The 67,750-nt window shown below is 56.7% G+C and overlaps 4 protein-coding genes across 9 annotated transcripts in view; 3 read left to right on the forward strand and 1 right to left on the reverse strand.

Moving 5' to 3' along the window:
• Positions 1-2,557: 2,557 nt before the first annotated feature.
• Positions 2,558-12,306, forward strand: SPMIP8 (sperm microtubule inner protein 8). 2 transcript variants are annotated; one of them, XM_070500733.1, is made up of 7 exons: positions 2,558-2,780; positions 6,013-6,074; positions 6,361-6,535; positions 7,138-7,199; positions 7,349-7,494; positions 7,855-7,887; positions 8,983-12,306. In XM_070500733.1, the coding sequence occupies exons 1-7, from the start codon at positions 2,558-2,560 to the stop codon at positions 9,011-9,013; spliced, it is 732 nt and encodes a 243-aa protein (XP_070356834.1). In that variant the 3' UTR covers positions 9,014-12,306. The 2 variants fall into 2 exon arrangements, with proteins under 2 accessions (XP_070356834.1, XP_044617531.2); XM_044761596.2 differs by having other exon boundaries at positions 7,430-7,494.
• A 4,060-nt stretch (positions 12,307-16,366) lies between these two features.
• On the reverse strand, positions 16,367-22,536 carry ZNF319 (zinc finger protein 319). Of its 2 annotated transcripts, XM_044761615.2 has the most exons (4): positions 22,245-22,536; positions 21,375-21,463; positions 18,251-20,242; positions 16,367-18,013 (listed from the first exon to the last, which is right to left on the reverse strand). In XM_044761615.2, the coding sequence occupies exons 3-4, from the start codon at positions 19,985-19,987 to the stop codon at positions 17,999-18,001; spliced, it is 1,752 nt and encodes a 583-aa protein (XP_044617550.2). In that variant the 5' UTR covers positions 19,988-20,242; positions 21,375-21,463; positions 22,245-22,536; the 3' UTR covers positions 16,367-17,998. The 2 variants fall into 2 exon arrangements, with proteins under 2 accessions (XP_044617550.2, XP_070356835.1); XM_070500734.1 differs by lacking the exons at positions 16,367-18,013; positions 21,375-21,463; positions 22,245-22,536 and having other exon boundaries at positions 18,078-20,124.
• Positions 22,537-22,645: 109 nt separating this feature from the next.
• USB1 (U6 snRNA biogenesis phosphodiesterase 1) lies at positions 22,646-44,562 on the forward strand. 4 transcript variants are annotated; one of them, XM_070500735.1, is made up of 8 exons: positions 22,646-23,413; positions 24,276-24,442; positions 26,033-26,216; positions 32,989-33,042; positions 35,376-35,481; positions 36,724-36,807; positions 37,802-37,902; positions 42,013-44,544. In XM_070500735.1, the coding sequence occupies exons 1-8, from the start codon at positions 23,316-23,318 to the stop codon at positions 42,185-42,187; spliced, it is 969 nt and encodes a 322-aa protein (XP_070356836.1). In that variant the 5' UTR covers positions 22,646-23,315; the 3' UTR covers positions 42,188-44,544. The 4 variants fall into 4 exon arrangements, with proteins under 4 accessions (XP_070356836.1, XP_070356837.1, XP_070356839.1 ...); XM_070500736.1 differs by having other exon boundaries at positions 42,016-42,707; XM_070500738.1 differs by lacking the exon at positions 37,802-37,902 and having other exon boundaries at positions 42,013-44,562.
• Positions 44,563-51,257: 6,695 nt separating this feature from the next.
• Positions 51,258-67,750, forward strand: part of MMP15 (matrix metallopeptidase 15) — a 19,951-nt gene continuing 3,458 nt past the window's right edge. Inside the window, exons 1-7 of the mRNA XM_044761610.2 lie at positions 51,258-51,576; positions 62,009-62,157; positions 62,820-62,948; positions 64,157-64,464; positions 64,779-64,940; positions 66,157-66,410; positions 66,798-66,936. Coding sequence (XP_044617545.1) covers positions 51,415-51,576; positions 62,009-62,157; positions 62,820-62,948; positions 64,157-64,464; positions 64,779-64,940; positions 66,157-66,410; positions 66,798-66,936 — 1,303 coding nt within the window. The 5' untranslated portion in view covers positions 51,258-51,414. The remainder of the gene's footprint in view (positions 51,577-62,008; positions 62,158-62,819; positions 62,949-64,156; positions 64,465-64,778; positions 64,941-66,156; positions 66,411-66,797; positions 66,937-67,750) is intronic.

Below are 67,750 nucleotides of genomic sequence, written 5' to 3' on the forward strand. Positions count from 1 at the left end.
GGGGCTGGCAGGGCCCTATTTCCTGCTGTCTGTAGCTGGCATCAATTTTTTAAAACAGCTTTATAGGGGTATAATTTATATGCCCTAAAATTCACCTCTTTTAAGTGTACAACCCAATGATTTTTAGTAAATTGAGCTATGCAACTCGCACCATCTGGTTTGAGAACATTTCCGTCACCCCAACAAGATCCCTCCCTCCCCGTTAGAATCACCCCCACTCCCCCGACCCCAGCCCCAGGCAACCACTAGTCTGCTTTGTTTCTAAAGATTTGCTTTTTCTGGACATTTTGTAAAAACGGATCATACAATATGTGGAGTGTTGTTGTGTCTGATTTCTTTCAGTTAGCACAATGTTTTTCAGGATCATCCACATGGCAGCGTGGATCAGTACTTCATTTCTTTTTAATTCCCACGAGTATTCCATGGCACAGACACACCACAGTCTGTTTATCTATCACTAGTCCCCGAACGCCTGGGCTGTTTCCACTTTTTGGCTATTATAAGCAATGCTGCTATGAACGTTTGCGTGCCAGTCTTTGTGCGGACATCTATTTTCATTTCTCTCGGGAGGATGGCGAAGGGTGGAATTGCTGGGCCATACGCTAAATTTATGTTTCACGTTTTAAGAAACTGCTAAACTCTTTCCAAAGTAGAACCCCATGTTTTTCTCTGAGCGGTAGTTACATGGGGTCTCATTTGATAAATTATTAGTTACATGATGTATTTGTGCACTTTCTGTATTTTGTTCTACTTTATAACTTTAAAAGAATTTAAAAATGAATTGAGGGTGAGGCGGTGGATGGAGTCAACTCTGGGCAAGTTTTCTGTAAGGGGCAGGAGGTGGGGATGCTGCTCTGGGGATGGGAGGGAGCACTGAAGGAGAAGCACCCGGGGAGCCAAATCCTACACGAATCCCATAGAGGGGGCCCAGGACCCTCAGGCTCAGCACCTGGGCGGGGATATGCAAAGCACATGCTAATATATGCAAATCACCTAACCTCTCCCAGGGTTTTCTCGCCTAGGGGTCCATCTCCAACAGTTGTGACCAGGGTGGTGGGCAGGCACCAGACTTGGGGGTGCTGGGCCTTAGGTCCTCATGACCTCACCTTTCTGGGAAGGAGGGAGGGAGGCTGCAGGCCACGGAGGCCTGGGGGTGGTGTATCACCTGTTAATCCCTGTCCTGCTGAGGCCACCACTCTCTCTGATCCCCTTAGGCTGACCCTGGACACTGGCGCAGCTAATCTTCACCACTGGAGACCCAAGGGCTGGCAGGCAGGGCAGTGCCCCCTTCCCTGACATTTACAGGGAGGGGAGGGCCCTCCCAGCTTACAGACACCCCCCATGGCAGGGCCTAGACCCCTTGCCTAACACAGATAAGAGCTTTGAGGCCCAGAGAGACACAGTAACTAGTCCAGGGTCACACAGCCTGCCCTGGCAAGCCCTGGCCAGCCCTGGCATGGCTACCCCCAGGGAGCCCCAGCTCCCTGTCTGACATTTCCCAACATGCACGGCCTGTGCTGAGGCCCAGGAGACAGCAACCTCCAGGAACCAGGGTCCAGTGCACAGGACCCCTGAGGGCAGGCTCTTCTCCTCAGAGCCCACGGTTGCCAGGGTCACCGGGGAGTGGGTGCCCTCACAATCAGGCTGCAATGGGCGTTGTCTCTGCAGAATGTTCCTTTATTTTCCTACTGTCTCATAAGGCCCTGGGGCCCAGCCCATCGCCTGCGTCTTCTCCCACTGAGCGGTCGGAAGAGGAGAAGATCCTTACACGCCTGTGCACCTGGGGCCTGTGCCTGCGGATGAGGTTGTCACTGCAGGTGGGTCACAAGCAAGGAGTCCTCTCCTCCCTCCTCTCACTGCTCCACTTCCCCGCTCTCCCGTGCAGGCGTGTCCCCTGAGGCAGCTCCTCCTGCCTGTCACTATGTCCTCTCCCTGCTCCTCCATGGGCCCAGGTCCTCTCTCCTCCTGCCCACCTCCCTCCCTCCTCCATCTCTCACCTCTAGCTAGTGTCAGGAAGAAAGCAAGCTGAGTCAACAAATTCTCACTCAAGTGTAAATGACTGAAAGGGTCTGGGAATATCCACTTTTGAAAGGGAGGTCCTGGGTAGCCAGCAATGTTTTTCTAGTTCATATCTATTGCATCTCTCCCCTTATTTAGAATTTTTCTCTGTCTCCCTGTAGGATTTTGAGTAAATGCCAGATACCTTCACTAAGGCTGAAAGTCCGTAATTAGTTACCTAGAGGCATTCTGAGCTGGATTCTGGATGCACTTGCCACTGCTGCTTCCTGCTCGTTGTTTAAGAATAGACACAAATGGACTTTTGAATGCCCCAACCCCAGCCTCCGCAGACACCCACGCCCTGTCCCGACCTCTGTCAGAGCCCTTCACACATCATGCATGTATGTGTGTGTGTGTGTGTGTGTGTCTGAATGTCCCCGACACCGCCTGCTCATGGCACACAGTAGGTGTTGCACGAGCAGAAAATCAGCAGTGGCCAAGAGGGGTGTCCAACTGGCCTGAGCCCCGGTGAGCCCTTCACGCCCTCTGCTCCGCAGTCATGGCCCGCATCATTGACCTGGTGCCCTGGGAGGACGGCTCCACCCACGTGTACGCGTCCCCAGCCATCCTGCTCCCGATCGAGAGGCGGCGAAACCAGCTGGCCGGCGTGAAGCAGCAACTCTACCACCCGGCCCTGCCCAGCCTGCGCCGCATGGACATGGACTCCGTCACCGCCTGCCTCCCCGACGAGCACTGCCAGTCCACCACCTACTGTGGCAAAGGTTGGGCATGGGCTGAACCGGCAGGGGCCCCTCCGGGTCTTTGGGGAAGGAGTGGATGGTTTCGAGAGAGAGACCGTGGAGGGAAAGGCCACGAGTGGCCGAGGAAAGGGCTAAAGGGCGGGTCCCAGCTCTGCCCGGGAAACCTCGCCAGGTCTGAGCCTCTGTTTCCTTACCAGTAAAATGGGATGATAACCGACCTGCGCACAAGGCAACTATGAGATTAAAACAGACAGGGCGTGAGAAGCACCCATCGTAGTCCCTGGCACTTAATATATGCTCAACTATAGTGCTGTTGTTATTATTAATGGAGAGAGAACTGTGCAGAGGTCAGCAGTTGCAGTAGGAGGAGTGACAGTAATAGCAATAATAACAACTCCTGCCCAATCACGTCTCCAGTGGAAAAGGAAGAGAAAGACCCTCCTGAGCCCTCCCACGAATGACAGGGGGACATGTGAGCCTCTGGGGTGAAAGGGCCACGTGGGCCCGTGAATGACCCTTCATCCACTGAGAAGCTTGGGTGTGGAGGTAGGGGTGCCACACAGACCTACATGTTCCTTTCAGCCCACCTATTAAGCACCTGCTTGGTGCCTGACACCATGCTGGGTCCGCAGGGAAACAAAGGGCATTCTGGCTAGAGGGAACAGCATGTGCAGAGGCCTGGAAGGGAAAAACTACACGAGGTGTTGGGTGCCCTTGAGAGGTTTGGCTGGGCCAGAGGAAAAGGTTCTCGTGGGGGCAGCAGGAGCTGTGGCTGAGGACAAAGGCGCAGCTCAGGAAGGGCCCTGCGGCTAAGCTCAGGGGCCTGGACTTTCCTGGGAGGGAAAGAGGGACCTCTGAAGACTTTAAGCAGAAAAGAGATCTGGTGGGAGGCGGGGGGCATCCGGGGTTAGGATGCTCGGAGGGACCACAGTCTTCAGGAAGGGATGACAGTGTCTTGGCCACAGAGAAGGGTTTGGGAAGGTATTTAGAAGATAGAGCAACAAGATTTGGTACCAGCGTTGGGCGGGGGCAGTGTTCAGGAAGATACCAGGTTCCAGCGTGGGTGACAGGTGGGGTAAGCCTTGAGAGGCTGCATGGAGATCTACAGAGGTCCCACACAGATACCTGTAGGGCCGAGATGCGGAAACACAAATTTGGGAAGAGGGTGGGGAGGGAGGGAGGAAAGGAGCAGTGAAGCTCCCACACCCCCTCTAAAGGGGAGCAGGTACTGGGGCCCCACAGACTGTGCTGTGTGGGAAGGGTCAGCGCAGCTCTCTGGGCTTCCAAGAGAAGCTAGGAATCTGGATTTTTAGGGAAGGCTCTTGATTTAGATATGTATTTTATTGCAAGTATATGCTTTTAGTGAAAGTAATAGAGTCACAAGTTCAAAATTCCAAAATTCTGTAACAAGGTGCATTTTAACAAGTCTCCCCTCCCTCCTTACAGGGAGCCGCTCCGTTTCTGATGTATCTTACCACAGTTTACTAACGTGAAGACTAACATTTATTCTTTCGCATCTCAGCTTTTTATCATGAGCATATTCAAACACAGAGAAAAGTCGAAGAAATACTGTGAACACCCATTGCCTTCTGCCTGTTTAAATGAACGGTGGACCATATTTGTGTCCTCTCTCTCTCTTTCTCACACACACACACACACACCTTAGCAAGCAGCTCCCAGGATAAGAACAACCTCCTACGGGACACAATATCATTTTCACATCCTGGAAGGTTAACAATAATAACAAAACATCTAATAGTCCATATTAAAATGTCCCCATTTACCCCCAAGGAAGGCTTTTATAGCTTTAAAAAAAAAAATCTTGGAACCACGATTCAATGTAGGATTGTGCATTGCAATTGGTTGTTAGGTTTCTCTAGCCTTCACCCAAAACAGTCCACCCACTTCCTGTTTTTTCCTCGTAATCCTGACTTTTTAAAGAATCCAAAAGCGTTATGTTGTAGACAGTCCTACATTGTAAACTTGAGCAATTGTTTTCTTATGGTGTTGACTACCTTGATCGTCTACTTCCTGTAAACTAGAAGCTGGGCTCAGAGGCTCCATCAGCCGGGTAAAACATTTCTGGCCAGAATCTTTCACAGGTGACAGGTGCTGTGTTTGCCATAACACTTCAGCGGGAGGCACAGAATGTCACCCTACTATCCATGATGCTAAGTTTGATGACTTGGTTAAGGTGGTGACCTGAACGCATATTCTTCTCTGCCTCCAATCATCTCAATTTTAGGCTTTAAAGCAAAAAGTAGCATGCGGTATACGCTCTTCTGCATGTTGAAGGTCTCATACAGGGAACTTCGTCTATTTATTTTGAATAGCTGTATCGTGAGGGTGTGTCACAGTTTTAACCAGTCCTTTAATGACAGACACTTGAGTTGTTTCCAATCATTTTCTATTACAAACAACACTGAAGTGGGTAAATCGACCCACATCATTTCCCATCTATGCAGCTATAAAGTGGGATAAATTCCTAATTAGGACTGTGGGGTCAAAAGGTCTGTGTATCTATAATTCTGACAGATAATGCCAATTGCTTTCCAGAGGCTTGAATCAATTCATACCTCTTCTGGCAACGTATAGCAAGGGCCCTGTTTCCTACAAGTGCACTAACTTTTGGATTGTTCCCAATCTGATAGGCAAAAATTGGTATCAATGTGGTGTGATGACAGATCCATCTTACGAAGGAGTTTGAGCGGCTTTTCATGTGTTTAGGGGCTGTTTGTATTTCTTCTGTTTGTGTGTGAACTACGTATGCATGTGTATCGTTTACCCATTTTTCTTCTTTTTCGGGGGGGGTCTTGATTTCTAGAAGCTCTTTGATTATTAGGGAAATTACACCTCATCTGTAAAATAAGTGGAAATATTTTTTGCCATTTGTCTTTTGACTTCTCACATTGTTTTTGCCGTGCCGAAGTTTATTTTTATGTAGCCAAAGTTATCAATCTTTCAGGCTACTTGATTCTGAAATTGAGTTGGTAAGGCCTTCCCCACTCTAGGGTTATGAAGGAATTGACCCACGTTTTCTTCTAGTACTTCTGTGGTTTCACTTTTTTTACATTGAAATCTTTGATCTATTTTGAGTTTATCTGTTGTAAGGGGCGTGTTAAGTAAAACTGTAAATTTTTAAAAGTCATCAGATATTTTTGAAACCTTTTAAAGCACTGTGGGCCAAACCTCTCCTGCATGGATCCGTGACTGCTGGTGGACAGACAGGCTTCTCTCTCTCTTTCTTCTTCAGATGACTTTGACAATGCCTCCTTCACGCTCCTCGGAGTCCCCAACAAACCCCTGCAGAGCCTAGTAAGCATCCTTGGCCCCTGGCCTGGGTTTCCTCAGGGGAGAGGGGGAAGGGCACACCTGCATCCAGCCCCCAGCATCTCGGGTCCAGGGCTCTACTCCATGGGCTTCCTCAGCTGCCGCCTGGGGACCCCGCCCTGTTCCCATCTACTTCAGGGGTTTCAGGGGCCCTCTGGGTCCGATGGGCCCAAGTGTCAGGTCCAGCCTGGTGGTGGTGTGTGTTGGGGGGGGTCCACGCCCCAGGCTTCTACACCTCCCCCCGCGACCCTGACTCTCATCGCCCTGGCAGGACATCACGGCGACCGGTCGGCGGCTCGGCGACAGGTGCCGCAAGGGAAAGCTGGTGCCCATCGTGCCTGGCATCAACCGGGTCGACTGGCCCTGCTTCACGCGCGCCATCGAGGACTGGTCCCACTTCGTATCCTCGGCCGCCGAGTTCAAGCTGCCCTGCTCGAGCAAGAGGGGTCAGTCTACCGGGCGCGGGGGATGCCCTAGGGCGGAGAGCTGGCCGGGGCGCTCGGTCCCTGGAGCCGAGACCCGGAGCGCTGACTTCGGGCGGGGGGAGTCGGGGTGGGCTCCGGCAAAGACAGGGCAGAGAACCTGGAGAGCAGCTGGGGCACTTAGAATGGGCGGCACCGAGACAGCTGAGGGACGTAGAGGCGGGGTTCGTATTGGGGAGGGGGCGGGGGTCAGGTCCAGGCCAGGGGTTGAGGGCACGGCTGGTTCTGGGACCGCCGGAGCAGGGTCTGGAGCGGGGTTTGCTCTTGCCCGGAACAGCAGAGGCGGGGCTGGTTCTAAAAGCTGGTGTGGGGCGGGGCTTGTTCTGGGCTTGATCTAGGGGCGGGGCTCCGAGGACAGCGGGGGCGAGGATTGTTCGGGGCTGGCGCTAGGGGGCGGGGCTATGGGGGCGGGGCGGGGACGGGGCTCCGGGCGGGGGCGGGGCTTGTTCGGGGCTGGCTCTAGGGGGCGGGGCTATGGGGCGGGGCGGGGCGGGGCTCTGAGGCGGGGCGGGGGCGGGGTTTGTTCGGGGCGGGCTGGGGGCCCGAGGTGGGCGCTCTCTCCTCAGTCGAGAGTTTCAGTGGCTACGCGGTGCGGTACTTGAAGCCGGAGGTGACCCAGAACTGGCGGGTAGGGAGGGCTGCGCGCTGACCCTTCCCTGGGGGCTCGGGGGTAGGGAGTCTGGGGGGAGGAGAGGCTAACACGGGGCGGGGGGCGGGGAGGGGAAGAGGAGACGGAGAGCAGGGTCTCCGAGTTCCCTGGGCCAAGATATCCCATAGAGAGAGCAGTGTGGGGCATGGGCGAGGGGTCTATATCCCGCTGCGGGCTCACAGACCCCTAATCCCTTTGGCCTGCCCCAGTACTGCCTCAACCAGAACCCCAGCCTGGACCGCTACGGACAGAAGCCCCTGCCTTTCGACTCCCTGTAAGTGACGCCACGGGCCCCGGGACCCCATACCTGGAGGAGGAAGGGTGGAGTCTTGGCCGCTTTCAAGCGCACACCTAGTGGCCCTTGAAAATGTAAGACCTGGGAAGAATTGATTGGCTCCAATACACCACAAGAAAATTGCAATTTCAAAATGAATTAATGTTTAATTCCTACTAAACGGAGCACCCTCTCACCCAGTCCCTGGCAACTCCACGCTTTCGGAGTGGAGGCGTTAAAGGTGGGGCGAAGGTGCCGTGTAATCCTTCTGGGGGGGCGGCGTCTCCCGACGTGGGAGTGAGATTCCCGGAGTGGGTCGCCCTTCCCCACCTCGGGCTCACCGTCCTCGGTCTTTCGCAGGAACGCTTTCCGACGCTTCGGCTCACACTACAGGTAGGGCGATGACCCCGCCCCCACCCCTCACCTGGCCACGCCCCCGTTGGACCTCAGGGCTCAGGCAGTTCTCAGACCCCACGCCACTCGCGTGGAGTACGCTAGGGGATTGGTACCCTCCTGGGTGATGTCAGGGGGGTACGAACTGCTTCCCTCCCGAGAGATCCACGCCAGGCAAAAGCGCACCCCACTGGGAGGTGGGGGGAGTGCAGTCCGTGTCCCACCCCATTCGGCCCAGAGCAGGACAAAAGGAATGGGGGTTACCAGGGAGGTGAGCAGGAGTCGAAAGAGTAAACTGACTTGTAGGAAGTATGATGGAAGGAGCCAAGAATCTGCCTTCCAGGATGTGGATAGGTGGGAAGGGCTGGGCTAGTGCTCCCAGCTGGAGTGTGCAAAATATTCAAGCATCTTCATAATTGGGCCATCTCCCACCCCTCTAGCCCATTCCCTCCACTTCAGCAGTACCAGATTCCTAGGTGTGACCCAAACCACCAGGACAACCCAGCACTCCACACCTTTGCTTGTGCTGTTTCAGCACTTGGTGATCCTTCCTTGTCTGCCTGGAAAACTCCTCTTCACTCTTTAAAGCCCAGCTCAGATGTCCCATCCTCCCTGAAGCCTTCTCTGACCCTCTGCCTCTCCCCCGGAGCTCAAACCCCCTCCAGCTGGTCACCACGTGTGCATCCCTATCTCACAGCAGCCAGACTACTGCATTATAATCATTGATGGAAAGCTTGCCTTCTCACACACAGGGGAACGCTGTCTGCTTTTTTATCTCTTTATAATGCCTGTCAGAGGAGGCTCAGTAAATGAGTGAAAAAGGAGTAAAGCAGTGCATGGTTGGGGATGAGTTGGAGATAAAGATCAGGCAAACTGGAGGGGGGCTTGCAAGTCAAGCAGAGCAACCGAAAATATATAAAAGGAAATAGGGAGCCATTGAAGGCTCTTGAGCTGTAGTGAGACAGGATGCAAACTGTGTTTTCAGCACCTTGAGGGCAGGAAGTTGGGTTTTGGGGGAAGGCCTAGAGAAGGACAGCCTGACTTTTCCCCAGGACCCCCTGGAGGCCCCCACCTCACCCTTGTTTCTCTCCACAGTCGTGTCAACTACCTGACCCCCTGGCGTTAATCTCTGAAAAGCAGGCCGACCCCCCCGGCTGCCAGACTGTGCCGCCTCAGGTCCCCAGCAGGACAGAGAGTGTACAGTGGCACTACCCCTCTCCCTCAGAGTTCAGCCTCACTGGAAATAAACCTAATGCTCCCCCAGGGAGGCACCAGGCCTCTGTGTGTGTTGGGGGTGGGGGTGGGGGTGGGGGGAGGCAGGGGCTGGGACAGAGCCAGGCCCTCTGGATGACAGTGTCTTATTCTGGCCTGTCCCCCGCCAGCTCCTGGAGGTCTGGTGTGGGGCTGGAGAAAGATGTCTGGTGACCCCAGGTAGAGAGTCAGGGTCTGAGCCCCAGGGCCCAGCCGGGGTGAAGTGCAGAGGCGGGCCTGGGAATCGGGTTCTCCTTGTGCCCCCCGGGTCGCCGCATGCAGCCCCACATCCAAGCCCCCTCCACCTCAGACTCTGAACTTGAGCCCTCAAGAGAAAAGAGGGCAGGGAGCCAGCCCGGTGGCACAGCGGTTAAGTGTGCAGGTTCCGCCTGGGCGGCCCGGGCTTCACCAGTTAGGATCCCGGGTGCAGACATGGCACCGCTTGGCAAGCCATGCTGTGGTAGGCATCCCACATATAACGTGGAGGAAGATGGGCATGGATGTTAGCTCAGGGCCAGTCTTTCCCAGCAAAAAGAGGAGGATTGGCGGCAGATGTTAGCTCAGGGCTGATCTTTCTCAAATAAAAAAGAGAGAAAAGAGGGCGGTTGAAAGGGATTTTTTGACACCTCTCTCATAGCCCTCGCGGTACCAGTGTACTCTGGGGGCTTGCCTGGGCCCAGGGTCCCCCTGAAGAAGTGAGGCGGGCTCCGGCCAGGCCTATGGCCTCTGTTCCCCATGAAGCAGCAGTGGGTAGAAGGAAGATGAGGTGCCTGAGGCCACTCAGAGAAGAAAGTTTCCTGTTCCCCAAGGCACAGCCAATGAACATAGCATGTAAGCAAAGAGTTGTCTGCTCTATCCGCATGGCTTCAGGACTAGCCGTCCTCTGCCCACTGACCTACAGCAAGGAAGGGATGATGTCCTGGGGACAGCCACGGGCTCTCCTGGGCCAGGCCCAGAACAACCGCACTCGAAGGAGCAGAGTGTCTCCATGGTTAGGGGCTAGAGCAGCCAGCATCAGCGCTTAGCCCCCTGACCTTCCAGATGCCCCACTCCAACCCCCGCAAGGACAGACCCCGATCAGGGTAAATAGCCACCAAGCTCAAAAACTGTTTGAACAGGACTTTCGGTGCCAGGATCTGGGGCCTCAGGGATCCATGAACCTTCTGAAATTATGTACAAAATTGTGTGTCCACTCACGTGCATTTTCCATGGAAAGGCTCCTTGTTTTCATCTGATTCTCAGGAGAGTCAGTGCCCACAAAGGTTAGGAAACTTACACCCTCTCCATTCCCTTCCCCTGATAGTTACTGAGCACCCGGTGCGTGCAAGCCAGGCCTCAGGTGGACGGAATTTACAGAATAGTACCAGCCCCTCACTTGTGGACCCTGTGTTATACTGTTCAGAACACATGATCGTGTGACCCAATGTCTCCTCCAGGCCTCACCCCCCAAAAGCCCCCTGGAAAGTGAGCAGAACCGATGCTACCCTATTTCACAGATGGGAAAACTGAGGCCCAGGTCAGGGAAGTCATTAGCCTTCAGCCAAACCCAGAAACAGGACTCAAAGCAAGTCCCAGCACTTGACAGAGTGTTTGAATATAGTTTGTGCTCAATATTTGTAGAATAAATTATTTCCCAGAACGGGGGTCTTTCGTTCCACTGTGGGTAATAAACAAGGAGATGAACTGTGGTGCTGTCTGACATGCAATCAGAGCCTGCCTTACAGACTCGAGGCTGATTTTAATTTCTTTTGGGGGTGGAGGTAACAATCACTATCCTTAAACTGAGGTCAGGGACCGTGGTGTCCATCCCTCCGTCCCCAGGTATGGGCCTCTGCTGACAAGGGGGCAGGACGCAGGAGCACGGGGAGGAACAGACAGGAAGTGGTAAGCGGTCCCCAGAGCTCTGCCTCCTGGGGGCCTGTTGAGGAGGTACCCAGCCCCCTGCCAGTCCGTGCAGGAAGAAGCCCTTTCGTCCAAGCCCAAGGGGCAGTCCGCCTGGCTTGAATTGGGAAGCCACTGGCAGGGCCCCCTGGAGTGTCAGAGCCACATTCTACAGCCCTAAGTAGCCCCTCCAACATGACAGCTCAGAGAAGAGATGGATTCGCCCAAGGCTCACAGCAGGGATGCTGGAGTCCTGGCCTATGTGAGACGGGGGACAGCCAGGGAGCACGCTGAAGCACGCCAGAGGGAATCAAGTGCCTGGGAGGTTTTGCTGGCCCTGCTTCCCTGACACTGAATAGTTGGGCAAGCCGCTCCGGGAATGTGGCCCAGCCGACACTTGAGGCCTCACCAGGCCTCACGCTGAGTGCTGGATGCTGGAGGGACACAGACCAGATGCCATCCCTGCATTTGAGGCGTTTCCAGCCCAGTGGGAGAGAGGCAGGCCCAGCTGACTCAAACCTGAAAGCAGAAGGTGAGAATGTGGGCACACCAAGGCCATATTCCTCGAGCTCAAGATGCCATGAACGGTAACCCACACCAGCAATCTGGTTAGGTTCTTGTCCACCAGTTGTGCATTGAATCCGGACTTCACAGATATAAAAACTTCATGCCCATTGGGCCGGCCCAGTGGCATAGTGGTTAAGTTCACATGCTCTGCTTTGGGTGCCTGGGGTTCACAAGTTCAGATCCCAGGCGTGGACCTACACACTGCTCATCAAGCCATGCTGTGGCAGTGACCCACATATAAAATAGAGGAAGATTAGCACTGTTGTTAGCTCAGGGCCACTCTTCCTCACCAAAAAAAAAATCATGCCCAGGAATAAAGGCAATGCAGAGTAGATGAGCATTCACAAGCCTGATTTAGTATACACTTTCTAAGTGCATGGCAATGTGTTAAGCACTTTGCAGGCCCCGTGAGACCCATTTTACAGATGATGAGATGGACTCAGGGAGGCTAAGTGACTGGCCCAAGGTCACACCGCTGGGGATTGGCAGAGCTGGGAATTGAAGCCAGCCTGCCTGACCCCCAAGCCTGTGGCTACCACACTTTGCTGCCTTCCTGCTATGAGAAAGACACAAGCCAAGAGTGGGGAGGAAATCAGGGGGGCTTCCTGGGGTGAGGACATTCGACCAGAGCTTAGAGGGAGGGAAAGATGTTCCACCAGAAAGCTCTCCTGGAGTTGCTGGTGGTGGCAGAGTCTGCAGGTTGAAAAATCTCACCAACCAGCCAAGAGATGCAAAGGAGCCCCCCCCCCAGTCCCCCCCTCCCCCCCCCACTGTCTCCTGGCCTTGAAGTCCCCTCAGCCCTGGAGGGGGGCTCTTTGCTCATCATAAACAGATCGCATTAGAAACCCTCCCTGTGGCCCCTGCCTTGGGGACAGCCAGCCTTCCTGGCCTGACCCCAATTCACCACCCTGGCCCTGGGCCTCAAGGCACTACCCCAACACAAACCCCTCCACCAGCTTCCTTGCTGTTCCAACCCCCCAGGCTCTTGTCTGCCTCCTAACTTGTTCAAAGCTTTCCTTCCCCCTGAAATGCTGTCCTCCTCTTCCTGCCCAGATCCTCCCCTCTCTTCCAGACAGGCTTCTCTCAAGTCCCCCCTTCTCCCCCTACTCTTCCCCAGGGTTATGAGGACGGGGACCTAGCTGTTTCCGGGGACTAATGCATAGCCTCTGGCCTGCAGTGGGCTCTGGGGAAACACTGCCCTTGCTCTTATCTAAGTGGACCTGGGCTCAGGGATGGGCCTGGGGCTTCCCGGAACCAACACACAGATCTGGACTAAATGAGACACCTTCTACGATAACAGCTGTGTTTGTTACAAAGTAACACACAAAATGGGCATCCTCACCCAGGACCTGCGGCTGGCAGTAGGGGAGGATCAGGGAGGGCCAAGGGTCCTGGCTGACGGAGGGTGGCGAGAGGGTCTGGGAGGACCCTCGCATGTAATATGTTGGACTACGTATCAGCAGCTTTGACATTTTTGACCCTACTTTTTGATACATGGAAACCTCAAAACTCATCTGAAGTTCTTGCTTCACAGGCTCAGTGCCCGGCAGCCTGCAGGTGCCCAGTAATGCCTGTGGATGGACAAGGGCAGGCCTGTAGACCCGGGTGGGGACGGACATACACACACACAGTGAAGAGGGTCCCTCTTCACTGGCCCTCTCCCACCCCCGCCCCTCCCCTTGACCTCTTTCAGGGCCCTGAAGAGCACTAGGAATGCTGTTGGAATCTTTGTAGATTCGCGAAAATCAATAGCGGCCAAGGCTTTTCCCGGAGGCATGACCTTCAAGGAACAAAGAAACCATCACTTGAGGATGGGATGGGGAGCTTATCAGAGGCCAGCCTGGCCTGGGCTGCAGGCCCTGGGCAGACGTCCAAGGCCTGAGCAGCCCAGGGTCCTGTCTGAGGCCTGCTCTGGAGGAGGGAGTGAGGTGGGGGCACAGGAGGGTGGTCAGGATGAAGGAGGGAGAGAAGGCGCTCCACGATGGCGCCTGGGGAGGCCTAGCTCTTTATGGAGCTACCTCTGCACAGATGGGAAGACGGAGCATAAGGGCTTCAATCCCTCAGGGAGTTGAGAGCAGGCCAGAGGGCTGGCCGGCCCCTCTGCCTGCTGGTGAAGAGCTTTCCTGCTCCCCTGGCCAGACCCTGTGCCAGCACCAGTCCCGGCCATTGTTCACAGCTTCCTGGCCAGCAAAGAGTGGGTTGGAGCCAGAGGACCAGGCTTCGGTGGCTGGAGCTGGAGGCCTGTGAGGTTCAGAGCCCAGGGCTGTCCTGGCCCTACTGGCCATCCCCCACCGGGCCCACCTGGCCAGCCCCCAGGCCACTTTCATCACTAACCGTCTGGCATTGGGCAGCCCCTGGACTTCTCAAGGGCCAGCCCAAAGGGACTACTCAGGCCTGCCCTGCCCACCTCATAGAGATGGCATGAGGCTCAGACCAGCTGGTGGATGGAAAGGTCTTGTGAACGGGGTGTCAGGGGTGCGGGTGGAGAGAGCCCTGACATTCAGGTGGCAGAGCTAGGCTGGCTCCCTCCTGCCTCTGACCTCCCAGTGCTCTGCTTTCCTGAGTGGCCACAAAGGGCCAAACACTCCACACAGGTGTTCCACTGTGCCCTCACCCTAAGGCTGGAAGAAAGCATCACTGTCTCCACTCCACAGATGAGGAAAATGAGGCTTGGAGGGGTCCAGCCACCTGCCCTGAGCCTTGCTGCTGATGAGGGGCAGAGGCAGGACTCTAGCCGGTCTGACTGTGATGGTCTTATCCACAACACCACACCACTGCCACCGTGGTTCACGAGCACAGGCTCCACTCCCAGGAGCAGGGCCCTCTCCCACTGTCGCCCTGTGGGCCGAGCACAGAGCCAGCCACACAGTGGGAGTTAGACGAAGCTGTCAGGACGATGAGCTCCCTAGAAAATTTGTCCTTGGTCGGCCAGCCTACCCTGGCATGACTTCTAGGCCCCGGAAGAATGCCCCTCCCCCCCTTGCCGTACTGCTTTTCCCAGCCACTAAAGGGAGCTCTACTTTGTACCCCTAGTCACAGCGTCTGAAGCTCTCCATGAGAATGCTATGCTCTAAGAGAGAGAGAGATTTGCATCAGATATGGGACACAGGAAGCTGTGGGTTCCTGGGCAGGCGGAGGAAGAGGCACGTGTGTATGTGACCAGGTGGGCAGCCGCTTAAGCCAGTTGCTGCTGTTTCTGTCACTTACAACCAAGAGAGTCCAGACTGAGACACGAGGGGAGCAGGCTGGAGGCCAGGAGAGGCATGGAGGGAAAAGGAGACACAGAATGACCCTCTCCCTTCCAGAACCACAGCGTCAGATTGCTGAGGACCTTCAGTGATCAGGGGTCAAGACCTCTGCTTCAGATGGGGAATTGAGGCCCCGAGAGGGGCAGAGACCTGCCTGGGGTCACTTGTTATCAAAGGGCTGGGACTTGAACCTGAACATCCAGGTTTCCGGGCCAGGGTTCCATTCACTGCCCTGGTTTTGGCCCAGGCTGCAGGAACCCCACTGCTTCGTGAGGGGAGGTGCAGGGGAGCACAAAGGAAGAAAAAGTCATCGCAGGCTCCATGTGAGCTCAGCCATGCCCAGCCAGGGCTCCTCCCGCCCCTGGCACGCGCAGACCATGCTCCATTCAGGAAGGGCCACCTGAAGCTATAAATCACCGAACACATGCCAGTGCCTTCCAGGAGTCTCTGCGAGGTGGCTGAGTTTTGCCTAAGGTCACTCAGCTAGAAGGAAGCTGGGATTCAAGCCTGGCACAGACACAAAGGGCCCTGGGCATCCTCTTGCTGACACCTGCAGGAAGGAACCACGGGGCTTTTCAAGGACAGGGTCCTCCCATGGCCACACAGAGGGAGTAAGAGGAGTGTGGCGTCCAGGTCACATCTGGGTCCCCTTTGCCTTTCCACAAAGCTGTCTACACCCAGGTTTGAGCTCCCTGCAGCATGGTGGCTCCCTGTCCTCTTGACTTTTTACCTTCACCTCCCCCACCCCCAGGGCAGGATGTCCCTGCAGACCACCCTCCACTGGCTCTCAGATGCCCAGACCTGAGGAGGTTGTTTCTCCTCTCTCCCCACCTCCACCCTTGCCTTTGAGAAAGGGAAGAAGCCTGAGTTGCAGTCAGCCCACTAAGGGACAGGGATGGGGCTACAGAAGAAAAGGTGTAGGAAGGCTGAGGTGGAGGTGGCTGGGTTGGGCGTGTGGACGGATCGTGTGTACAAGGTGCATGGAAGTGGGCCGGGAGCAGGTGACCCTCTGGGGCGGGGCCTGTCTGGCTGAGTCTACTGCCACTCCAGGCAGGCCCTGGTTTTCTACTGGGGGTGAGCAAGCTCTTATGCTTACCAGGCCCAGTCCCTGGCTTCTGACCATCCATGAGCCACTGTCCCTCATGGCCCAGCTCCCTTTGCAGGGACTGTGGTTAAAGCCCAATGAGGTCAAACGGCTACGGGCCCATTCCCAAGGCCCCAGGTGTCCTGCCCACAGTTGGGAATGTCAGCATCTTCACAGCTTCCCCACCAGGGCCTCCGTACAGGATGGCACTTAATTCTCACAACAACTAAGCAAGACAAGGGCTTACCTCCCCATTTTATAGATGAGGCAACTGAGACCTAGAGAGGTTAGTGACTTGCCCAGAGTCACACAACCAGGACATTCAAAACTCAGGATTGGGACCTAGCCTTGTGTCCCAGTGCCAAGCCTGCCCCCTGGCCTGCACACCTCTCTCACTCTCACGTCCCATCATTGCCCCGTCAAAGAATGACCAGAACAAGCAGGGCTTGGGTCTGTGATGGTCAATGTCTTTACTTCTAAAGCATACATTGGACTCACTATATATTAACATCAAAAGGGGCTATCTAAAATGGAGTCATTCTTTTTAAAAATCCAGATTCTCACATTTTTATAGAAGATCCAAAATGACATGAAATTAAACTATACAATGTTATGAATAGTATAACAACTGCTTTTAGAAAGCAAAATGAAAGGAAAAAATTAGCCGTTGAGACTGTTGTCAGCCTGGGTTCCCCGTCTTTTGAGGCATTGTGACTGAGAGCCAGCACCCAGGGGAGCCCCAGCCCCTCTCTGCAGGCACAGGAAGGGGACCCAGGCAGACAGAGGCGGCCCACGTGGGCTGTTTAGACTTAGCTGAGAGTGGGACCAGGCGGGTCTCCTATTCCTCTGGGCCCTGGGTGCGTGCACTGATCAAAGTCATCTTTTAAGACCCACGACCAGGGGAGGGGGCTGGGAGATGGCAGGGGCACAGCTGGGTTCAAAATCATCTCTTTGATAATAAAGGTCCTCTGGGCTTCCTGAGGGCCCCTGCTGTCCAGTGAGATCAGTCGACTGCAGCTACCTACTGGTTTCCTTAACAACCCTCTTTCCCTGCCTGCTCCCTAAGCCCTGGACATCCTTGGCTGCACGAGCCCTGTGGGCAGCCAGAGACCTAGGGGGACCCTAGGAAGACCCAAGGGAGAATGCTCTGGCCTTGGACGTAGCTGGATGCTGTACAGAGCATCTTGGCAGCGCAAGCCCCCTGGGGTCCAGGCCAGCAGCCAGACTGATGGGGGAGGGTTCCCATGGGCTGGGAGGGCACTGTGCAGTCAGATGCCATTCCCAGAGTCCTGTCACCTCCCCCAGCCCCTCGCTACCCAGGCCTGGCCTTGGCCCTGAAGTAGGGCTGAGGCAAACTGACTGGGGCCATGCCCTTGACGCTTTGGTTCACACAATTCAAGTGGGAGGACACGTGTTCGCATCCACTGGGAAGATCACGGGCTCAGCCCTGCTTCCTCCCAGGCACCAGGTGGTCTAACAATCTCCTTCTTTCACATCAGCAGTTCTATCTGGCTGACAGCACATTCCCAACCAGAGCTAGGTGGGCACCTGCTGCGCAGGCAGAGGGGCCCTTCCCAAGCAGCGAGATTCGACTCAGTGCAAAGGCCGCCTCTCCTCCTCTCCCTGTGGACCACACTCTCTGGCTGAGTGGTCACAGGAGAACCTCTCTGTCTCCTTCCTCCGGCTGGGCCAACAGCTCTCCAGGCAGATCCAGCCCATGGATGTACAGCCCTCCTATATGCCTCACCTGTCAGAAACAGAGAAAGCATCGCCCCCGGCTGGAGCAGCGAGGCCTGTGGCCCACAGTCTGCCCTCCTGGTCCCCAGGACCACATCACAAAGCTGGCCTTCTTACTCAAACAGCAACTCGAAGGGGGATGCCCTACATCCAGCCCACCTCTGGGGTCCAGCCCTTCTCCCAGGCCCCACCATGACCATCCTCTTTCCTAACCTATCTGGTTTCTAATTAGGCAAGGCTGGGGAAGCTTAGGCTGGTACCACCCCCTCCTGGGGGCAGAGAGAGGCCACTTGACTTCCAGCCTGGCTCCAGGCCCCCCTGAGACAAGGGAGGCTGACGGCTCTCAAGAAAGCGAATCCTGTAATGGAAAAGAGGTTTGTGGAATCAGGACCAGTCACAGCAACCAGACTCCCCCCACCTCCAGGCCGGTACCAGGAGTGCCAGGCACCCACACCCTCCACCTGCCCGGTGCCCTTTCATCCTCCTGCCCTGGGCCTGAGAACACCCAGCTGGATAGAGGGCTGGGCGTGAGGAGGCTGGGCTGGCCTGGGCCTGGTGGGGGGCATGGCGGGACTCAGGGCAGGCAGGCGGCTACCTGGTAGGCGCCCTCGGCAGCTGCAGCCGCCGCGCTATGCTGCGCGCTGTGCTCCTGCAGCAGGGCCACGTCCAGGAAGCGCTCACCGCACCACACACACTTGAACTGCTGCTCCCGGGCGTGCACCCCCTGGTGCTTGTTGAGATGCTCCCGCTGCTTGAAGGCCTTGTCACAGTTGGGGCACTTGTAGGGCTTCTCGCCCGTGTGCACCCGCCGGTGCCGCTGCAGGTCTGACGCGTACTTAAAGCGCTTCTCGCAGTCTGGGCACTTGAGGGGCTTCTCGCGGGCTGGGTCGCAGCGGTGCTGCACAAACTCCGAGGATGAGAAGAAGCGGCGCTCGCACAGCGTGCAGCGCAGCGGCTTCTCGGCCGCGGAGCAGTGCGCCAGCTGGTGCTTCTGCAGCGCCGACGCCCGCTTGTAGGCCTTGTTGCACACCGGGCACTTGAAGGGCCGCTCGGCCGCGCCCGGCAGGCACTTGTGCCGCAGCAGCTCGGCCGACTGGTCGAAGCCCTTCTGGCACACGGGGCACTTGAAGAGGGTCTCGAGGGTGTGCACGTGCTGGTGGTAGAGCAGGTGGCTGGGCTGCCCGAAGCCCTTCTCGCACAGGCCGCACTTGAAGGGCTCCTCGGTCTTGTGCGTGCGCCGGTGCCGCATGAGCGCGTACTGCTGCTTGAAGCCCATGGGGCACAGGTCGCACTTGAAGGGCCGCTCGGCGCTGTGCGTGCGCTCGTGCTGCCGCAGGTCCGACGGCCGCTTGAAGGCCTTCTGGCACTCCCCACAGCGGAAGGGCCGCTCCCCGCTGGGCGTGCACGGGTGCTGCAGCAGCTCTGACGACTCCTTGAAGTGCAACTCACACACGTTGCAGCGGAACAGGTGGTGCTCGCCCGAGTGCGCGTACATGTGGCGCACCAGGTGGGAGCGGTGCTTGAAGGTCTTCTCGCAGACCGCGCACTTGTAGGGCCGCTCCGAGCTGTGCGTGCGCTTGTGGTGTACCAGGTGCGAGGACTGGCTGAAGCTCTTGTCACACAGCGTGCACTTGTATGGCTTCTCCCCGGTGTGGATCCGCTCGTGCCGCGAGAGCTCCGACAGGTGCTTGAAGGGCTTCTGGCAGATGGGGCAGCTGTAGGGTTTGTCGGCCTGTTCAGCAGGAGCGACCGCAGGTGGAGGGGCAGCTTGGGGCAGCGAGGGGGCAGCAGTGGCCACTGGCTCAGCCGCCTCGGCGGGCTTGTAGGTCTTCTCACAGATGGAACATTTCACGAGGCCACCGGTGCCACTGTGCGCGCTGTGGTGCTGCGCCAGCGAGGTGAGCAGCGAGAAGCCCATCTTGCAGACCCCACAGACAAAAGGCTTCTGTTCGGCCTGCACGCACTGGTGCTCCAGCAGGTCAGTGGCCTGGTGGAAGATCTTGAGACACTGCGTGCACTGGAATGAGCGGTCGTGGCCTGCCAGGCACTGGTGCTCATGTGGGCTGGACAGGTGTGCCAGGTCATGACCACACACACCACACTTCGGGCCTGGCTCGCCTGCTGCCTGCAGGGGCGCGTGCTGGGGGGGCTGCAGGCCCGGGTCGGGCTGCAGGAGGATGCCATAGACCGCACAGCCCAGCGGGTTCTCAGCTGTGCCCGGGGGCAGTGTGTGCTCGGCCAGGGCCGGTGGTGGCTCTGCGTGGTGCTGAGGCTGTGGCGGCTGAGGCTGCTGCGGCTGCGTCTGTGGCGGCTGCTGCCAGCTTTCCGACATGCTTGGGAAGATGAAACAGGGTTTGGAGAGTAATGGCTTCAGTTTCCCTGCTTAAGGTGACCCAACCCAGAGAGAGAAGTTGCCCAGGATCAGGTATGGAGAAGGACCTCGGACAAGGCACAGAAGAGGGACTGGTCAGACGGCGCAAGTCATTAACCAAGACGGACTACAAGGCTCTGCCTACAGGACGGGGGGGTTCTTCGAGGCAGGGTGCCAGCAATGCCAGGGAGCCTCTGCCTTCCCCGAGGACTGGTTCTGTAGAGAAGAGAGAAATCGTGAGCGTGAAGCAGGGACACACAGCTGTTCCCTGGGCCCTCTCCCTACGCTGCCTGCATGCACCACATTGCCATAAACCACATCAGGGAAGGGAGAGAGGCTCAGGGCTGGAGATCTGCTGTCTTCACACACTGACGAAGTCTGCTGGCAGCTCAGCCCCTCCAGGAAAGCGCATGGTGCTGTCTCTACCCTCAAGCCCCCTCAGTTCCCCATCCCTGGGCCAGGGCACCCCAGCGTCCCAGCTTACTGCCAACCCCCTTTAGTCAGCTGTCTCACAGGTGAGAGGCTGGGGTGATCTGCCCACAATACAAAGAAATCACCGATTCTGCTCATGCTCCAAGGCAAGAAGGAGGGGAAGACCGACCAGTTAGGGCCATGGTGTCCAAAACAATAATTTTAGCTGCATAACTTTTTTTGCAAATAAATTCTCACTTGGAAGCCCAATATAGAAGATAGATTAAAGCAGAGAGCCTCTGCTTGAGGCCTCCCTGGGGCCTGCCAGCTCCTCTCCCACTGCTGCCCTGAATCTTAACCCAGGACATCATCTCTCAGGAGTACAGCCTGCCAGGTCTAAGAGGCCAGCCCTCCCACATCTGAGGGCCCAACAGCAAACAGCCTCAGTCAGTCAACATCGAAAACAACTACATGGAACCGAGGACCATCTCAAACAACCTTTTCCTGTGAGGGGCTGGCCCACATCCCTCTCAACTACCCCCCAGGCACTCCTCCCTGACCGTGCACCTGCTCTCTCTCCACAACAGGCTGGATGGCCTTGCAGGGACCTGAGCCAACACAGGATGGAGTTTAGACCATAGGTCCCCAGACCCACCCAGCCTCAATGTTTACACAGCAGAACCTCCCCACTCTAGTCATCTCCCCGAGCATCAAAAAAAGTCCTCAGGCCTCTGAATCTGACAGTGCCGAGGCCTGCAGGAAAATGTGAGCAATTACGAGTTTGCCTCTGCAATGTGGGAAGTAGCATGCTAACCACAGAGCCTTTCTCCTCATCCCCTTTCCGGAGACAACCCTGCTCCCTTGCTCCAAGTCTCTAACATTCTGGGTAATCAATGGAAGGTAAGGACCACCCGGCCCAGGCAAATCTCTAACTCACCACTTTGTGGCAGCATAAGGTAATGACAGTGAGAGGGAGGAACTTTCAGAATCAGATGCAACCCGCTTTCAGGTTCCGGGCTCCTCTGCCTGTAACATTGAAAAGTTTCTAAGTTTTCTCCTGAGGGAAAGAGGAGAAGGAAGGGGATGCCTTCGCAGGCCAGCCTGGCCTCTAACTGTTCTGCCAAGGAAACGTTACGAGTCAGGCGAACAGCTGTCATCCTCAGCATCTTCTGGGAAGGGAAGAAGGAAAGGAGCCGCGGCTATGGGTGGAGGCAGCAGGTTGCATGAGCAAGCAGGTACTGAAGCCTCCCCAGGAACGAGGCAAGCGGAGCTACTCTGAGTGCGGTCTAGGTCCGGCTGCGGCAACCCAACTGTTTTTTTTCCGGCATGAACGGCTGCCAGACCCAAGGTCCCGGGCCCTGGGCCCCCAATTCCACGGCCCACCCCGGCCCCCCTCCAGGAAGGTGCAGCCAGGAGAGGAGGAGAGACTAGGGTACGGGAGGCAAGGGGAGGCCCCCACCTGCGCCCCACCCCAGCCATTCCTCCTCCCCGGGAAACCGAATGAAAGCTGGTCACCTCCCGCCGGCACTGCCCGCCGGCCCAGCTGGGCGGCCTCCTGTCAGCCCGCGCCGGGAATGGCCTGGCCTCTGCGGCCGAGCGCCGGCCCCGCGGGCGACTGGGCCCGGGAAAGGCCCCGGGGCCGCGGGCTGGGTCCGGGAGCGGCTGCGCGTCGAGGCTGGCCTGGGCCGCCCAGGAGCTCGGGAGGCCACCGGGTCGCCCGGAGGGGGGCGGCCGGGCCGGCTGGAGAAGGGGTGCGGCGGGCGCGGGAGTGGCCCCCAGCCGCGGCCCCGGGCGCCCCGCCGCTCACCTGCTCCAGGCCGCCCGCGGGGTCGGGCGCGGGGCGAGCGGCGACCGGCTGCTCTCTCTGCCGCCCCTTTATTCCGGCTCCATCGGCGGCGGCGCGGCCTACGCGCGCTGCCAATCCCCGGCCTCGCGTAGCGGCGGCGGCCGGCCCGGGGGCGGGGGACGGGCTAGCGGCGGCCGGAACCGAGGAAGCGACGTGCGCGACCGGGATAGCGGGGCCGGGGCGGAGGAGCGCCGGGAGGGCGGGCGGACAGACCGATGGCCTTGCAGAGACCGGCGGACAGGCGGGCGGCGCGGGGGCCAGGGAGGCGGGGCTGGGGGAGGAGCGGCAGCCGGGGCGGCGGCGGCTGCGGGAGGAGCGGGCGGCGCGGAGCGAGGCCGCCCCCTGCCGGGGACCCCGCGGCCGGGCCGGGTCGGACAGCCGGGCGCGCGGGGCGGCTCTCCGGTTGCCCGGCCCGCACGCCTGCGCCGACCCAGGGAGGGCGCTCCGCTTCCGACTACCCTGCGGGCCTCAGGGGAGGGGGCTCCCGGGGCCTGGCCCCCGCCTGACCCCTGCACCTGAAAAGAGGGGCCTCCTACACCCTCTGATCTGGAACTGACCCGCCTCTGACTCCTCAGCTTGCTCTTAGGGGAGGGGCCCCCGGAGTCAGACTTTGGACCCGCTTGAAGAGGGGTCTCCGGGACTTGCGATCCTGTCGGCGAGGGCAGGGATCTCGGCGGGGTCTAGCGCGCTGACCGCTGACCCCGGGACCGTCCGTGGCTGGGAGGCCTAGAACCGGGTGGCTGCAGAGCGAGCAGCGGACAGAGAGGGCGGGGCCCGAGCGATCTGTGAAATGGGCACACGAGGCTGGGGTTTTCCGGGAGGCTGCAGGCGGCGGGCAAAGCGCAGCGAGCGAGCAGGCAGCGTGCTCGGGTGGGTAGAGCCTACTCCGCTGTCCCGCCGGGCCCCGCCCCTCCAGGCCCCGCCCCGAGGCGGAGCTAATCCTGGCCCCGCCCCCGGGAGGGCACTTCCGGCTCCGCGGAATTCCGGGCGCGGGTGCTGGCGGACAGGTCCTGTGGTCGCGGAGGAGGCCCCATGAGTGCGGCGCCCCTGGTGGGCTACAGCAGCAGCGGCTCGGAGGATGAGGCCGAGACCGAGGCCTGCGCCCGGCCGGGGGTTGGAGGCCGCCATCGGTGAGGAGCGAGGAAGGCTTTCTGGGGAGGGGGCGGGTGCGTGCGAGACCCCGAGGGGAGCCGAGCGTCGGGGTGGGCGGGGGTGCAGGGCGGCTCGCGAAGGAAGGAAAAGGGGCACCGGGGGAAAGGAAGATCCGGAGTACAGCCAGCCCCGGACAGAGCCCCCGAGTGCCCCCACCTGGCTAGGCCAAGGTCAGGAAGCAGGAAACGTGGGTTCGGGTCCAGCCTCCGCCGCTGGCCCACTCCATCGCCTGGCGCGCACCGCTGTCCCACCCCAGGTCTGTTTACTCACTTGGAGAGTGTTTTCATTCATGCAGTAAATATTCCTTGAGCACTCCCTCTGCGCCAGGCTCGCGACTCAACAGTGTACACAATGATCCAGGGTTCTCACTTTATGGCGCTCGGGTTCCTCAGTTCCGGGCCTGGCGCTTGCTGAGTGCTTTTCCAGCAGAATCGCCGTTATCTCACAGTAGCTCCATCAGGTAGGGTACACTTTACAGGTGAGGAAACTGAGGCCCAGAAAGGGCACCTGACTTGCCTGAGACCACAGAGTTAGGAAGTGCCACTCCAGCTCAGGCTTGTCCGGTTGGGGAGTGTGACCTCTGAACCACACATGGCTGCCTGCCCAGTTGTTTCCCGTGGGGACCACCTCCCTGCAAAGTCTGGCTCCTCCAGCTGTTGGGAGACCGCGATGAGACAATACTGGGGAAAGAGCTTTGTACTTATCTAGAAGCTGCTTACAGCACCTGGTGGGAAATATACACACAGTCACCTGGATAAGAGGTTACAACTTTTGTGGTATGTACAGAGGTAGAGAATGCTGGGAGGATAAATGTTCTCATTTTCTTTTTTTCTCTTGCAGTGGACAGAGCCCCCTTCCCAGCCAGAGGTTGCCAGTACCCGACAGCATGCTGCACATGTTCCCAGGCACGGAGGAGGGGCCTGAGGATGACAGCGCAAAACATGGGGGCCGGGTGCGCACCTTCCCCCACGAGCGGGGCAACTGGGCCACTCATGTCTACGTACCATGTGAGTGACGTGTGAAAGGCAGGTGGCTGAGACTGATAGGTGCCTTGTGAGGGAAGGAAGCTGGCCCCAACCAGGAGGAAGAAGCCAGAGACCTCTCACGCTAGTGGTGGGAAAGAGGTGGACTCAGAAGACGGAGAAAGAGTGTCAAGAATTGGGGAATTTTTCTGTAAACTTGGTTGCAGTTTAAATTCACTGCCTGAAATATTTTTTGTTAACCCTGAGTATAATGTTCTTCCTGCTCGTGAGGAAGTGACCAAGGGAGGGTCTTGGGCAGAGTGTCAGGGCCATCCTGGAATGCAGCTACAGCTGACACTTCATTTCTAAGAGGTCCCAGCAGGGTTCAAGTCCCACTCAGCCCTAATGAGTGAGTGGCAAGCAGGCAATGTCCAGACTTCAGTGTCAGAGCTGGTTCCACCACCCCACTGCTCTGGGTGCCCTTTACTAACTTACTGGACATCTCAGAGCCTCAGTTTCCTCATCTCTAAAATGGGGATAGTAGTAATACTATCTCCTGTGACTTCTGTGAAGATTAAATCAGCTAATCTATGTCAAGTTCTTAGCACAATATACAGAGTAAGTGGTGGCTCTTATTAGTTCATACTAGATCAAGTATACTCTTGGCACCTGCATATCCCCATCCACAGATTGGGAATGATTCTCTATACTGCCTGTTTACCAGGACTTTGGGACAAATTGAGTAACTCACCAGCTGTGAGCAGACTGTTAACCATGCAGCTCTAGTCACATGTTTGATAAAAAAATAAATATGTGAACATACAATGGTTGGCATTGTAGTGTTCTTTGTTTTTGTGAAAAAGTAGGAGCATTCTAAGTGTCTATCAGGAGATTTTAAATGTCTAATAGGAGACTGACTAAAGAAATACACTGTTTCTGGCTGTGGGTTACTGTGGGGCTGTAATCATGGGCTTGACAACTCTGTCCTGAGAGCAAGGGTGTGCAACAGGTAGTGTTAGATGAAGACAGCCAGCGGAAGAAGTTTGAATATATACGTTAGTATATGCACTGAGACAAGGCTTTCTGACGGTCTTTGTCTGTAGGATGGTAGTCTTGAAAGTGGGGTACATGTGCCCTGGAGGATATGTCAGGATGATCCATTAGGAAGAAAGTACTAGAACTTTTTTGTGTATTTCTTTTTATCTCATCTTCTTAAATTTCTGTTCTTAAGAGCATGCGTTTTATAACACACGTAACTTTACAGAGTAGCATGCATTTGTATTTATAAATAAATCCACGTTTATTGCAGGTATGTGTGCCAGCTTGTTTTCCTAAGGGCCTGTGTGATCACAGTGGCGTGGAGCCCACTGCTCTAGGTGGTGGGGTTTCAGGGGCCCCTGCTTTCTCCTTTGCATTTCCTTTTTACTTGAATTCTTTACAATGAGCGTGGGTGTGTTACTTCTGTAATCAGAAATACCTATTAAAATATTATTACAATGTATAGACATAGGCTTCTGTCAAAGTAATTTTCTCATAAGACCCAGAGTGAATAAGGCCTTTGCCTCTGGGCTTCCCGACTCAGCCGTGCCACCCTGGCTGAGGGAGCAGCCCACCGTCCCCGCTCTCCCACTCCAGATGAAGCCGGGGAGGACTTCCTGGAACTCCTTGACGCGTTGCTGCCCCACGCCCAGACGTACGTGCCCCGGCTGGTGAGGATGGAGGCATTCCACGTCAGCCTGTCCCAGAGCGTGGTTCTGCGCCATCACTGGATCCTCCCCTTCGTGCAGGCTCTGAAAGACCGCGTGGCCTCCTTCCAGAGGTGAGTCTCAAGTGCGTCCCTCTGCCCCTCCTCTCCCTCCCCTGCAAGGCTCCTCCTCCCGTCCTGAGGTACTGTGGGGATGTAGGTGGGGGACGTGTTACCCAGCAAGCAGGCCAAACCTGGAGGATAGAACACGGAGCTCCCGGGGCTGCCGGCTGCACGTCCTGGGTGACCTTGGGCACGCCACATGAGCTCTGGAGGCCCCCGAGGCCTTCTCTTGTGTGTGGGTCATGGGAGTGGTGGTGGCTGCCTCAGAGGGGACTTGGGAGTGAGGTGACATCATGCATGCCCTCAGTGTGGCACATGGCGAGAGATCAGAACAGGACCTTGCTTCTGGTTTTGTCTGCCAGCTGAGGGCTTTTTTTCCTTAACTGTTCTCATTCCTCTTCTTCCTACCAGAAAGGCTTTTCCTCCTAGATTTAGCCAGATCAAAGCCCTGCTCCTTCACTGAGGCTTTCCCAGTGGGCATCTCCCCCAGAGTCCCTCAGTCCCAGGGAACATCCGGTCCTGTGGTTGTTTACGCCCCTGGAGCGCATTTCGCTCCGTCCTCCTATCCGGTCATTCCCACGTCCGTCTCCCCCTTTGGAGCCCAAGTTCCTGCAGGCCCAGGGGTGTGCTTCTTGAATTAGCCCACATCTTTTCTCCAGGTGTTTTCCCCACTGCAGGCATCAAAGGCATGTTTGTTGAGTGACTGAGCAGGCAAGAGGGAGCCCAGAAATCCTGTTCTGGGGCCTCTGAATGTTGGTTCTAGAAGGAGCCTAAGAAGCCATCAACGTGGTGGTCTTCTCACCCTGGTTTTGTCTGCAGAGCCCTGTCTTCAGATGAGGTGTACACAAAAGCCCAGATGTGTAGATGTGTAAGAGAGAGAAAAACAGAGTCTTCCAGCCAGAGCCCCTCCCCCAGAGTTCAGGAGGCCTCAGGAGGAATTCCGAGGAACTCCTCTGCCCGACTGGAGAACTGCCCGTTTAGTTTAACCCCTTCTGAGGGCCAGCGGAGGAAAGGATTTGCTCCAATTCAGCCAATTAGCCAGAGAATCAGGACTGAAACTCATCTCCCCGCCTAATCCAGCCCCCGCCCCTTTTTTCATTGTCATTACCCAGTTTATTGAGCCATATGTCCATTCGTCTGGCTTCTCTTGATCTCAGGTGCCAGAAATCCAGCCTCGAGTCCTTTAAACTGAGGGGCCTTCCAGGCTGGTGTAACTACAGAGTTCAGAGGGGGCGCTGGCTTCATGCATGTGTGGATTGGGGTGACCAGACGATGTCAGATGGCACCCGACTCTCACCGCCTCTCGGCTCTGCCCCTCTCTGTGTTGGCTTCATTCTCACAAAGGCAAAGGAGGCTGCCAGCCTCTCCAGGCTGCTGGTCTACCATCCTGGACAGGCAGCCCTTTTTTCTAAGAGCTTCAGCAAAAGTCTCGGGAATGACCTTGATTGGTCCGACTTGCCTAACATGCTGTCCCTTTGTGAGTGGAGTTAACAAGACCCTTTCCCTTCTCTACACGAGCATGCTTCACTTATCCTGCTTCTGGCTCTGTCCCCTGGATAAAGCTGTGTTTGTGGGCCACATCACTTATGGTAAAATGACTTACTGGCACCCCACGTCTGGGCTGGGAAGACTATGGGTGAACTAAGTCCCTGGCGGGAAGCTCAGCTCTGGGCTCTCTGCATGCAGTGGTCCTTGAACTGGGCGAGTCCCTTGCTGGGAACTCTGGAAATTTTTCCCAAGGGCCATGACAAGAGATATTGGCATGGATGTAGCTTGTTCTCTTGCTCACTTGGGGACCAGAGAACAGCACCTGGACCGCTGGGTTGGCTCCCCTGATGCTGTCCTGAGGGTGCACAGTGTTTCCTCCCCTGCGTCCTGAACGAAGCTGGGCCAGGTGGCCTCTTCAAGTTTGTCTGGTTGAGCCTGAGATGACCACCAGCGGGCAGTACACGTTTGGTTCTCTTGCTGCGATGGAGGGAATGCTGTGCTCTGATTGGCCAGGCCTGGGTCAGGTACGCCCCCTGGGGTAGCGGGGTGGGGATCACTCCACCAGCACAATGTGGGAGACAGCCCTCCAGTACAAGATACCAGGAGAAGGGTTGTTGGTTGATGTATTAGGGTTGTCCAGAGGAACAAACCAATGAGATCTGCATGGAGGTATCTAAGAGGAGGTTTATTATAGGAATTGGCTCATGTGGTTCTGGGAGGCCGGGAAGTCCGCTATCTCCCCTCTGCAAGCTGGAGAACCAGGAAAGCGGGCGGTGTAACTCAGTCCATCCGATTACAAAGTCCTGCAAATCGGGGGCTGATGGTGTAAGTCCTGACATGAGCCTGGAGGCCTGAGACCCAGGAGCAGCGATGTCGGAGGGCAGGAGAGGAGGGATGCCTCAGCCCAAGCAGAGAGGGAACGCCCCCTTCCTCCGCCTTTCTTCTATTCCGGCCCTTGGGGATTGGATGACACCCGCCCACACTGGGGAGGGCCCTCTGCCTCACTCAGGTCCTCAATTCAAACGCTAATCTTTCCCCAAACTCCCTCACACGCCTGGAGGTGATGCTCTACCAGCTGTGTGGGCGTCCCTTAGCCCCATCCAGTGGACACATAAGATCACCCGTCACGAGTCCGTCCCTTGTCAACTTGACACTTACATGCATCTCCTTAAACCAGGCTTGTTTCCAAGTTAAGACCATAACACTTCTACCTGACGGGACACAACCATGCTGTGTCCATCTGAAAACGCACTCATCCTTCCCCAGAAGTGGGGGGAGAGCTCCTGCATAATGTTTGCTCTCCTGATATCGCGTAACTTGCATACTATGACGTAAAATAAACAGGACTTCGATACTGAGGTAAAAGTCAGTACCTTTTATGTTACACGATAAGGGAATAAGAGAAGTAAGAAAATAGTTATTTGCTTAATATATGTATGTATACACACAAACGTGTTCATCACAAAATAAGGGGGAAATACCATGACAGTTACAGTCCTCGGTTCTGAAACCCGTCACGTGGTTGTAGCTGGTGTGTAACCACCTTCTCCTGCTCCCTAGTGTGTATTCCATTTGCCTTCAGCAGGCACCTCAGCTGGTTGTGGTTCTTTCCCTGGGAGAATGACCCAAACCTTCATTCCTAAAGGGTCTGGCCCATTACTAGTCCTGCCTGGATGGGGTGGTTGTAGTTTTCCATTGACCTTAATCACGGGCCATGGTAACACTAAGAGACGCCCTGCGGGATCTCCTGTATTCCAGACGTCTCTTCCTTACCTCCATTGTGGAGGAGTCCAGTTTCTCCTTGATAGTCAGGATCAGTGACCCCAGCCAACACCACAGTTCCCTCGTCTGTTGATTCGGGGCCTGAGGAGCCCAAAGTACCCAGCTGGAGTCTTAAGTTCCTGTTCAGTGGGACCATTATGTCTCCTGGTGGAAGCATTTCTCCCTCTGGAGCCAAGACCTCTGGGCCACCAGAGCATAAAGTTGTGGGAACAGGAAGCAAAAATTCTGCTAATGGGTCACTAGGGTGATAGTGGTGCCACTCCCATTTCCACTCCTTGATTCCTGGGCCTGTGAATCCTGGCTCTGGGGGAAACAGCACCATTTGTTGCTTGCTGATTCAGAGCATATACCGCCTTCTGGAGAATCTTGCCCCGGCCCTGCAAGGTATGGCTACCTGGCTGGCACTGTAAGTGAGTCTTCAGAAGGTTGTTTCACTGCTCTATGAAGCCAGCCGCTTCAGGATGGTGGGGAGCGTGGTGAGACCAGAGAACCGCATGGGCGTGGGCCACTGTGGCACTTCTTTTGCTGTGAAGTGAGTCCCTTGATCAGAAGCAATGCTGTGTGCAGTACCATGATGGTGGATGAGACATTCTGTAAGTCCGTGGGTGGTAGTTTGGGCAGAAGCACTGCATGCAGGGAAGGCAAATCTGTATCCAGAGTAAGTGTCCATTCCAGTAAGAAGGAAGCACTGCCCCTTCTGTGATGGAAGTGGCCCAGTGTAATCAACCTGCCACAGGGAGCTGGCCAGTCGCCCCGGGGCATGGTGCCGTATCAGGAGCTCAGTGTTGGTCTCTGCTGCCAGCAGATTGGGCACTCGGTGGTGGCCATAGCCAGGTTGGCCTTGGTGAGTGGAAATCCATGTTGCTGAGCCCAGATGGAACCTCCATGCCTGTCCCCATGTCCACTTAGTTCATGAGCCCGCTGGGCAATGACGGGTGGCTGAGCAAGGAGGCTGACTGGTAGCCACAGGCTGGGTCGCCCCATCCACTTGAGTATTAAAATCCTCCTCACTCAGGTCACCCTTTGGTGAGCAGTCACATGGGACACAAATATCTTCACGTTCTTTGCCTATTCAGAGAGGTCAGTCTATACACTTCTTCCCCAGACGTCTTTGCCACCAACTTTCCAGTCATATTCCTTCCACGTCGCTGACCGTCCAGCTCAGCCACCGGCCGCAGCCCATGAGTCAGTGTACAGTCATACATGTGGCCATTTCTCCTTCCCGGGAAAATGAACAGCCAGACACCCTGCCCAAAGTTCTGCCCCCGGGGAGGATGTCCCTTCACCGCTGTCCTCCAGGGATGTCCCGGAGAGGGGCAGAGTGCTGCAGCTCCACCCTCGGGGGTGCCTGCACGTCGTGCAGAACCATCTGCCAGCCAGGCCCAAGTCTTGTCTTCCTCTGTCAACCGATTGTAGGCAACTCCCCATGAGCCCACAGGTGCAGGCCGCGAGAGAGAAGACAGGGTAGGAGGGGTGGGGACCACGGGCATTTGGGCCACTTCTTCACATAACTTACTTGTGCCTCGGGGCCTTCTCAGGCCTAATTGTATGTACTGTATCCATTTGACGATGGAATGCTGTTCCGCAATGCCCACTTATGACTCGGTGGGTGAGATGACACCCAGCTCATGACGGGCAGCTGAGGTCACATGGTAACTTGGTGGCCCATGGTCAGGCATTCAGTCTCTACTAAGGCCCAGTAGCAGGCCCAGAGCTGTTTCTCAGAAGGAGAGTAGTGATCTGTGGATGATAGCGGGGCCTTCCTTCAAACTCCTGAAGGTCCGCACTGCAGTTCACCCATGGGGGCCTGACAAAGGCCCCAGACAGCATCCCTGTTGGCCACGTCAGGCACCGTCGGATCTAGCGGATCGTGTGTCCCAGTGTCAGAGCGGCTCGCACAGCAGCCAGGACCTGTTGTTGCAGAGCCTTCTCTGGTTCTGGGCCCTACTCAAACCCAGCGGCTCTTCAGGTCACTCGGTAAACGGGCCAGAGTAACACACCAAGTGAGGAGTACATTGCCTCCATGGTCCAAGGAGGCCCACTGGGTGTTGTGCTTTTCTCTTGGTCGTAGGAGAGGCCAGATGCAAGAACTTCTCCTTCATCTTGGCAGGGATAGTTCGACATGCCCTACTCCATTGGACCCCTAGAAATTTCACTGAGGTGGAAGGCCCTTGAATTTTTGCTGGATTTATTTCCCACTGTGTGGCACACAAATGTCTTACCAATGAGTCTAGAGTAGTTCCTACTTCCTGTTCACTAGGTCCAGTCGGCATAGTATCATCAATGTAATGGACCAGTGCGATCTCTTGTGGAAGCGAAAGGTGATAAATTATGGCATAGGGCTGGAGAGATGGTGCATCCTGAGCTCGGGCAGTGAAAGTGTATTGCTGGCCTTGCCGGCTGAAAGCAGACTGCTTCTGGGCCTTATGGACAGGGGTGGAGAAAAATATATTTGCCAGATCAACAGCCGCATACTAGGTACCAGGGGATGTGTTAATATGCTCAAGCAATGAAACCACATGTGGAACAGCAGCTGGAATTGGAGTCACCACCTGGTCCAGTTTATGAAAATCCACTGTCATTGTCCGAGACACGTCTGTCTTCTGCACAGCCCACACAGAGCTGAATGGAGATGTGGGCACCGCCACCCCTGCATGCTTCAAGTCCTTCATGGTGGCACGGGTCCCTGCTGTCCCTCCAGGGATGTGGGATTGCATGTGGTTTCCTATTCTCCTGGTTAGAGGCGGTTCTGATGACTTCCTCTTGGCCTTTCCCACCATAATAGCCCTCACGTAGCTGGCTGAACCTGATGGTCCCTGTGTAACTGATCAGAGTGGTGGATGGGTGGCTGTTTCTGCCCCACTTTCACATCAACAGAGACCACATCCCCTCACTAAACCATCACAGGTGAGAGCAAGGGCTTTGGAATCAGCAGACTGAGGTTCAAATCAGGGCTCACCAAATTCAGCCTCGCTGAGCTTCAGTTTGCTTGTCTGTGAAATGGGCACAATCATAGTGCCTGACCACAGAGTTGTGTGAGGACCCCCCGAGCTGATGTGCACACAGCCCTCAGCTCAGCCCTGGCACACAGGAAATGTCATTGTCATTGCTCAGGCTAGATCGGAATTGTCTTTTTTTAACCTGCTAGGAACAAATTGGCCCTTAAATGATCTATTATCACCAACTTGATGAATAAGACTTTCTCAGGTCCCATCAGTAAAGTTGAGATAGTCTCAATTGTTTATTGGAACAAGCTGCTATTAATAAACTAAAATTCTTGCTAGCATCCGCATGAAGCTATTTGTTACTTGGACTTGGTAATTATTTAAGGCCTTGTCCAGCTCTAACATTTTAGGCTTCAGTTTACCACCTGTATAATAGGGTGACAATCCTAAGTGTGAAGCAAGTTAGCTATATTTTCAAAGTACTTTTTTTTAATATAAATTATTTTTTCTGATTTTTTTTTCCTTTATTATTCTTCCTAAAATGTGGTCTGTCTTCTTCTGAGTTTCAGATTCTGCTTTACTGCCAACCAGGTAAAGATTTATACCAATCAAGAGAAAACCAGGTGGGTTTCCCAGCTCTGCCCCCAATTGCTTCCAGAAGATTCTTTAGAATAATGATTGTCTGTCTCAGTTTTTTGTTTGTTTGTGTTTTAACCAACTCTATGACAACAAAGGCAGCAGTTCCCAAATCTGAACCTTTCATTAAGAAAAATAACTAGGGGAGCGTGGGGGGAGGGGCAGAGTAGAGAAAAACATCTTGGTATAGAGAAAAAAACCTGAGACAGAAAGAAAACCTGGGTTCCTGCCCGGCTCTGTCCCCGATTTAAGGTTTAGCTCATCTCTTCACCTCTGTGACCTTCCGTTTCCACGCCGTCACACGCCTGCCCTTGGTACCTCCACCGTTGGGCAGCTGTGGGGCTCAAGTGAGCCAAACAGGTTTTGAAAAGTAGTAAAGTATTACATGAATATAAGCAGGAATTGTTATTATCAAGGCTCCAAAGTGAACCTCCCTGTCTGATCCACTCACTGGGCTGCCTTCTTCTCTTAGCACCTCTGAAAGGAGGGCTCACTCATTCGTTCATTCTACGAGGCACAGATTTATTAAGCGCCTGCTTGAGCCAGGCACTTGCTGTACACTGCAGATTCAGCAGGAAAAGCTCCACACAGTGCCTGCTCTTGGGGATCTTCCATTCTGCTGGGGAGATAGATAATATAAGTAAATGAGATCATTAGTAACTGGTGTGATATGAGGGAGAGTCAGGAGCATGTGGCCAAGGAGGGCACCAGGGAGGTGGCATTTGCTGGTGCCCTTCCCTGAGGATGGGAAGGAACCAGGCTTGGGAACAGGTGCCACAAGAGCCTTCAAGCAGAGGACACAGCCAACCAAGTGCCTCTGAGGCAGGAGGAGCTAGGCGTGTTCAAGGAGGCCAGCAAAGTGGGACCTGGGGAGCACGTGGGAGAGCAGCAGGAGATGAGCTGGGCAGGGTTAGCTCATGCAGGGCCTTCAAGGTCAAGGGAAAGAGTTTGGATTTTCAGTGTCATGGAGGCCATTGGAGGGATGTGAACAGAGGAGGGACATGATCTGACTGATGTTTGTAAATGTCAGTCTGGCTAGATTGCGTCTGTGTCTCTGGCTACTGATTGGAGGCAAGTTGTAAGGGAGCAAGGGTGGACACCGGGAGAGCAGAGAGGAGGCAGGTGTCACCATCCAGCTGGGGAACCAGTGGTGGATTTGGGTGATGGCAGTGGAAGAGCCAAAAAGTGGATACATTCGTAACATACTGGAGGTAGAATCACCTGGAATAACCAATGGGTTGGATCTGTGTGAAAAGTAATAGGAAGAATCAGAGAAATCCCTGGGCTTGGGGTTTGAACAACTGGGTAAATCATGGCCCCATTTTCCATATGGGAAACACCAGTGGGGTGAAAATCAAAAGTTCTGCTTTGTATGTTAGGCTGTGCTGCCTGTTAGACCCCTGGGTGGAAATGTCACATATGCAATTGGTTATACAGGAGAGATGCCAACTGGAGACAGAAATTTGGGATCCATCGGCCCGTGTGATATCTAAAGCAAGGCTGCGTGAGATCAGCCTGCCGGAGAGGGCTGAGGATTGAGGCCTGCAGCCCGTGGGTGTTTAGAGGTTGGAAAGAAGAGAGTGCAGAGGACACTGACAGGGAGGCCAGAGGTGGGATCACACCAGGACCGTGTAGTGTCTTGGAAGCCAAGAGAGAAGAAGGTTTCCAGGGGGAGGAGTCAGCAATATCAGATGCTGCTGAGCAGCCAAGATGAGGACAGAGACGTGTTCTTCAGATTCTATAACATGGAGCTCGTTGGCAACTTTATGAGAGGAGTTCCCGGCGAAGTGGGTTGAAGATGGGAGGTGAGGAATTAGAGTGAAGGTAGACAAATCCCCTGAAAAGCAGGTTTACTGAGCGTGGGATGGGGGCTGGCTGAAGCTGTGGGCTCAAGGGAGGGTTTTTAAGGATGAGAGGGCATGTCTGAGTGCTGACGGGACGGTAGCTGGTGCCAGAGAGCAAAGTCCTCGAGAAAGGGTCGCGACTCAGGAGGGAGGATGGAGAGCGTGGTGCAGAGGCTTCGGGGCCTGTAGACCTGGCGCTGGCAGCTGAAGGCGTGCCCGCGAGGGTTATTAGACCCTGGGAGGGAGGAGAGCCGTGTGGTTGGACTCAGGGAAGGAAGGTTCACAGACGGAGGAGAGGAGGATTGAAAGAGCAGCTCAGAGAGCAGGAAAATGATCTGACCCCAAGACAGGCATAGAGCCGACGGCCCAGGCCTGTGCGCTGTCTGTCTGTCGCAGCCTCTGCCCCAGCACGGGTGGTTTATGTTCTCAGAGGCTGCACCTCATGCCCTCTTGTCTCCAATTCTGTCTCCCCACAGGACCTTTGTTGGGCTCGAGGTCACCTCAGGGCACGCCCAGTTCCTGGACCTGGTCTCCGAGGTGGACAGAGTCATGGAGGAATTCGAGCTCCCCACCTTCTACCAGGTAATGAACAGGGCTTGTCTTCCCCATGGGCCCATCTGTAAGGGGAATAAAACCAGCCTTCAAGAAGCCCCTGTGAGAGGAAACTGAAGAGCCCTCCAGAACTTTCCCATGTCCCCAGTGCCAGCCTGCAGGGGACACACACCCCTGCAGAGAGGAGGGGTCTGGGGTGTGGTCAGATGCGGCCCACCCAAAGTCCCCCATGTCTTAGAAATCTTTTGTTATATCTTAAATATGCATGAGATTTATGCCTTCTACTCCATAATGTATCTGTGTTTATTTGTATACTTTTTAAGAAGACGCTTTCCCAAGTGTTTTTTAGTAAAAACTAAAAACACTCTGGGAAGAGTTGCAGCTCCACACACCTTCCCACGCCTTGGCCCGTGCCCACCAGGGGTACTTGAACTCCAAGCTCAGTGTCAAGGCTTTAAAGGGCCCTTGGTTTCAATATATTCTTTTAAAATCATGCTGAGGTATATAAGCATGAATTTGGATAGAGATAATTTACTGTTTCTTCATAACTTTAGACATTGGGGGTTTTGTTCATTTCATCTTAGAAAGTATGTCATCTATTGAAACGCTTTAGATCAGAAAATAGAGTCGGAGCCTGGGTTCGCTTCCACGTCCCAGATTTAATGACTCTGCGACATGTAAAGAAGAGCCTCTGAGAAGGGCTGTCTTAGCCAGCTCATGCTGCACACCACGCGCCACAGCCTGGGGGCCCACACAACAGAAATTTACCTTCTCACCGTTCTGGAGCCTAGAAATCCGAGGTCAAGGTGCCGTCATGGCCAGTGGCAGGGAGGACTCTGCCTGGCGTGTAGACAGCCGTGTTCTTGCTGGTCCTCACACGGGAGAAACGGGAGGCAAGCCCTCTGCTGTCTCTTACGTGGGCACGAATCCCGAGGGCCCCGCCTTCACAACCTCGTCTGAAACTAACTCACCTCCCCAGGCCCGTCTCCAAATGCCATCACAGTGGGGGTTAAGGTTAAGCATACAAATTTGGGGGGGAACACAATTCAGTCCATAGCAAGGACCAACCCACGGCCATTTTATCTATCTGTGGAGGATGCTTGGGATCAGTACTGAAGCTGAGCAGTTGACTAGTAGGTCGACACTCTGGTCTCCCCCGGGGCAGGCCAGGATCCAGCAGGCTACCACGACAACTCTGTCCGAGACCTGCTGTGACGTCTGACCTGCCTTGGCATCCAGGTGAGCCCCTGCCTCCCTGCTGTTCCTCCACAGGACCCTTCATTCCACATCAGCCTGGCCTGGTGTGTGGGCGATGCGCGGCTCCAGCTGGAGGGGCAGTGCCTGCGGGAGCTACAGGTGAATTCCCAGTGCGGGAGCCCAGAGGGTGCTGACCTCCAGGAGTGATGGGCTAGATGGTGGGGAGTGGGAGGGGGGCTGATGGCCCTGAGGATTAGGCATGCAAACCTGAATCCCTGGGAAATCACGGAGGTGGCGGGAGACCCCAGCACCTAACCTGGCTCCTGGAAGCGTAGTCCCAGACCAGCAGCCTCAGCATCACCTGGGAGCTTGTCAGCAATACAGACTCTTTGGCCCCAACCCACACCTAAGAAATCAGACTTGCATTTTGGCAAGGTCTCGAGGGATCTGTGTGCACGTTAAAATCTGAGAAGCGCTGCCCTAGAGCACTGGTCTGGGAGGATGCTGCAGGCCTCCCCAGAAGTCCTAGCCTCTTGCCCAGAAGTCAAAGGCTTGCGTGCCCACAGGGGCCTGGCTGGTGTTGGGAATGAGCGAGGCATGCCAGGTGTGAGAACATCCACCCTCGCTGACTCCCCGCCTCTAGGGGAGGAGACCATGGGGAGGGTTGCCCTGCAGGAATGTGGACCTGGTGTTGCTAGCACTTCTCTTTCAAGAGAAGCCAGAAATGCAGATTTTAGCATGTAACCTCCCTATTTTCAAAGGTTGGCAGCTAATATGTATTTTTAAAAAAAACATTTTGTAAGCCAAACAAAACATGTGCAGGCGGGATCAGGCCCAGGGGCCCTCACCAAACAGCCACCTCGGCTGTGGCCTGATCACGCTGGCGGTGGCAAGGAGTTCTGGTTTGGGGCTCCAGCAGACCCAGGGTCCAGTCCTGGTTTTGTTGAGTTCTGTCATCCAGGTCTCTGAGCATCCATTTCCTCATCTGCAAAGTGGGGATGAAAGGCCCCACCTCCCAAGACTGCAGAGCTGATAAGACGAGAGAACCAGGCTCAGAGTCTGGAGCCTGCGTGGGCCTCGGTCTCCCCCGGCAGTGCCCTCTGGGTCCCTGATTCCCATTAATGTGACTGTCCTCTCCCGCTGCTGGTTTCAGGCGATTGTGGATGAGTTTGAAGACTCCGAGATCCTGCTGCGCGTGCGCGCCGGGCAGGTCCGCTGCAAGTCTGGGAACAAGTTCTTCTCGATGCCTCTGAAGTGAGCACCAGAGGCCCTCCTTGTCCCAGGCCCCTCTGCAGGCCAGGCAGAGATAGAGGAGCCTGCTCAGATCGATGGGGATGCTCCCCGCCTCCCACTGGGAGCTGGGCCGCAGGTCCAGCCACTCCTGGTTGTCCCTGGGGGCTGGTTCTCTCCTCCGCCTTTTAGGTGGCAGGTCCCGTCCCACTGTGTTGTGGTCATTTCCAGAAATCACCAGTAGAGGGCAGCCTGGGCCTCCTAGTTCTAGGTCTGTGGTGGATATGCAAAAAAAAACTAGGGGTCACCCGGTGAGCCCACCCAGACTCGGCCAGAATCCCCACTGTAGTCCCTCCAACAAACGGCCCCTCCCCGCACCCCCCTTCAGCTGCTCGCATTTTGACGCCATTGGCCTCAGACCAGGGTTTCTAAAACCATCATGCCCTGGCTCATCCCTGCTCAAGCCAGGCCCTAGGGTGCTTCGGTGGGCCTGTCACCATCCTTCCTTGAAGCCTGTCGCTTCTATTTATTTATTTTTAGTTTCACCCCCTCCTATGCAAGCAGAGGCCATTTCAGGGCCAAGGTACAGGGTGCTAATTTGTGGTTCAGCCTCAGTTTTCTCCGTTCCTTCCTCCCACTCGCCCCCAGCCAGGTGCCTGGGGAGACGAGCAGATGTTTCGTTTTGGCCTGGCTCAGGGCTTTACGCCAGGCCTCCAACGCTCTGTGACCTCTGGCTTCCCATCGGCTTTCCCAGAGCGGCCGGGAGGCGCCTTCTCCAGTCAGAGTTCTCTGTCCGCTGCCTCCAGCTGCCTGCTGTGGCTGGTGGGCATCCTAATGGGAGGCGGAGGAAGGACTGGGGTTGCACAGGATTTTTATTTTTCATCAAGCCCGCACCAGAGCAAAGGACCAGCCCTCTCCAGATGCTATCTGGATTCCTGGTGGTGGATGAAGAGATATTTTTATGTTATAGCTTTAAATTATGTTCAAATAAAAATTGCGAATTTTGTTTTGAACTGCTTCTGTTCAACTAGGTGAAAAGCTGAGATTCCTCCATCCCCACCTTGTCCAGTGTGCTTCACAGCCTAAGGGACGCTTAGGAGTCCCTGTTATGACTTGTAAGGTGGCCTTGAGAGGCGTTAATGATGCCTGAGTGAAATGAGGGTGACTCACGCGGCCGGCCAGGCCTGCACACCAGAGAGGTCGACATAGCACATCTGGCCCAAGGCTGGGCACGTGGCAAGGGGTCGCCACCCGCATTTCTCATCAGTGTAAGCACAGACGTTCAGACCTGACACGGCTCTCGGACTTTCAAAGGCCTGTCAGGCCCCTGTCACCTGTTCCTCCCAATAGCCCCTGAAAAGTAAACTGGCTAGGAATGATTATTCCACTTTTACAGAAGAACAGGTGAAAATGACTTGCCTGGGGTCACTTGAGAACTCAGAGGTAAGGCCTTGGGTCTGCCCTAACCTCCACCCCGCCTGTGAGGCCTGCACCTGCCCCTGCTCCAGCCCAGACTGTGGCTCTGGCCCCACTCTGCCCCCCACACCTCTGCTTCCTGAGGCGAGCTCCCAATCACTGCTCTGACAGACGTGGGAGCTCACGTTCTGTGCCTTGTTCCCCAGCCCCCCTGCATTGATCTGCAGAACCCACTCTGACTGGTCAGTCGGTTCTTCTGGCTTTTGAGGTCACGCTAGAGAGAAGAAGCCAGGCTTCCTGGCACGCAAGGAACACAGCAAACCCGCTGTGCAGCCAGCACTTAGCGACACCCGCTCTGTGCCAGGCCCTGAACTGGGGCAGTTGGGTGAATCAGACTCATGGGGCCTTCTGGATGCTCACAACTGGGTGATGGGGGGACGGGCAGGGGGCGGAGAAGAATCCCCATCCCCACTCTGCTCCTCAGACTGGGAAGTACAAACAAGGCCACCCAATTCCCTGTGGGTTCCAATTTCAGGATGGAGGCCAGCCTCCAGCAAAGCAGGTTCTGTGGGCACAGACCACCATATTGTCCTTATCAGAGACACCAAGCCCGCATCTTGGGACTGGCTCTTCCTGAGAGGGGGCCCACGTGTAATGGAGCGCCACCATGAACAAACCCAGGAGGACTGGCCCGGCCGGTCCCCTGGGGGACGATGTGGCACGGAAGGAATTAGAGTGCAGTGACTTTGAGGAATGGGCCAAGATCAATAACCGGCTCTTCAGTGGAGAATGGAAGGTGGTGATGGAGGAAGGAAGTAGGAGATTCACCGGGGGGAGGGGTCGGCAGGCCGGGGAGGCTGGGCGGCAGGGGCTTGGCGGGTGCCCAGACATTGAGCGAGCGTGCTGCCGGAGAGGAGCGCGTTCCCTAGCGAGAGCGCTCCGCTGACAGTGCAGATGCAGCTGGGGCTCTTCCATAAGAGGAGATGTGCCTGGAGACAGAAGGCAAGAGCAGAGCAGGCTGGGGTCCACCCCTAGGCAGGCTGGCAAGAAATAAAGAAATGCTCTCGATGGGGGTTTTATCACACCACGGAGAGTGCAAAATCAACACATCTGGCCCTGGTGTCCTCAGATGTTCCCTGCAGGCGAGGGGAAGGATCATCTCCCGGCCTGCTTGGCTCGTGTCCACCTGGCATTTGGCTCTCTCCACATGCCTCTCCAGACCACCCCAGCTTTGTTTCCAAGGAAGAGGGAAATTACCTCGGCTTGTTTGTTTATTCCTTGTCTTGGTACCAGGAGCCTGAGGGGCCCCGGGGGGCAGCCTGGGATGGGAGTGGGGGCCCTGGGCCTGGTGCCAACCCACAGCGCCTTTCCTTTACCAAACAGGGGACCTTGCACCACCTGAGCCAGAACCTCCCTTTTACAACTGAGGAGACAAACCCAAAGAGGGGAGATAGCTTGCTCGAGATCGCCCAGTAAATTCGTGCAGGGCAGGAACCCCATGGCCTGCCTTCTAATCCAGAGCCATTTGTACAACCCCTCACGCCACATCAGGCTCCCAAAATGAAACTGTGAAATGACGTGTCTGGGCTTTAATTCAAAAGACTCCAAGAAAAAAGCCAATGGGGGAAGGTTAGGGTCTAGATGAAATGATATTGGCCAAATGTGGATAATGTTTCATATGGGTTGACTGAAGGGCTGGTGTTCACACATGTCGGTCCCACTGGTCCCCACCGGCCATGGGTTCTGGCCAGCCCCAGTAGAACCGCATGTCTCTAGGATGGATGGATGTACAAACCCACCACAGAGCCCCAAGGTGTCTGTAGGGGACAGAACCAATCACTGGAAGCTTCGAGGTCTGGTCACAGGGATGCCCTCTCCTTAAGGTAGGATTTTCCCCCAAGAGAGGAGCCTCCGTGAGAGAACAATGACCCCTGTCTGGCTGTGGCCTCTAAGAGCACTGCTCCCGGTTCCTGGGCTCCCCTCTTTACTAGATAGCCCCATAAACCTTTTTTTCATCGGCTGATTGGGGATAAATATTGTGAAAGATTACAATGTGTTCAGTTAAACTGACACAACCCTGTTGTCCGTTTCTGATGACCACTGTACATTTCCTAAATGGAAATTTCCAAGCAAAAAATTTAGAAATCCATTTCCCAAAGGAGGGACCCCCAGAGAAATCAGTTGGTGGAAATGGATGAAATTGCCCCAACCTCTTCTCCAATCCCCAATTTTGTTTCCCCGAGGAAGCTCTGCCCAACACCAGGCAATGTCCACCCCCCACTGGGACTGATGAAGACTCTTGGCTTGACCAAACTTGAGTCAGTCTCCCCTAACCCTCTCCCCAGCAAGGCCCCTCCCTGTACTTCCTGTAGAATCCAGTTTTAGCAAGAATCCTGCCAAATCAGGTTAGTGAGATTCCCCACCCTGATATCTGATCAAACTCCATCCCTACCACTCCCAGAGGATCTCCCATCACCCAGCCCGAGATCAGCAGAATCCCCCAGACTTGATGTCTCCTCTTTGTAATTTTCCATCCACCAAGGCCCTCCCCTCCCCACCCCCACCTTGCTCCTTGGCTCTTAATCCCCACTTGTTCTGGTTGTATTTGGAATTGAGCCCAGTTCTATACTGGAGTCTTTCTTCCCCTATTGCAATAGTTTTTTTAAATAAAATCTATCTTCACCACTTTAACTTCTGTCCAACTCTGTTTCTCTTTAGCAGTTTTTGGTGCTGTGACTTGGATCCGGATCGGAACCATCACTGGACCCTCAGACGTGACAAGCAGGCCTCCCAGTGCACACCTGGACCTTCTGTCTCCAGTCTGCTTGCTGGTTTGGGAACCCAGTGGCGAGCCCAATTCCAAAACCCAGCGCTCTGGATAAATGTCCACTGAAGCACAGCAAGGCCAGGTTTTGATTCTTAGGATTCTGAGTATATTCTAGAAGCTGGGCGAGAGTCGCCGACAAGCCGAGGCCGGGTTAGAGTCCTGGGTTTCTCTGTAACCAGCTGGGTTAGAGTCCCAGGTAAACAGAGGGTGGTGAAAGTCCCAGGCTTTTCTGATTGCGAGAGGTGAGTCTGTAAGGAACAGAGGCTGGGTTAGAAGCCCACGCTTCTCTGTTCACAAGTGTAACGTACATTGTTCAAGAACATGGGAGCCTCTTAATGGACTGAAACCTCTCCTTCTCAAACTCCTGCTGCCTATATGCTTCTATGACCCTATTACTGCCCGCTTTCCTTCTCATCAGCAAAACTTGACTAAAACTCTCTTGAGCTCCAGTGGTCCCTCTGGGGCTTCTGGGATATCCCCACATTAGTCCACCTAAGGGAGCCCTAGGGCAAAAAGGAACAAACATCTCTGATGAACAATGGTCCGCTGTTTTCACTTGCTATGAAGAAGCTGAAAAGCAGCTAAATGATTCAAACCTCAAAGTATTGAAGTTCTTAAACAATGTCTTCAGAAAATTTTTTCTGACCCTGTCAACCCTCTAGAATCCTTCACGGCACCCCCATATTCCCCTCCCAGCTCTCCTTTCTATCTCTCCTTCTCTCCCAGAATGTCCTTCACCAACAGCACCCCAGCCCCTCAACTGCCCGTAACTGTAAGGTTCACCAGATCCCCGTCTCTGGTAGATGGAGCCCAGGGTGCGGCCAGTACCCGTTCTCAAGTGAGGCCAACAGAAGACAACATTTAAACCTTGGTTTCGGTCAGAATTACGTCATCATCGAGAACCTTCCTGACTCCTGAAAGAAAAGGGAAAGATTTATTGAACAATTTAGGGTTGTTCTAGGAGCATGTGCTCCACATTCCCCGATTTATATCAACTTATCCACCTACGGGTTGGCCGTGGGGATGCCCCACTTTGGTTTAGAAAGGCCAATGGAACATCATTCCCAAAGACCCTCAAGGGTCTCAGATGACCCCTGGTTCCCAACAGAAAATGAGAGAAGTAAGAAAAAATCCTTGGAGCCATCTCTCAGGTCTCTCCCACCAAACCCGATTGGTCCTGTATTCAAAATTGTAAACAACAAAGAGATGGCACTGGGGTAACTATTGCCATCAGTTAGAGACAACATGGGAAGCACATCGGGGCTGGAACTGACTTCCCCAACAGCCTTTGCTCTGGCCACAAGCTTCGTCAATGGTCTCAGACCAGAGCTCCGTGACCCATTCCAGGGAAATAATATTAACCGGCAAAATGCAAACATGTCTGAGCTCCAGACATTAGCCCAGCATTATAATGACAGTATTTCAAGAAAAAATTGGAAAATACACAACACAAGCTTATGGCATAGCAATTAAAACAGCGAAAAAGACCTGAAAAATTTAATCTACGGCCAACTCCAAAATCACGGTCTCCCATTGATCAACACACTTGCCGAAATTGAAAGAAAAAAAGACACTGTGTCCAGGAGTGCCCAGACCTCAAGAGGAGAGAAGAAGTCCAAGCCCCCTCCTCACCAGAAGATTACTGACTCTCCACTGGAGCATAAATGTCCAGTGCCCTCAACTGCCACCAAACTCACAAGGGGAAATAACCCTACAAGTTCAAGGGCGCCCACCACGCTTCCCATCGACACCATGCAACACATTCTACCCTTAGCACCACCTCGTCTCCTGCCCCCTTCCTCGGAGTCACCAAACCTTACCAATGGTGAGTTTTGATAATTTCCCTCATGATTTGCTCTATCTCAACCCCTTAACGTTTCTATGGGACCTCTTAAACCTCGACACAACCTCCTTCTCAGTTCTACTGCCCCAGGAAGCCCGTTAGGAAGGAATCTTCTCATGAATTGGGGTATAAAAGTTCATCGTGTCCCCGAAGGACCCCTTCCCCAGGACGCTGACCCTTCCCCTTCACGTCTACGTCCCCTAAGGGCTTTGTCTGACTTCCCTCAGGGGCTCTGCCCCCTTCAACTAACACCTATTTCACGGAAGATTTAAATCAACTATTAGACAGAATTCTCTCTTCTTTATGGGCAGAACCTCCACCAGGTTGGACGCATATGGATGCAGAAGCCGTTAAGGTAGAACTAGGTCTTTCCAGGCCCCTCCCCAGGATTCCCCAATATCATCGAAAGCCGGAAGGACTTAAGCGGTTCCGCTCCATAATCCAAGGCTTATTAAACAAAAAACTCCTAGTCCTCACTTCTAGTCCACGCAACATTCCCATTTTGGCCGTCAAAAAACCACATGGGCAAAGACATTGGTTAGTCCAAGATCTGAGATCTATCAATAAAGTTGTCAAACCCAGATTCACCTTGGAGCCGAATCCTAACGCTATCCTGTCTGCTTTCCTTCCAGCACCCAATATTTCATGGCCTCGACTGATGTTCTGTCTTGTTTAGGATTCCCCTTCAGACGGAATCCCAACGCTTGCTTGCCTTCACCTGAGATAACCCATAATACACCTGGACTGTGACGCCCCGTGGATGTTCCGAGGGTCCTACCTACTTCTCGCACACCTGAATCCCAATTGGGGGGGGGGGCACTTAAAATTCCCAGGAGACTCCACCTTAATCCAATATGTAGATGACCTCCTTCCATGTCCTGACAGTTACGACTCCTTTTGGACACTGAACACCTTCTTCAGGCATTAGCAAGAAAGGGCCACAAGGTTCAGCTCTGCTCTCTGTGTGTCTGATATCTAGGTCATGATGCTCAGCTGCCGGTAAAACCATCTCCACAGACCAAGCCCCTGCTATTCGACATTTTCCCCTTCCTGGAAGAAAACGACGACTGATGGGTTTTCGGGGTCTTGTGGGGTACTATAGGACGTGGATACCTAACTTCTTTATGGTTGCCTTACCCCTCTACCACGACCAGGAGGCATCCCCAGACCCAGTAGTCTGGGGTCCCCTATCCAATGATGCTTTCGAGAACCTGAGGCCTCTCTACTTTCACCTCCCACCTGGGACTTTCCAATTACTGCCTGCCTTTTTCCTTATTTGTACATGAACAAGAGGGTCGTGTCTTTGGAGTGTTAACCCAGAGGCATCATGAACACCAAAGACCTCTGGGATATTAGAGTTTGACCTTCAACCCAGTAGGGAAGGCATAGCCCCCTTGCCTGGGAGCCACAGCTACAAGCACCAACCTTGTCCAACCCACCTTTGACTCAGTATTAGGTCATCTGCTTGACATCCATGTTCCTCATGCTGCATGGACCCTATTGCTTAATGAAAGCACACAGCCCTTTTCTGCATCTTGACTTACCTCTTACGAAATCTTACTAGTCTCTCGCTCTCGCATCACCATAGCTTGCTGTCAAAACCTGAACCTCGCACCCTGCTTCCTTTCCCTCCGATGGGACACCCCACGATTGTGTCAGTAACACTAAATCGTTATCCTGTCCTAGGCTAGAGTTATCAGAAAACCCCGTTCCCCAAATTGACCTAGCTCTTCATGTTGATGGCTCCCACCTCCGGAATGAGGATGGGGCTTTCCAGGCTGGCCGTGCCATCCCGAGCAACACGAACCCCTCGAGTTCCAAGCCCTGCCAAACGTCAGTTCAGCCCAGGCAGCCGAGGGAGTTGCTCATACCTGGGCTTGGCTAAGAGCAGTAGGAACAGTTATATCGAACATTTAACATTTATACTGATAGCCACTGTGCCTTCGGGGCACTGCATGATTTTGGTATGTGATAGAAACAGAGAGGATTCATGGCGTCAGCTGAAACCCCAGACGAAAATGGACCCCAAAACACAGAACTTCTAGAGGCACTGTGATCGCCCCAGCAGATCACGCCACTTAAAACTGAGGGACATAGCACAGAAAATTCAGACAAGGCCAAGGAAATAGACTGGCTGATAAATATACTAAATTAGCAGGCTCTTCCCCAACCCCCAAGAAATCCCAGTGGTTTCCAAGCCTTGGGACTATGCCCCTGCACCCCGCTTTGAGGCCCTAGACCCCTGGTGGGATTACTCACCTTCCCTTGAAGGACGGCTCTAATTTAGGACAACTCGTAAGGAAATCATAAAAGAGATCCACATGACCCAAATAACAGCTTCAGACTCAGAAGAATTGGATGGGGAAAAAGCAGAATGTTGAAGCCAGTCAGAGGGACTTTGAAATTACCAAGACGGCTGTTGGTAGCTGCTACGTTCATCTCTCGCGTCATCGTGTATGGTTTGCACAACACGACCCAAATGGAAAGGACAAAATGCAGGATATAGTAGACAAACAGTAGTTTGGCTACTTTGGCTTTGATTTGGATGAAGCAGTTGCCACGTGCCTCAACTGCCAGAAACATAACCCTGGAAAAACTGTAAAACTAGGGCAAGCAAGGGGATCGGCACCACCCCGGCCCCTTGCTTCACCGGCAGAGAGATTTTATCCAGTCACCAAAAAGCGCAAGGCTACCACTGTGTACCCAACCTCACCTGAATGTTTTCCAAATGATTAGAGGCTTTCCACTGCCGAAATGCCTCAGCAACATCCGTTGCCGATGTGTTCTTGGAACAAATCTTCCCCACTGGCGTATTCCCTCTACCATCTCTAGTGACAGAGGATCACATTTCATTGGTAAAATTATACAGGAAGTTGAAAAGGCAACACATTAGTCAAAGACTCCCTGCCTTTCCATCCTCAGTCATCAGGCGCCATAGAAAGAGCCAACGGCATCCTCAAGACCAAACTGGCTAAACTGTCTGAAGAATTGGACTTACACGGCCACCAGTGCTCCCCATTGCTCTTCCGACTCTCAGATCCCTATCTCCACGTAAGCTATCCCCTTTTGAAATCATCATGGGAAGGCCCAGGAGCACACCTTATTCATCTTGTCTAGTGGAAGATCCTAACTTCATTCAATCCTACATCCTTTGGTACAGTCGAGGATTAACAGAATACACTCAATCCGATAATCGACAAGTCAAGGCTGCCCTTGACTGCCTTCCCTTTAGAACGTCCTGGTCATCCCTTCCATGACTTACCAGCAGGGCATCTGGTATTCTGGAAACGCCACCATCAGAAAACTAATCTTGAGCCCAAATGGAAGGGACCTTACGCCATTTTACTCATTGCTAACACTGCTGTCCAATTACAGGGTGTTCAACCTTGGGTTCACGTTTCACAACTAAAGAAATACAAGAGCTATTTGGACTGTTGGAGTATTCCAAGTGGAGACCTCAAACCGAGGCTCTACGGACAGACTCCAGGAGCAGAGGACAGCCAAGAGAGACAGCTGCCCCAAGACCATTGGACCAAGTAGATGACATGAGGAGGGAGCCAACTTCCACTTAAGACCAAGGAACAAGATGCACCTGGGTCCCTCCTTTCTCCTCTGCCTCTTTATCCTGACCATTTGGCTGGAGACCCTCCCTGTGATCAGTCAGGATTCTGATTTGCTATCATCCCTTCCTCTTGCTCCCTCTGCCGTTTTAAACGGTGAGGAACACCCGCACCTATTCCAGTCTGTACTCACACGGTCAGGTCGGCTTCCATTGTAATTCTTCCATGGGCCTCTTTCTCAGAATGAGCATTCAGCAAGACACTTACCCAGCTGTCACTAAGTCAACATAAAACCCCCAAGCCGCTATCCCTCATATAAATGGAAATGTCCCACTGCCCCTCCCAGCCTCATTTCTCAGACCCAGCCCAACCATATGGACGACATCCGACAAATCCTTTCTCTGCTTTCAAAATTAACATTCTTTGGTTACTCTTGGCCATCAGATAACTATTTCTATGACTCCTGGCTAACTCTCGATGATTCTCATTTTGTCTGTGGAATCCAATCTTACCGGCTGTTACCTGCCAACTGGATGGGATCTTGCTGCCTTGCCAATCTTACCGGGCCCTTCATCCTACTCTAGCCCCACCATCTTCTTCCTTTCCTAAGCTGTCTCTAAAACAATCACTCCCTCAGCTTCACCTTGTTCTCACTAGTGGAAGATGAGATATTCAGGACATCACAGACACCCTTGTAGGTGATCTCGGTTCCTGGGGAGGCCATTTAGAAAAAACAGCTACAGAACTGGGCCTACGTCCCATCCACAACCTTACTACTTTTGGGGGAAAGGTTTGCCACCTTTTGGGTACCATCCCCAGGACTCTATCGCCTGACTCAAGATGTTAGACTCAACAACAGAAGCACTTACTCATGGCCGGAGCATTTCACCTTGTCCCTGGATAACACCACCACTGGCCTCCAACTGGTGGCTCGCCAACTCAAGAAACCCAGTGTGCTGTTCTCCATAACTGCCTCACCTTCAATTTGACCCTGGCGGCAGACGGCGGCACTTGCACAGTGATCAGAAGCAACTGCTCCCCCTTTGTTGCTGGCAATCCACCTGCCATCTCTGCCATACGCAGGAAGGTTCCAGAGGTCAACGAAGAAATTGTGCATCACTGCCACGGCGCTCACACCACCAAGGAAGAATAACAGGTCCTGGGACTTCTTCTGGTAGATCCCTGATGATCTACCAAGTCAGGCACACAGATCAATTCAACCTCAAATCTTGACCTTTCCATTTATCTTCAAAGTATCCCTATCATTGAACGTCTTGCGGGTCGTACAGCACAGCAATTATCAACTGTCACCAAGCCTCAACGGATGGTTCCTCTGGTTCTACACAAATGGGAAAAGCGAGCAAACGAGAAATGGACTCCTGTTGTTCAGAGGAAAGAAGGCGGCCTCTTCTTCCCTTGAGCAAGAAGGGAGCCTGATGAAGACTCTTGGCTTGACCAAACTTGAGTCAGGCTCCCTTGAATCCTCTCCGCAGCAAGGCCTCTCCCTGTACTTCCTGTAGAGTCCAGTTTTAGCAAGAACCCTGCTAAGTCAGTTTAGGAGAATTCCCCACCGATATCTGATCAAACTCTGCGTCCCCACTACCCCCAGCCGATCTCCCATCACCCCGCCTGCCTTCAGCCAGAATCCCCCAGACTTGGTGTCTCCTCTTAGAAGTTTTCCATCCACCAGTCCCCACCCCCCAACTTGCTCCTTGTCTATAAATTCCCACTTGTTCTGGTTGTATTCAGAATTGGACCCAGTTCTATACCGGAGTCTGTCTTCCCCTATAGCAACGGTTTTTTAATAAAATCTATCTTCCCATTTTAACTTGGTCTGTTCTCTTTAACAGTACTTTTTCTTCACACGGCAGAGGGGTGGACAGGCCAGTCCTAAAGCTCTGCCAGATGTTTGCTGATTTCCAGGAGGCAAGGCTGCTGGGCGCCCCAGGGCCTGCTCTAGAGAAACCTGCCCTCAGGTAAGGAAAGCTCCAGTTTCTGGGCTGGGCTGGGCTGGGAGGTGGCAGACGACAGGGAGGTTCTCCGCCCTCGGGCCCTCACAGGTGCCTTCACCTCCTGACCCCACGGCAGTCTGTTGGGCTGGGACGGCCCTTGGTCTGGACACGTAGCCCCTGTGGACCTTAGACCTAGGGCCCTCAGCTCAGGCCTTCTGCACCCACACCGACTGGATCTCAAGCTGCTCCTGGAATAGAATTAAATCTAGCACTTTAAGCTCCCTCCCAAGGAAGCTGCCCACCAGCCCAGCACCTTGTTGGCCACACTGTCACATTTCACTTGCCAAAAATAGTGTCCTCTGCCTGGATACCTAATGCATACTAGGCCAGGAACCAGAAGCATACCCACCCTCACCCCAGCCCTTGGTCTCACCAGGTGAGGTCCATGGGAGGTGAGGTCCAGGTGAGGACATGGAGGCTCAGAAAAGTTAAGTAACTTGCTCATCTCCATGTCCCCAGTAAGTGGCAACGCAGGACTGCAACCATGTCTCTCCTAAACCAGTGCCCTGTCCCACCGCACTGCATACCCAAGGTACCCACCCTCCCACTTTGCACGCAACTCAGAAAAGTCACAACTCAGAAAAGTCACGGAAGGGCCAAAGATGCCTCGAGGCTTTTTTTTTTTTTTTTTTTTAAAGATTTTATTTTTTCCTTTTTCTCCCCAAAGCCCCCCGGTACATAGTTGTGTATTCTTCGTTGTGGGTTCCTCTAGTTGTGGCATGTGGGACGCTGCCTCAGCGTGGTCTGACGAGCAGTGCCATGTCCGCGCCCAGGATTCGAACCGACGAAACACTGGGCCGCCTGCAGCGGAGCGCGCGAACTTAACCACTCGGCCACGGGGCCAGCCCCGATGCCTCGAGGCTTTTAAAAAGAGGCCTCAGACCAAGGAATCTCTAGATTTTTATCTTTTTTTTTTTTTTTTAGCCTAAGGCAAGACTCGGGTCCCTCCTACCCCGTCTCTCCTTGTTCCCCACCGCTGCCTCAGTATCCCCACCCACCCACTAGGTGGGAGAAAAAGGAGTCTTCATTTTCCTTGTTCCCTCCCTCTTGGGAAGTCGCTTTGGGGGGTCAACCCCGCTCCCCTAAAGCGAGGATGGGCGGGATAGGGGCGGGCTGGGGAGGATTCCTGCCGCCTGGAAAGAGTAAAAGGGCCCCGTGTCCGGCTCCACGGCCGGCACCTGCTACCCAGAAGCCGCCGGCTGAGGTACCGCCCCCGGCCCCGCCGGGTCCGGGCGCGGAGGGCGCTGGCCCTTTAAGAGCGGCGCGGCCGCGGCGCGGGGCGGAGGGCCGGGAGCGCCCCGAGCTGCGCCGAAGTCGCCGGGGACGTCGGGCGCCGGCTCCCTGCCCGCGCGCTCGCTCGCTCGCTCGGAGCGGCTCCCTGCGCCGCCGCCCGGCACTGCGCGGGGGCCCGGCCCGGCGGGCGCGGGGCGAGCGGAGTCCCGGGGCGGGAGGCGCGCGCTCGGCCAGCGCCCGGCCCGGGCATGGACACAGGGAGCTGGGCGCGCAGGGGGCGCCTCGGGACCGGGCGGCCGGAGCGCTGAGCCAGACAAAGGCTCGGGAGTTGCGCTTGCTTTCAAGAGCCGGGCCCCGGGCGCCGAGGCTGCGGGACCCCGCGGCGGGCGGCTCCGGCCGGCCCCCTCCCCCGCGGGCCGGCTCCGCGCGCCCGGCCCTGCCCTGCCCGCTTCTCCCCGGGCGTGGGAATTTGCCGAGGGGACCTAAGCGGCTCCGGCGGGGACGGGCACCGGGAGGGCTGCCGCGCGCCCGCCGGGCGGGGAGCCAGGGAGCGTCGCAAGTTTCGGAGCCGCGTGCGGGGACCCGGCGCCGGCGGGCGGGCGAGCCCCGCGTGCAGCGCCCCGGGCCGGGCTGGGCGCCGAGAGCATGGGCAGCGACCGGAGCGCGCTCGCACGGCCGGGCCGGGCGGGCAGCCTCCTCGGCGGCCGGGAGGCGGCGGCGCGGCCGCGAATGCTGCCGCTGCTGCTGGTGCTTCTGGGCTGCCTGGGCCGCGGCGCGGCGGCGGAGGACGCAGAAGTCAAAGCGGAGGTAAGGACCCCCACCCAGGCCTGGCGCCGCGGGCTGGGGCCCTTGGGGGTGGGGTGGGGAGGGAGCCACGCCCGCAGCCTGAGGCTGGGAGGTGGGGGGCCCGGAGGCAGGACCCTGTCCCGGAGATGGGGGCGGGGAAGAAAGGGGACCGGGCCAGCTGCCCCTCCCCAGCTCGCCCTCTGCGGCGCACCTCTTCCAAAACCCTGGAGGGCGTGGGGCTCGCGCCCCCTCTCCACCGCTACAGCCCTGCCCTGAGCACTGATGCGCCCCAGACCGCCTCCCGGGAGCCTCTTCTGCCGTCCCCAGCCCCTTCTCTCCTCCTTCCCTCCCTCCCGGGCGGCTGATTCCTCGAGAGACCTGCGGGCGCGCCGTGGCGTTCTTTGCGAGTGGGGAGGGGGCTGCCCTGGGGCACCTCGGGCGGAGCAGGCAGCACTACCGCCTAGGTAACCTCCGGTCTGGGTGACACTGAGTCGCGCGCGGCGGGCTCGGATAGGAGGAAGGAGTGCGAACCTCCGAGGCAGCAGACTTGGGCTGCGGGGGCGCTTTGGCGACTTTCTTGGGCTCCTGCGCGGAAGCCGCGCCACGGCCAGGTGGGGTCCAAGAGAGAGACCCCGTCTACCCCAGCGCTTCCTCCCTCCAGCGCCCCTACGCCCAGGCCCGGGTCGGAGAGGGCGGACTCCGAACATCTTTTCACCAGGAGCCCGCCTGACATCCCCACGGGGCCCCATCCCTGGATGGGTCCCTCGGGTGGTCAGGCCCGGCCTCCTGGCGCAGAGCTGGGCCCAGCCAGCTCCCCCGGCTCCATGGGGTCGCCTAGCGCCGTCCTCCGGGGCAGGGATAGTAAGGGCACCAGCTCCGTGGCCCCAGAGCAAAAGCGGGGTCCGTTCTTTCCCGACTTCTAAGACCCTGCTCCGGACTAGGAGAGGAGGGGATTGGGCGGGGAGGTAGGAGGACCCTCGCCTCTGCGCCCGCCCGCGTAGGCTCGGGCCTCGGTGCCCTTGGGCCGGCCTGGAGCCTCCTGCCGCCTGGGCTGCGGGCCTGAGTGCCGTTTCTATTTGCAGCCTGCCGGTGCTCCCTCCCAGCCCCCGGCGGCTTCGGCGGCTTCCCCACCTCCCCGGCTGCCTGGGAGATTTTTCCGATGGAAGCCTGCCCTTCCCCGCCCTACTTTAATAAAAGCATGGAGGAAGGGCAGGGAATTCCTCCCGGCTCAAGTTACACCTCCCAGCCAGCTCCCCACCTGCCCTGCCCTCCCTGCCTGGCCTGGCCAGGGAAAGCTGCAGGCAGCCAGGCCCTGGCAGGAGGCAGAGTAGGAGCCCAGCCCCTGCCCGGTCCTGCTGTCCCCGCCCCATTCACACAGGCAGGCAGGGGCTTACAGGGGGCGCCTGCTGGTGGAGATCGCCCCTCAGCCTGCCATCCAGGTACTGGGCAGAGAGGGCTGTTTGTGCCCACCTGCCACTCTCTGGAGTGGAGTACCAAAGAATTGCAAGTCACAGACCCACCCTGGAGGAGTTTATAATCTATTTAGGAGTCGCATCTCTGCACAGGAAGCAATTACGGACCAAATTGGAATTTGGTGGCCATGCATTGTGAATCGGCATCATAGATAGATGGCTGGGAGCTGGGCCGCCGGGACCTGTGGTCTGAGGGGCTTCATTCTCTCTTTCCTTGGCTTCTGCTCCTCCATCCTCCTCCTCTCCCAGCTGAGGGAGTCCCCTTAGGCCCAGGGCCAGCACTGGGGCCACAGACCCTGGCCCTCAGCCTGTGGTGGCACTGGCTGGAGAATCTGTGACTGACCTGCAGCCCCTCTTCTGGGGTAAAGCTCGGGTTGGGCTGCTGCTGCAGGAGACTCTGGAAGGTTCAGGGAACCCTTGAATGCTGGAAGCCAAGGTAGGTGGAGGGCTAGAGAAGGTGGGCTGCCCAGATCCTAGGGTTGGCTTTGGGGTACAGGCTGTTTCTTGGAGTCCCATCAAGTCTGGCTGGATGTGGGCCCAGAGTCCAGTGGCTTCAGGAGCCAGCCCATTTGCCAGGAGGCTGTGGGAGAACTGTCCCCGAAGACCAGCCTCAGAGCCTCCTGGGCCTGGCTTGCACCCTGAGTCCAGGGATCCTCCCTCCCTGAATCCCCACAGCTCCAGACCTCAGGTCATGGGACCTTCTCTGAGCAGCTTGGTGATGGAGCCAAGGCCAGCCCCTGCCCCGCCCCCTCCCTCGCAGGGCAGGAAGCACAGGAGTTTCGTCACTAAGGAGCTGGGGAGTCCTGCATGCGGCCGGAGCCGGCAGACACCTGCAGCCTGCCAGGCCCCAGCGCGGAGAAGGCTCTCTTCCTTGGGGAAGCTACCACTGAGCTACTCTGCCCTGTCTCACTCCTTCCCTTGGATGTCAGGGCCCGGGCTCCAGCCATCCTGGACTGGAGGCCCCCTCCCCTGCATGGACCTGAGCCCCTCCTGACGGAGGTGCCAGCTGTAGCTCCTGCCTCCCTGGCCTGAGCGTCTGGGCCCCCCTTCAGATCTCCATCCTGTTCTCTCTGGCCACAGCACCTAGCCCACTTACGTGCCATTGGCTTTCACAAGAGAAGCTCTGGTCTCTTCCTCCTCCTCCCCACCCCCTTCTCCCAGGAACAACTTCGGGCCCTCAGCCCTTCCCGCCCCTGGAGGTGACTCAGGCTGCCAGAGTTCACAGGTGTGGCACCACTGCAACTAAAGCGCAGACACACCTACCTTCCCTGAGCAGATTCCTGCATATCTTCCTTGCCCCTACCTGGCAGCTGAGCAGGATGAGCAAAACGAGGGGTGAGGGTCAGCCTGAATTCTGGTTTTGACTTTCAGGTCTGACTGGTGAGCCACAGCCCCGGGCTTCCTGTGCTCCCCTCTCTGCCGAGCTTCCATGCTGGCTCCTGGGGGCCCCACTGGTGCACTCTTTATTAATGCTCTTTCTTAAATATGGAGCAGAAACCACAGAGGCCCCGTGCCCACCCTCGAGGAGAAGGGGTAATGGGATGGCCTTGTCGTGGGAGCCCACAGAAGCAGAATCTTCTCTCCTCCCTCCCATCTCTGCTTTTAGTCTGTTCTCCTCTTACTAACAAACCACCTCTCTCCATACGCTGTTTCAAAACCCAGAGAAAACTGGGCTGGCAGTGCACCCGGGGACCCCTGATGTGATTGGGCTGTGCCCTTTGCCAGGTCCCTGCGTTGGGGCTGCCCTGGGGTCCGGTCAGTCAGCGGCCTCCTTGCAGAGAAGAGCCCAGTGTGTGCTCCTTGTCTGAACCCTGTATCTGTCCCGCCTGCCCACGCTCACCCCTGGGTGCAACGCCTGCCTTTGCGCCGCCCCAAGGAGGGTGGGAAGCAGACAACATAGAAACACACACAGACCCCCAAAGAAGACTTCCTCCGAAATCCCTTCAACGCTGCCCAGGGCCTCTGACGCCAACTCAGAGTGCCAGTGCTGCCCTCCCTGCCAGGCCCTGGGTTCTGGCTCCTCCCCCATGCCCCTTTGTCGCTTGATCCACTTGTTCCCTGCCATCGTCACCTCTGCCCAGCTGGGAATTTGACTTCAGCCTGAGGCCAGCTGTGGTGGCTGCTGCTTCCCAGCTCAGATTAAAGGCGGTGCCATAGACGGAATGTTTGTGTCCCCCGAAAATTCCGATGTTGAAGCCTAACTCCCAAGGTGATGCTGTTTGGAGGGGGGCCTTTGGGAGGTGATTATGTCACGAGGGCCATTGGTGCCCTTATAACAGCTGCCCGGGGAGGCTCCCCTGCCTCTTCCGCCGTGGGAAGACTGCAAGACGTCAGCAGTCTGCAGCCACGAAGAGGGCCTTCACCAAAAGCTGACCGTGCTGTCACCCTGACCTTGGACTTCCAGCCTCCAGAACTGTGAGAAACAAATGTTTGTTGTTATAAGCAACCCAGCTTATGGTATTTTTGTTACAGCAGCACAGATGGACTAAGACAAATGGCATCTTCAGTATCGTCCCAAGATTTACGTGGCTCACACAGCCGGCCACCCTCCAAGCCCTGTGGCCAACTCTGCCTTGGGCATGGAGCTGTGTTCTGTGAGTCAGCAGAAGCAGAGATGGCTTGGGGACTCTCTGCTTGGGTCCTTCTATATCACAACGAGCATCCTGGGAGGACACCACTGATGCATGTGAGGACCTGGGACCCTGAAAGTGGCTGAACCTCCCAGGCCTGTGGTACACAACAGGCTCCTTCTGGCTGGACAAGCCCCCGCAGTTAGGCTTGCATGAGGCCGCTCCCCAGAACACTGGTTCCGGGGATGTCTGGACCCTTCGGGGGAAGTAGCACAGATTTTGCAGCAAGAGCAGCAGAGCTGTGCGACCTGGGCCTGGATCAGAGAGACAGAGGGACGCCTCTTGCCAGATCTCATTCCCTCTTGGAAACAGCAGGAAATGAGCAAGAAGACCCAACTCAACCCAACTCAGTATCTGGACAGACAGATGAGGACCTGGGTCCCAGCCATTAGCTGGCCCTTGGAGATGCCCCACATCCTCCTGTATCTGATGGTGGAGCCTGGAGGCCAGGGTCTGGATCAGCTCTCCAGGACTAGCCCTTGGCCCTGGGCGCCACCTCGTTCTTCTCCCGGGAGTGACCACCACCCTGGAAGGGGGAGAGCTCAACTTCATGACCAGCATTTATGAGCATGGCGCCTGGTACATAGGAAGTGCTTGCAAAATGGTGGCAAGACTGTGACAGTGAGAAGAAAGTGGCATTTGCTGTTGGGCAAGTCTGGAACCTGAGCCTCAGTTTCCTTATCTGCAAAATAAGAATAGTGATGGTATCTACTGGGTGGAATTCTTGGGGAGATTCAGTGCGTTTACATGTGAAATGCTGAACACCGTGCCCAGCGTCCCTCACATGGGGACCACTGAGGGTCACGTGTTCTCTTTGAGCACCTTCAACATATTCACTTCTGTCCTGGGCATGGCCTCCGGGTGTAAGCATTTTCACATTTAATCCTGGTAGTAACCCTGTAAGTGTAGGTACCATCATTAACCCCATTGTGCAGAAGAGGAAACTGAGGCTGTTAGGAGAGAGAAATTAGCCCAGATTCCCCAGGCAGGGGTGGCAGAGCTGGAATTTGAACCCAGTCAGTCTGGCTTGGAGCCTGAGCTCCCAGCCCCTGTGCTGCTGGGTTAAAGGCTGCAGGTCAGAGGCCGGGTGCCGTCCTGTGAAAGTGCCACCAGGACTGGGCCTGAGCCCAGGGGAAGGAGGCCATGGAGGTGGGGCCCGAGCTGCCTGGGAAGCCTGGAGCCCTCGCCTCCGCCTCTCCAACCCCGCAGGCTCTGCCCATGGACAGCCCCATCTAGGAGACGATACCTACAAGGGGGTTTCCAGGTGAGGCCCCAAGGCCTGGCCCCAAGCCAGCCTTGAAACCACAAGCAATCAGGGCTCTGTTCAGCCTGCCCACTGGCCAGAAGGCCCGTCTCTTTTGTCCTCCAGGTTGAGGAGTGCCGGGGCAGGCTGGGAGGCCACAGGGTAAAGAAGTGGTAGGATCTCCAGGACGTCTACTTCCTGCTTCCCGGCTGGCCCTCCCCCACCCTGCCCGCCCTCCTCGCCACCCAGAGCCCCACCTGCACCTTTCCCATAGTGGGGGGCAGACTTGAGCCCCAAGTAAAGCAAGTGTGTTCCTCTAGAACTGCCTGATATGGACCATGCTGCCTCTAAACGTAGTAAATGCCCCACCGAGGACGGGGTGGCCTGGCCTGGGGCCCTGTCTCTTCACCGGCCTTGGGGCTAGTTGTGTCATCTGTGTTCTCATCCCTGGGGGGCAGCTGGGGAGCCATTGTTTTGACCCCGTTTTGCAAGGAGGGGACAGGGGCTCAGAGAAGTTGTCTAGCCCTCTTCCATTACTCAGAGGCCCGCTATGCGGACGGTCAGGACCAAGGGGTAGATGCCACTGGGTGGCAGGTTTCTGCTCAGCCCGAGGAGGAGCTTTCTAACAGGCATTGCTGCCCAAAGACGGGATGGGCTACCTCGGTGGCAGGGGGTGCCCTGTCTCTGCAGGGGCGCAGACTGGATGAGGCCTGGGCCTGGCTGTGGTCCGTGGAGGCTCCAGTGAGGTAGTTGGACTTGATGGCCTTGAGGTCCCTTCTGGCCTGAGACTGATGAGCCTAGGTCTTGCTCACCTAGCTGGTAAACGGGTTCCTGACTCAGATCCCCTGGCCAGAGGTGGGCCCGATGGGCCTGGAGTGCGTGCCCTGCCTGTGCAGGGTCTGTGGCTGCTCCGGGATGCAGCATCCCATTCAGCCCCAGCTCTGTGCCCAGCATGGCTGGGAGTGCGGAGCCGGGCGAGGCCTTGGCCTGCTCCCAAGAGCCGGCAGACCAGGCCACGGGAGATGGGCACGGTGAGGACCTCACAAGGCCATGAAGGGTCCGGGTCCATCACCGGCAGGCCCAACGAGATTCCTTTTGTGCCTGGCTGGCAGCCCTGCCAGGGTCTGCTTGGACTGCAGAGAGCCGTGGGCGACAGAAGCAAAGCAGAGCCCAGCAGAGATTGTCCTTATCGCACGGGGTCTGATAAGGCCGTGGGGGAGGGAGCTCCACTGATCTGAGCCCGGGGAGCTGGCTGGAGGGGCTGGCTGTGGTGGCAGCATGGAGTTCGCCCCCACCCCCACCCCCCACAGCTGCTTAATGCACAGTATTGATCTGGCGGCGGCTCCTTCTCAGACACATGCTCTCTGTGGGCCTGCCTTGGTGTTGTCTCAGCAGTCCTGGGGGGCAGCCCAGCTGACGTGGCCCTGTGCCCAGACGCTGTCAGAGATGTGGGGTGTGGGGAGGATCAGACGCCCTCCCCCGGTGCTGTGCCGGGCACTGTTCCTGAGAAGGACCTGAGCCCAGTGTCCTCAGCCTCAGGCCAAGGGGAGCTCGTGCTCCTTCACAAACAGCCTGGTCCAGTAGCACTGCCTACTAGTTCCAATTCTAGCCCAGACCAGCTGTGTGACCCTGGTTGGTCCACTCATCCTCTCTGAACCTCGCCCTCTGTATAATGCGGATGGCAACATATTTACCTTTCAGAGGTACTGGTGGGCATTGAGTGGGATGATGAGAATGGATGGCCTGACCTCTGGCAGAATCTCAGCCCTCAGCTGCTGTGTTTTATAGCCTGGAGGGTCAGGGGGCCCGCATTCTCCCCTCAGACTCCTGGTGGCCCCACATCTCCTTGCCTGGGCCAGCCACTCACCTGAAGCCTCTATGCACACTTATGCAATGGGATCTGGAGCTCGAGAAAGAACTGACTGAGAGAACCAGGGTGGGTGGGGTCTCCTGCAGCAAGCCTCCCACCCTGGGCCACAGGGAGGAGGGGCTCATGACCCCAGAACCCCTTCAGAACCCTCCCTACCTCCCACTGGACAGTGGCCCTCAGGGAGGAGGTCCCCCTACTCTGCCACTTACTGACCTCCCCGAGCCTCTGTTTCCCCACTGGAGAGAGCAGCTTCACCTGCTTGGCTCACCCCACCTGTGAGACTCAAGGTGACAGGGAAGAGAACGAGGCCCCTTATGTAAGGGACAGTCTGCAGCCAGCAGTAGGAGCAGCAGGGGCTTGGACACAGCCCCTCCCCCACTGTGAGACCCGGAGGTCGGTCATGACCTTGGGGGTCGCTCTCACTTTTGTCCCATGGCACAGAGCACCTCAGCAAGCTGCCCCTCCTCACCGGGGGCGGCAGCACCTGCCATGCACCTGTTCACCCCTGTCCCAGGCTGTCTTCTCCCTCCATGGCCTCACCTCCCAGGCTTGTCACACTTAGCAAGTAGGGTGGCAAGACCCGGACCCTGGGGAGAGGAAAAGCCCACAGCCCCACGGGTGGTGTCCACCGCCGCCCAGCAGGTGGACTGGCACTTGGCATTCAGCCCCGAGCACGAGTCTGCCAGTCAGGCAGCCTCCGTCAGCTTCTTCGCCTTGTCATCTGGGGCTCGGCTGCTCTGGGCCAAGGCCACCCATGCCATGGGTCCTCAGCTTGGGCTTCTCACCCTGGCAATGTCCCCGAGGCGTTTGTCACCAGGAGGCTGAGAGTTCAAGGCTTGACTGATACTGAGTTGGAGATTCCTGGCTTCCCTGGGACTTGCAGGGGACTTGCCTGTGTGAAGGAGGGTCCACAGGCACCCTTGGGACCTTCCCGTCAGCCCCTGAGCTGCCCCTGGGATGGAGGGGCCCCTCTGCCTCCTGCGCTCCGCTGGGCTCTCGAGCTCCTCGCTGCACATATGTCTAGCTCCCCCCTGCCCTCCCCAGGGCCCCAGCCCGAGCCTCCCCGTCACTCTGCAGACACCGCTAATCAGCCCCTTGGTGGCCTGTGATTGCGCTCCCTGAGATATTTTTACCTTATGCAAATAGGTGATGTGGAGGTGCCCTCATCTGTCAGCAGGCGGCCGCACACCTCCCCTGACTCCGGCTGGATTCCTTTCACTTTTAGAGCATCATGACCTTGCCTTCTAGATGTCTCCAAGCTTCTTCAGGAAAACCATGTCCTTAATTAAGGGTGGTCAACATCTGCCCCCCACCCCCGCCCTTCCATATACAGAGCTTCAGGAAAGGTGTTCTGTGCCTGGGAAGAACAGGGAGGGTGCCCAGGATGCTGCCAGCATCTGGTGGAGCTGAGGAAGGAGCCTTGGACCAGAGGGGTGAGGGGGTCAGTGGGGGAGGCCACCAGGGCTCCCACCTCCCCCAGCTGCCCTGCCCTCACCTGAGGCTGCCCAGCGCTCAGCCCCCTTAGTAGAGGTCAAGACAGCTGCTCGGGGCACAGCCAGACAGGCCCCAGCCTCATCGATCATACACCCGCTCAGCGCTCTCCCCTGCCCAGGACAAGGCGGAGCGCCAGTGTGGACTCCCCGTGAAACCCTCCCCGATGCCGAGGAGACGAGCAGGTCCTAACACAACCCCTTTCACTGATGGCGGACTGAGGCACGGGGAGGCCACACCTCAGAAGTGGCTGGGCCGGGATTTGTCCCCACTCTGTCACCAGAGCCGAGGGTTGTTTCTCAGCTCCGTGCCTCGGCCTCCTTGTTCTCTGGCTGTTTCCCTGGGCCCTGCGAGGCTCGGAGGCCGTGCCTGGGCGTCCTGTCTCCGGCTCTGGCAGCTTCTTTGGCTCAGAAAGCCGCTCCTTCCCAAGGCAGCCTGGGCACTGCTGGGCCAGGCTCTGTGGGCATCCTGTCCCCACCGGGGGCCTGGCCGGGTACCAGGGCTGGGCTGGCAGATGGCACTGGGGGAGCAAGTACCTGAGGAGCTGGATGTGACACTGGTGGCAGACAGGTGTGAGCGTGGCCCTGGCCGGCTGACACGTGGCTGTCCGTCCAGAGCAGCCACCACATCTGGCCACCATCCTGCCTGGTGGAGCCATGATGCACAGGCCTCCCCTTCCCAAGCCTCAGAGAGCAGCCCCTCAGGTCCCCTCCCGCTCACGGTCGCGTCTGCTTCCAGACTCGTAGGTGTGCATTCCTCTGGGTGCACCGAGTCTCCCCAGGGAGGTCAGGCCCCCCAGCCGTGGTCCTCCACAGCCTCCAGCTGGCATGGCGGCTGGCACAGAGGGGGCGCCCAGGAGCATTTAGTAGGAGGGTGGGCAGGTGGATGGATGGATGAGGAGACCTGGTCAACAAGCTCTGGAAGCGGACGGCACCCTCACTGTGCCCCGGCTGCTGTTCCCAGGGCTGTCTTGCTCAAATCGCACCCCCCAGAAGCCCCATCCTTCCCTGTTTTGCAGTCGAGGAAACAGGCCAGAGAGAACAGAGAGTCTGTGACAAAGCAGGGACTGGACCTCAGGCCTCCTGTCCCGCCCTCTCGGCCCTGGGTGGGCTGTCCGAACCCATCTGCTCTCTTTCCAGGAGATTTAGGGTCTGTTGGAGAGCAGTGTGAAGGGGATGGTTTTCGTGCTTGGTTAGGCCTCAAGAGGTTTTGAACCCCTTAGGGTCCCCAGTAGTCGGCCTGGCGTGGGAGGGGGCCCAGCCAGGAGGAGCCAGTGCAGTAATAAGGACAGCTACTGTGGATGGTCCTCATGGACACAGCTTCCGTCCTAAAGGGGGAAGACAAAGGATAAATAACACCCAAGTGAAACACACTGTGTGTCAGATGGTGACAAGTGCAGGAAAGGAGGGTAGGGAGTGCAGGGTACAGCAGGTTGCGGGGGGGGGGGGGGGGTCTTTTTTACATAGCATTGTCAGAGAACACCCCTCCCTCAAGGTGAGGTTGAAGCAGAGGCCTGAAGAAAATGAGGATGGATGTCTAGGGGAGAACACTCTGGGCAGCAAACAGCAAGTGCAAAGGCCCTGAGGCAGAAGGTGCAGGGCTCGGGTGGATGGGAGGAATGAGGGGTGAGAGCTGAGGCAGGAGGAGGTGCAGCTCTGACCCGATGGAGGTGGCATGGTGCAGGCTGTCCTGCACGGAGGTGGCTGTGCCGGGTCCTGCTGACCATGGCATGGCCTCTCCTTTGCAGAACTGGCTGCGGCTCTATGGCTACCTGCCCCAGCCTAGCCGCCACATGTCCACCCTGCGCTCCGCCCAGATCCTGGCCTCTGCCCTCGCCGAGATGCAGCGCTTCTATGGGATCCCTGTCACTGGCGTGCTGGATGAAGAGACCAAGGCGTGAGTCCCTCCGTCGGGCCCTTCCCACACCTCGCTGGCACCTGCCCTCTGCCTGGCCTGCTCTGACGAGGGCTTGGCATGTGGAGTCTCCAGAAAAAAGGGGCCCAGATAAGAGATGGCAGATGGTTCAGTCCCCCATGCTAGCTCTGATTGGTTAGGAGTCGCTGCTGAAAGCCTTGTGTTGAGAGAGCTCCTGAGGCTGAATCTTGGCTTGGCCACAAGGCACAGAGGGTTGATTAGTGATGTCTGCCACAGGCATGGGAGTGGAGAGGTGCAGCACACATACCCTGGATGGGACATCCTAGCTGGCCTTGTTCTGAACCTGACAGAGGGGATGTGACCCAAGGCCACGTCCTTGATAAGCGTGCACACTGCATAACGTGCCAAGGACGGGGGGGCCTCAGGAGTCACTCTCCCATTCCTGGGTGACACTGGTGAGAGGGGTCTCAGCTCGGCAGAGCCACTACTGGGCGCTCAGTCTTTTGGTACCAGATCCTTGTACCTGTTTTCTTGATGAGGAGATTGCAGCTCAGAGAGTCTCCCCCACCCCACACACTCATCCAAGGGGCAGAGGCAGGAGGGGCCTGGAGGAGGCCAACCCAGCACAGGCAGGAGCAGGGTGCTGAGGGAGGCGTGTGCTCACCGCCTGCTCTGCGCCCCAGGTGGATGAAGCGGCCCCGCTGCGGGGTGCCAGACCAGTTCGGGGTGCGCGTAAAGGCCAACCTGCGGCGGCGGCGACGGCGCTATGCCCTCACTGGCAGGAAGTGGAGCAGCCACCACCTGACCTTCAGGTAGGGCCCGGCTGCCTGCAGGCCGTCCTTCCCGGGGGCTCGTCTGGAGGGCTTCCTTTCCCAGCAGCCCACTCCCGGGGTCTGGCGTGGACAGTCTGCCCGGCTCCCACGCGCCGAGTTGGGCCCCACAGCCCAGGCGGCTTCCCTCCAGAGGAGGTTGGGACCCTGGGGGCTGCTTCTGCTCTGTCCTCCTCCCCTCCCTGCCCCTGCCTGCCAGCAGCCCAGGGCCCAGAGGGGCTCCTGCCCCAGGACACACTGGGGCCCCCCAAAGCTCAGAGCTGGGTCCTCCAGGTGGGATGCCAGCATCTGCATCTGTGAGCCGAACAGGTAGCAAGTCACCTGCAGAAACCCTGGCTCAGTGACCCTCCTGCTCTCTGCTGAGTCCTTGGGCAAGAAGCCCCTCTGAGCCCCTAGCCATGTGGTGGTCCCCAAGGGCTCCCCTTTCTGTTCCCGTCCAGCCAGGGCCCCACCCGAGCTCCATCTCTCCAGGAAGAGCAGCTCCCGCAGCCACGGAGACCCCAGGCCCCCAGGGTGACTTGCGGTCCAGCCGCTGTCGTGGAGCTCTGTCCAGCACACAGAAGCTCAGTCTGATTTATACGTCTGAGAACAGGCCTCCTCAAGCTTTTATCACACCCAGGCTCAGTCACACATGTGCGACATGAGCTAATTCATTTAATCCTCACAGAGGCCCCATGAGGAAAGCGCTGCCCTCCTTTTCCCATTTTACAGATGGAGAAACTAAAGCTCAGAGACACTGAAGTCACTTGCCCAAGGCCACACAGATAACGTTAGAGCCCGGTCTTGAACTCGGGTTGGCCTGACCCTGGAGCCCAACATTCAGAACCACTTGGCTTCTGTTTCCTGAACCTCAGGCATTTGCATCCCACTTTCTAGGTCTTTCTCTTGGCTACGTATCACCTATACATTTATTTAATGCTTTTCTTACTTAAAATAAGCTTATTTGGCACAGTGCAACTTTATTCGGTGACAGCCTAATGAACTCCTGGGTTTGACAGCTTAGTTCTCTTGTTCGAACTCACCGCAGAGTAAACTAAGGGTCAGTGTTGACGGGCACTGTCCGTGAACCCGCTTGGATCTTGTGCGCGTTCCTTGGGACCATGTGCCCCTGTGCCCAGCCCGGTGGGTGATGGAGGTGGACGGGAGCCCAGGCCTGGGGCTCACTCACACGTGTCCGTGTCCCCCTGCAGCATCCAGAACTACACGGAGAAGCTGGGCTGGTACCACTCGCTGGAGGCGGTGCGCAGGGCCTTCCAAGTGTGGGAGCAGGCCACTCCCCTGGTCTTCCAGGAGGTGCCCTACGAGGACATCCGGCTGCGGCGGCAGAAGGAGGCCGACATCATGGTACTCTTCGCCTCTGGCTTCCACGGCGACAGCTCACCGTTTGATGGCACGGGTGGCTTTCTGGCCCACGCCTATTTCCCTGGCCCTGGGCTGGGTGGGGATACCCATTTCGATGCCGACGAGCCCTGGACCTTCTCCAGCACTGACCTGCACGGTGAGGACAGCTGGCCGGGGCGGGGGGCAGAGCCAGAGCCCCAGGGCTAGGAGGGGAGAGCCTCCCCTGTGCCGTCCTCTGCAGCACGGCACTTGCTCTCTGTTGTCCCGTGATCTCCGAGGGGTGGTAGGGAAGAGAAGGTATCATTGTACCCATTTCTCAGACGGGGCACTTAGAGGCCCAGAAGTCAGAGCAGCTCAGCCACTTCGAAGAGTGAAGCAAGGGCAGGCTCTCTGGCAGCCTCAGCCCACAGCATTTGGGGGGGCCAGGTCCCGGGCTAGGCCAGGGCTGACAATGCTGCTGCCCCCCTGCAGGGAACAGCCTCTTCCTGGTAGCAGTGCATGAGCTGGGCCACGCGCTGGGGCTGGAGCACTCGAGCAACCCTAGCGCCATCATGGCGCCCTTCTACCAGTGGATGGACACCGACAACTTCCAGCTGCCTGAGGACGACCTCCGGGGCATCCAGCAGCTCTACGGTGAGCGGTGGCGCAGGCAGCTGGGGGGGGAGGGGCGGGCTCTGCACGCTTGCTCTCAGCTCCACCCCACGAGGCATGGGTACCACTGCTGTCCCCATTTTGTAGACGTGGAAACTGATGCCCAGAGACGATTAGTGACCTGTCCGTATCACTCAGGGAGTAACTGGTGGTGCTAGAAATCACAGCCAGGGCCTGGCCCTTGCCCAGGGCCCGCACCCAGAGCCCTCGTGGTGGCTCAGCAGACCCTCACTGACCCCCTTTCCTCCTCAGCCTCAGTGATACTCTTATTAGACCGCGGGTGCCCCTGGGGTCCCAGGACCCCGTTCCTCCCACTGTTGCTCCTAGCCCAAGCCTGTCCGCACTCTCCACTGAGTGTTGTCCATCTCTCACTTCCCAGTGGCTTTGAGGCAGGTGGCACCGCCCTCCCAGGCCCTAGCTGAGAAAGCCTCCAGTGGCGAGGGCCAGTTCAGTGGGTCAGGCACTGGTGGGCACATGACAGACACTCCCTCACTGTATCCCCAGTGACCTGGTAACCTGATGGGCACTGGACAGAGTTCGCAGAACTGTATTCTTTCCTCTGTGAATGTCCACTGCCTCCCGGAGTCTCCCCGGAGGAGGCTGGCATCCTGAGGGGACCGTCCCCAAGGGAAGTGGAGCCAGGGGCAGCATCAGAGCGCAGGGACCCAAGCCCAGTGTGGGGCGGTCAAGGAGGGGCCTGTTGGAGAAGGATGGAGGTCCCCCGAGGGTGAGGGCAGGTGTGGGGAGGGGACTGTATGGAGGAGGATGGAGGTCCCCCTGAGGGTGAGGGCAGGTGTGGGGAGGGGCCTGTTGGAGAAGGATGGAGGTCCCCCTGAGGGTGAGGGCAGGTGTGGGGAGGGGGCTGTTGGAGAAGGATGGAGGTCTCCCTGAGGGTAAGGGCAGGTGTGGGGAGGGGCCTGTTGGAGAAGGATGGAGGTCCCCCTGAGGGTGAGGGCAGGTATGGGGAGGGGGCTGTTGGAGGAGGATGGAGGTCCCCCTGAGGGTGAGGGCAGGTGTGGTGGGGAGGGGGCTGTGGTGGACAGACGGGACTTTTCACCTGGGTGGGCCTGCCCCTGGGGCACATGTCTCCACAGGCTGGGGGTCCCAGGCTCCCAGGGTACTGAGTAGAAGAACTTGGTATCGTGGCTGGGTTCCAGGGTAACCCCCTCACTTCCCACTCCCCACCCCAACTCTGCAGGCACCCCGGATGGTCAGCCACAGCCTACCCGGCTCCTCCCCACTGTGACTCCCCGGCGGCCAGGCCGGCCCGACCATCGGCCCCCCAGACCTCCCCAGCCACCACCGCCAGGCGGCAAGCCGGAGCGGCCCCCGAAGCCAGGTCCGCCAGCCCAGCCCCGAGCCACAGAGCGGCCTGACCAGTATGGCCCCAACATCTGCGACGGGGACTTTGACACAGTGGCCATGCTGCGTGGGGAGATGTTTGTGTTCAAGGTCTGGCCCCTGCCCGTGCCACCCCCCAGCCCCTTGGCCCAGGCCCAGAGCGGGAGAGCACCTCCACCCCCTGAGCCTGGCCCCACCTGGCTGCTCAGGTACCCCCAGCCCCCGGTCACCGCGCAGCCCCCCTCACTGTGCAGCCCCTGGGAGCCATTGGACCCCAGACCAAGAAGAAACCAGCCCGAGGTCTTGCCTGTGGTCACATGGGGGTCCACCCCCACAGCCTTTGTCCCTGGTGGGGCCCTGGCTTTCTGAGCTGCCCCTCAGCATCTCAGTGGGCTCCCCCGGGACCTTCCATGACCTGGGAAGGAGTGGATGAGGAGGGCCCTCTCCCAGGCTTGGGTGGCCTGCACGCTCTGTCCGCTGACCCCACGCCATCCCCAGGGCCGCTGGTTCTGGCGTGTCCGGCACAACCGCGTCCTGGACAGCTACCCCATGCCCATCGGGCACTTCTGGCGTGGGCTGCCCGGTGACATCAGCGCTGCCTACGAGCGCCAAGACGGGCGCTTCGTCTTCTTCAAAGGTGAGCTGGGGTAGGGGGAGGGGCTGGGCAGCCTTCCTGCCCTGACCTCTGGCCTGGCCTCTGACCCGGCCAGGCCCAAGGGAGGAGGGGGGCGACAGGCTGTGTCACGTCCTGTCCTGTCGCCCACTGTGGGCTCACCCTGGGGGTACGAGTCCTCCGGGAAGCAAGGCCGGGGTGGGGGAGGTGGACAGAAGCCGGGGGCGACCCTGGGGGCCAGAGGCTGCTCTGACTTGGGGCGAATGTCCCTCTTCTACAGCATAGGGGCTCTGCTTCGTTTCCCTCTTTCCTTGCCTCTTGTGCCTTCTGCAGCTCCTCCTCATAAGAACGGGTCCCCAGAATCCACACTGGGGCAGGATTTCTGTGGTCTGTTCACAGGGACAGTGGAGCTCCCTACCCCACCAGCTCTCTCTCTGGGGCCTGCCTCCCTGGGGAGGGCCTCAAGCGCAGCACCCTCTGATGGATAGGCTGTGTCCCCAGCCCTGCTGGCCTGAGCTTCAACAAGACAGGAGTTCTCTGAGGACAGGGCTGGGCTGACACTAAAAGTGGGGAGCCCTGGGCCATGCACTGGGTGCCCCCGGGATGCAGCCCCTAGACCAGAGGTCAGGCACGGCTCCCCATCTTTCCTCTCTCTGTACAAGAACTGGAGGGGGCGGGGGATGGACATTCACATGGGAATGCAGGCCCATGTATCGTGTTATTGGGTGATGTGTGTACAGGTGCGAGCGGGTGACGTGATCGTGTAAAGGAGTGTCACAGGTGTGTGTGAGCGTAGGGTGTGAGATGCACGGGGGAGTTATGTTGTGTGTTGTGGGTG

The sequence above is a fragment of the Equus asinus genome, chromosome 28, assembly GCF_041296235.1.
Source record: "Equus asinus isolate D_3611 breed Donkey chromosome 28, EquAss-T2T_v2, whole genome shotgun sequence".
NCBI classification, from domain to species: Eukaryota; Metazoa; Chordata; class Mammalia; order Perissodactyla; family Equidae; genus Equus; species Equus asinus.

Coding starts and splice junctions, on each gene's coding strand:
- SPMIP8 (XM_070500733.1), top strand. CDS start 2,558: ATGGCCCGCATCATTGACCTGGTGCCCTGGGAGGACGGCTCCACCCAC. Junction 7,495..7,854: donor CCCCTGCCTTTCGACTCCCT/GTAAGTGACGCC, acceptor GGTCTTTCGCAG/GAACGCTTTCCGACGCTTCG. Junction 7,888..8,982: donor CGCTTCGGCTCACACTACAG/GTAGGGCGATGA, acceptor TTCTCTCCACAG/TCGTGTCAACTACCTGACCC.
- USB1 (XM_070500735.1), top strand. CDS start 23,316: ATGAGTGCGGCGCCCCTGGTGGGCTACAGCAGCAGCGGCTCGGAGGAT. Junction 33,043..35,375: donor ACCAATCAAGAGAAAACCAG/GTGGGTTTCCCA, acceptor GTCTCCCCACAG/GACCTTTGTTGGGCTCGAGG. Junction 35,482..36,723: donor AGCTCCCCACCTTCTACCAG/GTAATGAACAGG, acceptor GTTCCTCCACAG/GACCCTTCATTCCACATCAG.
- ZNF319 (XM_070500734.1), bottom strand. CDS start 19,987: ATGTCGGAAAGCTGGCAGCAGCCGCCACAGACGCAGCCGCAGCAGCCT.